General features: G+C 37.9%; 3 protein-coding genes across 5 annotated transcripts; all 3 read right to left on the bottom strand.

The window, feature by feature from the left end:
* Nucleotides 1–4,279: 4,279 nt before the first annotated feature.
* LOC138890549 (uncharacterized) lies at nucleotides 4,280–15,248 on the bottom strand. The gene is made up of 5 exons (XM_070173944.1): nucleotides 14,519–15,248; nucleotides 14,146–14,387; nucleotides 13,802–13,903; nucleotides 12,335–12,958; nucleotides 4,280–4,333 (listed from the first exon to the last, which is right to left on the bottom strand). The coding sequence occupies exons 1-5, from the start codon at nucleotides 15,246–15,248 to the stop codon at nucleotides 4,280–4,282; spliced, it is 1,752 nt and encodes a 583-aa protein (XP_070030045.1).
* A 15,535-nt stretch (nucleotides 15,249–30,783) lies between these two features.
* Nucleotides 30,784–50,179, bottom strand: LOC104233091 (5'-3' exoribonuclease 3). Of its 3 annotated transcripts, none has more exons than XM_070172381.1 (22): nucleotides 49,709–50,179; nucleotides 47,855–47,957; nucleotides 47,352–47,428; nucleotides 47,077–47,268; nucleotides 46,825–46,944; nucleotides 46,651–46,713; nucleotides 46,215–46,364; nucleotides 45,950–46,114; nucleotides 44,387–44,464; nucleotides 44,179–44,265; nucleotides 43,221–43,562; nucleotides 42,897–42,992; nucleotides 41,586–41,681; nucleotides 41,050–41,120; nucleotides 40,560–40,688; nucleotides 40,411–40,487; nucleotides 40,223–40,263; nucleotides 39,918–40,150; nucleotides 32,814–32,918; nucleotides 32,622–32,697; nucleotides 31,907–31,986; nucleotides 30,784–31,803 (listed from the first exon to the last, which is right to left on the bottom strand). In XM_070172381.1, exons 1-22 carry the CDS (start codon nucleotides 49,910–49,912, stop codon nucleotides 31,137–31,139), a joined length of 3,252 nt encoding a protein of 1,083 aa, XP_070028482.1. In that variant the 5' UTR covers nucleotides 49,913–50,179; the 3' UTR covers nucleotides 30,784–31,136. The 3 variants fall into 3 exon arrangements, with proteins under 3 accessions (XP_070028482.1, XP_070028483.1, XP_070028484.1); XM_070172382.1 differs by having other exon boundaries at nucleotides 47,889–47,957; nucleotides 49,709–50,158; XM_070172383.1 differs by lacking the exon at nucleotides 49,709–50,179 and having other exon boundaries at nucleotides 47,077–47,264; nucleotides 47,889–47,905.
* A 13,970-nt stretch (nucleotides 50,180–64,149) lies between these two features.
* On the bottom strand, nucleotides 64,150–64,966 carry LOC104233092 (uncharacterized). The gene is made up of 2 exons (XM_070173943.1): nucleotides 64,614–64,966; nucleotides 64,150–64,522 (listed from the first exon to the last, which is right to left on the bottom strand). Exons 1-2 carry the CDS (start codon nucleotides 64,964–64,966, stop codon nucleotides 64,150–64,152), a joined length of 726 nt encoding a protein of 241 aa, XP_070030044.1.
* Nucleotides 64,967–72,089: the final 7,123 nt, after the last annotated feature.

Below are 72,089 nucleotides of genomic sequence, written 5' to 3'. Positions count from 1 at the left end.
AAATAAATCTTGTGCATACCATTCGGGCATGAAAGGGCATACCATTGATGAATGTCGTTCTCTGAAAGATAAGATCCAGGAACTGATCGAAAACAAGATTATTGTGGCAAAGGAGCCTACTCTAAATGTCCACAATAACCCTCTGCCTGACCACAAGGGCGGAGGAATTCACATGATTCAGGTAGAAGATGATTGGGACCCCAAAGGGTCGATCAGATTGATCGCAGAAGGTGACGAGCCAAAGAAACCAACAGTCACCCTTAATCCGATTGTAGTCCAGATTCATCCTTCTGGGGATGCTGAGGCGAAAATGTCCATACTACTTGTGTTTGAAGCGCCTTCTCCTGTAAAGATGTCAGCGCCGATTGAGGTCGAGTTTGGGTCCCCAAAGGCACATGTACCATTTGAAGTTGCTATGTTACCTTCCAAAGCAAGGTATCCATTCCAGTAGCAATGTCATCTATAGCGTCATTCCATACAAAGTCCATCCCGTGGGATTACACAGCCGAGGCAAGGAGGAAAGGAAATGCCAAATCCGGAGAAGCAGTTGTGGCACATGGTATGACAAGAACCGGCAGGGTTTATACTCCGGAACACTTAGCTGAGTCGAGTAAGCAGGCCTCTGGTTAGCCAACCATCACTGAAACTGGGCATGATGATCTCTGGAGAAAAATACAAGCAAAGGAGTACTCAGTTATTGATCAATTGAACAAAACACCAGCATAGATCTATATCCTAGCTTTGCTACAAAGTTCCGATGCACATAAGAATGCTCTGCTAAAGGTGCTGAGTGAGGCATATGTACCGAGCAACATCACTAGATGAGAGATGGAAAACATGGTGGGGCGGGTATTGGAGAGTCACAAGATCATTTTCCATGAAGATGAGTTGCCACCAGAAGATTTGGGTCACAACAAGGCATGCACATCACTGTGCAGTACGAGGAATATTTCATCACTAGAATCCTGATTGACAGAGGGTCCAGCCTCAACATTTGTCCATTGATAACGCTCAGAACATGCACGAGATCAAGGATGGGGCCATCAATGTCAAAGCTTTCGACGGTTATCAAAGGTCCACTATTGGGGAAATTAGCTTGTGTTTGCAAATGGGGTCTACTTGGTTCGATGTTGATTTTCAGGTAATAGACGTGCCGACATCTTACAACTTGCTTTTGGGACGGCCTTGGATTTATGCCGCTAGAGCTGTAGCATCAACCCTACATCAGGCAGTGAAGTTTGAGTGGAATCACCAAGAGGTGATCATCCACGGCGATGGTAGCAATTCCATATACAGTCGTCAGACCATTCCGTCAATCGAAGGGAGAAAGAAGCTGGGAGGAGAGACTTACCATCACATTGAACGGGTGAATGTTGTTGACAAAGACAAATGGTGGGATAACAAGATCGAGAGTATAATGAATTGGAGTGGGTACGAACCTAGCAAGGGACTCGGAAAGAACCTCCAAGGAATCGTTAATCCCATAAAACTCAAGAAACATGGTACCACTTTCGGTCTAGGATACGAGTATACTTGGAAGGAATTCAACAATTGGTCGCCACCATGGCGCGGACCTTACTACCCACTGGAGCAGTCGATACCCCATTTAGAACATACTTTCCAGCCAACCGATGTTATATATGGGTCGGAAGAAGAGGAAGCACTGGCAATAGTGAAGAATTTATTCGTGGAAGATGATGACATGGATTGTTGTGTCATTCTCAAGGAGGAGGGGGAGGAAGGAACTTCTATACAAGCTGTAAGCCGAGGAGCACGCCTCAACAATTGAACCGTCAGAACCACCAGAGCTCGGAAAGCTTCGGGGTAGCAAGGCTGAACAAAGCATCATGCATTATCTTTTATTTTTTCACTAGTTGACTTTCTTTCCGCATTTTTAATTTCAAAATAAGAGCTCTAATATTCAAAATAGTTATGGAATTTAGCAAAGCATTTCAATTTTCCATATAAATCTTACTCTTATTATTTTTCTCTCATTACTTTACTCATACAACATTACTATTATTTATCTTGATGAACCAATGACTGTGACATGCAATGAGACAACATAACAAATGAACATAGATTCAGAGGAAGATGATATACCAGAAGAGGTTGTTAACGAGGTTGAGGATTTTGAGAATAGACCTATGTCCAACCTGGACAAGACTGAGGTTGTTAACCTGGGAGGTGCAGAAAGTGTCAAAGAAACGCGCATCAGTGTTCATTTGTCACCATCCGAAAAAGAAGAGTACACGGAATTTCTAAGGGAATATGAGGATATATTCGCCTGGTCATATGATGACATGACTGGTTTGAGTACATCTATTATGGCACACAAACTTCCAACTGATCCAACATGTCCACCGGTAAAATAGAAGCTCAGAAAGTTCAAACCTGACATGAGTTTGAAAATCAAAGAAGAAGTCTCTAAGCAAGTCAAATCTAAGGTTCTCAGAGTAGTAGAGTATCCAACATGGTTAGCCAATATTGTGCCAGTTCCAAAGAAGGACGGGAAGGTTAGAGTCTCTGTCGACTACCGGGATCTCAATTGGGCCAGTCCAAAAGATGACTTCCCCTTGCCAAACTTACACATTCTAATTGACAATTGTGCCAAACATGAGCTGCAGTCGTTCGTTGATTGTTTTGTTGGGTATCATTAGATATGGATGGATAAGGAAGACGCTGAGAAAACGGCTTTCAATACACCGTGGGGGATGTATTGTTACAAAATGATGTCGTTTGGGTTAAATAATGCAGGGGCCACCTACATGAGGGCCATGACTACCATTTTTCATGATATGATACATAAGGAGATCGAGGTGTATGTAGATGATGTCATCATCAAATCCAAGAAAGCCACTGATCAAATGAAAGATTTGAGGAAGTTCTTCAACAGACTGAGAAGGTATAACTTGAAGCTGAATCCCGCGAAATGTGCATTCGGGGTTCCTGATGGAAAGCTACTGGGGTTCATTGTAAGTCAACGAGGAATAGAACTGGATCCATCAAAGGTTAAAGCGATTCAAGAATTGCCACCGCCAAAGAACAAGAAGGACGTGATGAGTTTCCTAGGGAGACTCAACTATATCAGCCGAATCATAGCACAATCCACTGTCATCTGTAAGCCTATCTTTAATATGTTGAAGAAGGACGCCGCTACCAAATGGACTGATGATTGTCAGAAAGCCTTCAATAGAATCAAGGAGTACCTGTCAACACCGCCAATCTTGGTTCCGCCGAACCAGGTAGACCCCTACTACTCTACCTTGCAGTATTGAATGGAGCGTTCGGTTGTGTTCTTGGGCAACATGATGAAACGGGGATGAAAGATCAGGCCATCTACTATCTTAGAAGAAGTTCACCCCGTATGAGGCCCGGTATTCTCTATTAGAATGCACTTGTTGTGCTCTGACTTGGGTAGCTCAGAGGTTGAGGCACTATTTCTGTGCCTATACCACGTATCTCATATCAAGGAATGATCCCTTGAAGTACATCTTTCAGAAGCCCATGCCCACTAGCAAGCTAGCCAAGTGGCAAATCCTGCTGAGTGAATTCGACATTGTCTACGTAACTCAGAAAGCGATCAAAGGACAGGCACTAGCAGATCACCTTGCCGAGAATCCCGTGGATAGAGAATACGAACCCCTAAAAATGTATTTTACTGACGAAGATGTATCATTCATAGGAGAAGATATTGTAGAATCCTATGAAGATTGGAGAATGTTTTTTGATGGAGCAGCAAATTTCAAAGGAGTCGACATAGGAGAAGTCCTAGTATCAGAAACCAGCCAGCACTATCTGGTGTATGCCAAACTCAGGTTTCCTTGCACCAACAACATGGCCGAGTACGAAGCCTGCATCTTAGGGCTCAAGCTGGCCATTGACATGAACATTCAGGAATTGCTGGTGATCGGAGATTCAGACTTGCTTATATATCAGGTCTGAGAAGAATGGGCGACCAAGAACTCCAAGATACTCCTTTATTTGCATCATGTACAGGAGTTGAGAAAGCAATTCACAAAGACAGAGTTCCAGCATGTTCCCAGAGTCCAGAATGAGTTTGCCGATGCATTGGCTACCCTATCGTCCATGATACAACATCCAGATAAGAACTCCATTGACCTTATTCCGGTAAAGATCTATGATCAGCCAACTTACTGTGCTCATGTCGAAGAAGAAGCAGATGGAAAACCTTAGTTTCATGATATCAAGGAATACTTGGCAAAAGGAGAATACCCAGAACTTGCAAAACCCTACTCAGAAGCGTACACTTCGAAGATTATCCAACAATTTCTTTCACAGCGGAGGAATCCTGTACAGGAGGACTCCGGATCTGGGATTGGTAAGGTGTGTCAACGCAAGGGAAGTATCCAAACTGCTAGAAGAAATCCATGTTGGGACTTGCGGTCCACATATGAATGGCTTTGTCTTAGCCAAGAAGATACTCCGAGCTGGTTATTTTTGGATGACTATGGAAACGGACTGCATCCAGTATGTCCGGAAGTGCCATCATTGTCAGATACATGCATACATGATAAAGGTACCTCCAAATGAGCTTAATGCAATGAGCTCGCCATGGTCGTTCGCCACTTGGGGAAGGGATGTTATTGGACCAATCGAACCTGCCGCATCAAACGGGCATAGGTTCATCCTAGTGGTAATTGATTATTTTACTAAATGGGTTGAAGCAACATCGTACAAGGCAGTGACTAAGAAAGTCGTGGCAGATTTTGTCCGTGACCGCATTATGTGTCGGTTCGGGATTCCAAAGTCAATCATTACTTATAATGGTTCCAATCTCAACAGTGATTTGATGAAAGCCATGTGTGAAACCTTCAAGATCAAGTACAAGAATTCTACAGCCTACATACCTCAAATGAACGGAGCCGTAGAAATCGCCAATAAGAATATCAAGAAGATACTCAGGAAAATGACAGAGAAGCATAAGCAGTGGCACAAGAAACTATCATTCGCTTTATTGGGGTACCTCACCATAGTCCGCACATCGACCGAGGCAACCCCCTATATGCTCGTTTACGGTACAAAGGCAGTCATTCCCGCTAAGGTAGAAATCCCCTCCTTGAGGATCATACAGGAAGTAGAACTCCACAATGCGGAATGGGTAAAGAGTCGCTACGAGTAGTTAGCTCTTATAAATGCACCTACATTGACTCTTAGACTTTAAGTTCTGTCCCCCTCCTATGAGCCTTGCTTTGGGGACCTTGATTTCCCTCTGAACTTGAATATATGAGGGCTGGCCCTTCCATACTGCACTATAATCTAATTCTCCAATGTATTTGGGGTGTAAACACTGCCCGGAGCCCCCTTGAGGCTTTTGGGAACTTTGACACGTCCCAAAAAGGAGAAAGGCTTTGGAAACTGATCCTGGAAGTTGGTTTATCTCATATTGTTAGACCTTGAGTCTGAATTAAGCTGTTTGGTTGTAGCTGGAATTTCTGATGTAATTTTTATCTTTCTTAATTCATTCGGGTCTGTAATAATTTGTAATAACTATGGGGTTATAGTGAAAAGGGGAGGGTCTTTATGCATGCAAAGGGTAGACAACATGCTCATAGGAATTACCATTTATAAGTCTGCACTTATGCATGCACTAGAAATCTTGCCTATAGTTTTTTTTTCTTTCTGCATTTTTTGCATGCACTAGAAATCCCGCCTATAAGTTGTTTCATTTTTGCATTCATATAGAAGTCTTGCCTATAAGTTATGCATCACATGTAGAAATCCTGCCTATAAGTTGTTTCATTTCTGCATTTCATATAGAAGTCTTGCCTATAAGTTATGCATCACATATAGAAATCCTGCCTATAAGTTGTTTCATTACTACATTAGCAATCCTGCCTATAAGTTGTGGCATTCTTTCATATAGAGATCATGAATATAGTTTTTTTTTTTTGCATTCTGCATATTCGTCTATCATTAGGCCAACAATCATAGGTTAAATGATAATCAATTTCATTCTAGATACCATGTCTATAGGATGCCTGCACTTTCATAATCGTTTGAAACCAACAACGCTTAGAAATCATGCCTATAGGAATCACCAATTGAATCTGATTCGTCTATTTCATCTACGAGCCTAAAATCACTATTAATGTCGTTTAATATCTACTGAATTCTGTTTCTAAAAGTAGTAACTTTCTTTAAAAATCAGTATGCTACCATCTAGGCAAGCAGTAGGTAATTGATTAATTGTGTCAGTCCTTGATAAACTGCAAGGCCTAATTCGGATTTCTCATCTGAGAAATATGTGATAAAGCAGCCTGTCCTAATGCTTTAAAATTAATTCAGGCTATAACCAGTATTTGAAGTCATGCTAGAATAATTTGTTCCTTTAAGTGAGGAGGCCTGTTTGAGCCCTTTAAACTATTATGTGTTCTCCCATACATGTCTTATATGTTTTGATTGTCGCCCTAGAATTTTATCCTTTTAAAACTCTAAAAAGCCAAATCTCCCTTCCCGTTGGGACTAGTAGTCCCAAATGCCTCCGGGACTGATAGGATTGGGGCGGGTACTAGCATGCAATAAGTAACGATACTATTTCGTGCTTAATACCTTAATGGGGTGGGAAAGAGTAGATATGGATATGATGACCGGTGCGCTAATACCACGTGTATCCCTCTTCTTAGGAGTGATTACCGGGTATTGCATTGATGTGATCCATATTGTTTGTAAACCTAGGACCCCTTTTCCTTTTAACTTGTTTTATTGTCTGAACTATTTCCTTAAAATTTCTGCTTTCTTTATTTTCTTCAAACCTTCAATTTTCTTGCAATAATATGTGAAAATCCCCTTCTATTTGAGGCCTTTATTTGCTTACTTGTTATTTAAAGTCGTAATTATAGCTTGGTCGGGAACCACACTAGTGGATCTTGAGGGGTGCCTAACACCTTCCCCTCGAGATAATTTCTAGCCCTTACCCAATCTCTGGTTTTTCAACTCAAACCCTTCTTAGTGTCCTAATGCACTTTAAGCATTAGGTGGCAACTCTTCAATTCAAAATCCAATTCCCAAAAGGGAACGAGTTGTCCTCTCAAATGTTATAAACCCGATTTCGTGAGAAAAAAGGGGCGCGACACATACCACACCTCCAATACCCAACCATTTCACGAGAGATACTCTAAATTCTTCTATGCAACCAAGAAAACTCGAATATCATCAGTCGATCGAATAAGAAAGTGCCACAATACTACTGAAGTATCACCAACTTAATCACATTGCCTTTTCTGAAATATATACCCACACCAAATCACTCCAATTAGCAATACCATTTTCTTAATCATCTGAAGATCATTTCCCTAATCATCTGAAGCTCATTCCTCTAATTATTTGAAGCTGCCCGTTGCCTAAGAGTTTTATGACCTCCCTTTCAGAATTGAACTGTAACCTCACACATGCAATCTCAAACCTCCACAACATACCGCATATACCATACCATCCTAGGATAAAATGAGAACTTCATATCCCTTCCGAGCCACAAGCAACTATGTACTCAACCAACCACGAACTTTCCATTGATCTCATTCAGGAGAAATTCACTACACATCCCATGCTTCTCACACTCGCAGAAAATACGCATCTCTAATCGCAGTAGAAATCATCAAGGGCTCTCCGAATTCCACTCGCACAAGATTGAACCGTCAGGACTGATTCCTTTTAACTCAACTAAGCTATGCAGACCACTAGAACTCAAGGGCATCGCCGCGAAACACCTGTAGAAACTCATTACCCCGTACACACCCAAGGAACTAATCATATCCTTACCATACCGGTCTGTTCTACTATCAAGCTATCCCATCTATCCTAGTTCCTTATGATTTACCTTCAACTTGATACTTCTTCTTTCTGTAACACCAAAATTCCTTAACCCAGACTCACCACACGAGACCCAAGCATAAAACCACACCGTCTAAGGCTCATAAGCCGATGAATACTCTCTTAAATATTCTCAAATGCACCACATTCAAAATACCTACCCAGAAGTGACTCCCTAAGAACCCAAAGCCATTACTTTCACCTTCCTGATACTGATATATATAGAATCCAATAATGATATAGAAATACCACGAGTCTTGACACCCTCCACTGCAAACCTCAATTTCTAGCCAAATATACAACTTGAAAATCTCCAATTATTACATGTAAAATCTTGAACCCGTTAGAACCATTCTCGAGAGTCACGCACTCCACTCAAACCACAATTAGACCGATCAAACGGACCGTACAACATGTGGTCTATTAGCACTCCGACACCGCAGAATGTAACCTCACCTTAATGCAACCAAGCAACTTCATATTCTATGCACCAAGCATTCTTATCAACAACAACTCAAGAAATTCTGTGATTCTCACACACCTATGAAGCATGATATAACCTTACCTTAGTCGAAAATTATCCTTTACTCGAGCCATCCTCGGTTTCAATCTCCGTAACCCATAATTGATTCACCAGCACTCCTCAAACTGGAACCAACATAGCACATAACCGTGCAATCAACTAATCAATAGCATATTCCCCCAATTGGCTCAAAGTCATAGATCAAAACACATAATAACTCATGATGCATATACTCTATTACTTCTATAATACCAAAGTGAGATTAACTCAATCCTTCATAAGCCCGTGCAATACAGACCATCTAGTACTTCAAATCTTCTACAAATCTCGCATTCACACTCGTAACAGTCAAGACCACTCTCTTAGGCGACCTATATTCAAATTGCAACATATATATTTCACTAGTAACAGGGATTCTCCAATAAACAACATAGAGGATCACACAAACTTCAGAACACTCCGAAAGAGATAATCCACCTGCTTCGCCCCAACTAACATCTCTTTATACCCTTCCAGCATCATAGACATTATGCAGTCATCTAATCTTCCTGAGTTTGAACTCATATCACAAAGTGAAATCCACTTCACTCCCCCAACTAGAAAACACAAAAAGATTCTTCACACACCCATAACTCGGGGCTATACCTCAAATCAAGATGAAAATCAAACACCTAATAGTTCTTCTATCCTCCCGTAGTCCCTTCTCGTCGCTTCCAAATCATATGAATACATCTCGCAATCATAAAATACTCATCACATAGCCATCCGGCCATCACTTCTACTAATATGGACGCTACCGAACATACAAGCTCAAAAATACGTGCTCACACAATCAGCACCTCGGTGCTCAAGCTATAGGCAAAACAATTCGGCCTCGAGTCCTCCAGACTAGCCCAAAATCAACACACAGCGATCACATCTCGCCCCTCGATCAGGGAATCATCAGCCATCGATGCATATCTGATACTGAGCGCTCATGCACACATACAAACGCGTGGAAGGAATTCAAAAAGTTACATCTCAAGCTGAATCAAGGATGCACGATAAGAATTCAAGAATGTGAAGTTTTCCTAAAGGTTCTGCAGTCTCCCGAGGATAAGTACAGACGTCTCCGTACCGATCCGTAAGACTCTACTAAACCTGCTCATGACTCGTGAGACCTATGTAACCTAGGCTGTGATACCAACTTGTCACGACCCTAAACCCAACCCGGTCGTGATGGCGTCTCTCGTGAAGACAAGGCCAGCCGACTCACTTTCAATTCACTTTAAGCAATTAAAATAATAACTACTAAGTCTTTAATCAGAAATAATCCCAAAATAAGCATTTAACAGTATAATTTACGGAAATAAAACCCAACACAGCCCGACATCAGGGTGTCACCAGTCATGAACGTGAGATGCAGTAGACTCTGTAATTTAAGTAGCATATGGCTTTAGCTACAAATGTTGTTTACACAGACTGCTTGTAAAGGTGAATTTAGTTTGTACACCTTGGAACATCACACTATTAATGCAAGTAGGATTCGGGTGTGCATTTCATGCGACCCGACTTCAATTTTAACAAGGTTAAATAAAGTGTGTCGTGAACCGCGGGTGCATTTCATGTAGCGTGGGTTGTGATATATTTTAAATAACCTTGAATTAATTCTTTAAACATATAAAAGCGGTTTTAAAATTAAAAAATGCAATATGTTTAAAACGTGTAAAAAATCAGATAATTAGGCCAATAATAATAGTTGAGCGACCGTGCTAAAACCACGGAATCCGAAAATGCCTAACACCTTCTCCCGGGTTAACAGAATTCCTTACCCAGATTTTTGTGTTCGCGGACTATAAAATAGAGTCAATCTTTCCTCGATTTGGGATTTAAAACCGGTGACTTGGGACACCATAAATTATACCAAGTGGCGACTCTGATTTTAGTAAATAATAATCCCATTTCGATTGTCACTTAAATTAGAAAAAACTCCCTTATACCCTTTTTCGGGGGTAGTAAAAAGGAGGTGTGACAATTATCAATTAAACACACATTGCTCATCTATAGTAAAATAATTCATACAAGTTATCAAGTAAGTGAGTATAACCATCTATATTTATTTACCAACTTCTAGCATGTCCTAAGTGATCTTAGTAGCAAGCAAGGATGCAAGGATTTGCAAGTATAGCCTGATACGGATCCTAAACTACCCGGACAATTAGCATGATAGTAGCTACGTACGGACTCTAGTCACCACGTACGTAAGTAGCACCCACAGATAGTCACATACATTCATTTAGTTCAACTATGGGGTATTCTCCCTTACAAGGTTAGAAAGGAGACTCACCTTGCTCTAAAGCTTACTTCCAAATTCAAAAATGTGCTCAAACCCTCAAATCGGAGCTGAACGATCCAAAACTATTCAAACAAGGTAAGAACTAGTCAATACATGCTCAAGAGTTCATATTCTACTATTAAAGTAATTTCCCAATCCTAAATACAAAGTTCATAAAATTCATCCCCGGGTCCACGTGCCCGGTTTTCGGAAATTTTCGAAGAAAGTGGTTACCCATAACCTAAGTGATCAAGAATATATAATTTTTACTTCATTCCTAACGAATTTTGTGGTTAAATCCTGTTTTTATCAAAACCCTAGCTTTTACTCTCAACCCATAATTTTCACTAATTTACATGGTGTAATTTACCCCTAAACTATGTATTAAATTCACATTAAGCAAAAATAACTTACCTTACAATGCTAGGCCGAAATATCCCCTTTTGAAGCTCCTAAATCGCCCAAGAAATGAGTGAAATGTGTCAAACACATTCCCGTATTAAATGAAGGCCACTGCCTTCAGCGATTTCCGCATCTGCGGTCTCGCTTCTACGTGGGATTGACCGCTTCTGCGGTTTTGAGTCGGGCCAACTGGGGCCGCATCTGCGGTATTGGGGCCACTTCTGTGGTTCCGCTTCTGCGGAAGAGGAACCGCATCTGCGGAACCTAGTCTCCTTCCCTTGAGCCTCATCTATGATGGGTAAGCCGCTTCTGCGGTCTCGCACCTGCAGTTGGCCAACCGCAAGTGCGATTATGACAGAATTGGAGCTTCAGCTCCCTCTAAAATTTCCAACTTCGCATGAGCCTCGTCTGATTGACGCTCGGGGCCCCGAGACCGGCCCGGACATACCGACAAGTTTGGAATCATAAGACGGACTCGCTCGAACCCTCGAAATGCCTGAAACAATGATAAATCTAAGAATCACACCTTAAAACCAATTGAATCAAATTTATGAACTCCAGGTTCTTCAATCTACTTCCAATGTGCCGAATCGTACCCATAATACTCGGATTGACACCAAATTTTACGTTCAAGTCTTAAATAACATTATGGAACTATTCTCGGTCTCGGAATTCTGTTCGGACCTCGATATCACAAAAACCCTATCCAAACCAAATTTAAAGAACTTCAAAATCCTTAAGGAATCAACTTTCACTATTATGCACCAAAAATGCTCTCGGGTTATCCAAAACCCGATCCGGACATACAACTAAGTCCGAAATCATCATACGATCCTGTTGGAACCTTCAAATCCCGATTCCAAGGTCGTTTACTCAAAATGTTGACCGAAGTCAAACTTGGCCTTTTAAGCCAACCTTAAGTAACCAAGTGTTCCGATTTCAACCCAAACTCTTCCAAATCCCGAACCAACCATCCCCACAAGTCATAAATCAGTAAAAGCAAGTACGAGAAGTCATATTTAGAGGGAACAGGGTTTTAGAAAGCAAAACGACCAGTTGGGTTGTTACATTCTCCACCTCTTAAACAAATGTTCCTCCTCGAACAAGTTTAGATTCATACCTGAAGTGCTAAATAAGCGTGGATATTTGCTATGTATGTCTTCCTCGGACTCCCAGGTCGCCTCCTTGACTGGTTGGCCCCTCCACTGGACCTTTACCATAGAAATCCTCTTGGATCTCAACTGGCGATCCTGTCTATCAACAATGGCAACTGGCTCCTCCTCATAACCCAAGCTCTTTTCTAGCTGAATAGTACTGAAGTCTAACACATGAGACAAGTCGGTGTGATACCTTCGAAGCATAGACATGTGAAAAACTGAATAAACCCCTGACAGGCTGGGAGATAAATCAAGCTCATACACAACTTCCCCAACTCGCCTCAATACCTCAAATTGGCCTATAAACCTTGGGCTCAACTTGCCCTTCTTTCCGACTCTCATAATACCCTTCATCAGCGATACTTTCAAGAAAACCTTCTCACCAACCAAGAATGATACATCACGCGCCTTCTGATCTTCATAACTCTTCTGTCTAGACTGTGTTGTGCGAAGTCTCTCTTGAATCATCTTTACCTTTTCCAAGACATCCTTCACCAAATCTGTACCATACAACTTACCCTCGCCAAGCTCAAACCACCGGATAGGGGAACGACATCGCCGACCATATAAAGTCTCAAAAGGATCCATCTCGATGTTGGACTGATAACTATTGTTGTAAGAAAACTCGATCAGAGGCAAGAACTGATCCCACTGCCCTCCAAAGTCAATCACACATGCTCTAAGCATGTCCTCCAGAATCTGAAATGTCCGCTCCGATTGCCCATCTGTCTGCAGGTGAAATGTTGTGTTGAGCTCTATACGGGTCCCTAACTCACTCTATATGGCCCTTCAGAAATGGGAAGTGAACTAAGGGCCTTTATCTGATATGATAAAAACAGGCACATCGTGCAACCGAACTATCTCCCGAATGTAGATTTGAGCCAACCTCTCTGAAGTATAAGTATTCACAATGGGAACAAAGTGTGCCAACTTGGTCAACCTATCGAAAATGGCCCAAACTGCATCAAACTTCTGCAATGTCTGCGGAAACCCGACTACGAAGTCTATAGTAATGCGCTCCCATTTCCACTCAGGTATAAGCATCTACTGAAGTAGGCCACCTGACCTCTGGTGCTCATACTTAACATGCTGGCAATTAAAGCACCTGGCCACATACTCAACTATGTCTTTTTTTATCTGCCGCCAATAATAATGTTGCCTCAGGTTATGATACATCTCCGTAGCACCTGGATGAATAGAATATCTTGAACTGTGTGCCTCCTCTAGAATTCTCTCTCTCAAGCTATCGACATTAGGAACACATAGCCGACCTTGGAATCGCAAAACACCATCCTCGCCAATAGAAACCTCCTTGGCACTACCCTATAGCACCGTCTCTCTGAGGATTGGCAAATGTGGATCATTGAACTGCCGAGCCTTGATCTAACCCAATAATGAAGACTGAGCAATAATACATGCAAGGACTTGTCTGGGATCTAAAATATCCAACCTCACAAGTCTATTAACCAAGGACTAAATGTCCAAGGCTAGTGGCCTCTTCTCCGCTGAGATGTATGCTAAGCTACCCATATTCTCTGCCTTCCTACTTAAGGCATCCGCGACCATATTTACCTTTACCGAATGATAAAGAATGGTGATGTCATAATCCTTCAGTAACTCAAGCCATCTACTTGCCTCAAATTGAGATCCCTCTACTTGAACAAATGTTGCAAGCTGTGATGATTAGTATAAACCTCACATGACACCCCATACAGATAATGCCTCCATATCTTAAGAGCGTGAACAGTCGCTGCTAACTCTAGGTCGTGCACAGGGTAATTATTCTCATGAATCTTCAGCTGACATGAAGCATATGCAATAACTCGCCCCTCATGCATCAATACACATCCCAAGCCAGTGCGTGAAGCATCACAATATACTGTATACATCCCTGAACCGGAAGGCAACACTAGAACCGGTGTTGTAGTCAAGGCTGTCTTGAGCTTTTGGAAGCTCGCCTCACAATCATCAGACCAACGGAAAGGAGTACCCTTCTGGGTCAGTCTAGTCAGAGGTGATGCAATGGATGAAAAGCCCTGCACAAATCGGTGGTAGTAACCTACTAACCCCAGGAAACTCCTGATCTCAATCACTGAAGTAGGACGTGGACAACTCTGAACTGCCTCAATCTTCTTGGGATCCACCTTAATACCCGCTCCTAATACAATATGCCCCAAGAATGCTACAGACTCTAGCCAAAACTTACACTGGATAACTTAGCATATAGCTTCTACTCTCGCAATGTCTGAAGCACTACTCTCAAATGTTGGTCATGCTCCCCCAGGATACGTGAGTATATCAAGATGTCATCAATAAAGACAATAATAAAGGAATCAACATAAGGCCTGAACACCCTGTTCGTCAAATCCATTAATGTCACTAGGGCATTAGTCAAGCCGAAGGACATCACTAGAAACTCATAATGGTCATATCTAGTACGGAAAGCAGTCTTCGGGACATCTGAGTCTCGAATCTTTAGCTGATGGTACCCTGATCTCAAGTCGATCTTAGAGAACACCCTAGCACCCTGCAACTGGTCGAACAAATCATTAATGCGTGGCAACGGGTAATTGTTCTTGATTGTAGCCTTGTTCAACTGGCGGTAATCAATGCACATCCGCATAGTCCCATCCTTCTTCTTCACAAACAACATTGGTGCACCCCAAGGTGACACACTCGGTCTCACAAACCCCTTTGCTAACAATTTATCAAGCTGCTCCTTCGGAGCCATACGGTACGGTGGGATAGATATAGGCTGGGTACCTGGAGTCAAGTCAATACAGAAATTAATATCACGATCCAGCGACATGCTAGGAAGGTCAGAGGGGAACACATCGGCGGTCTCCCAAGCTACTAGAACTGAATTAATCATCGGAGACTCTGCGGTGGTGTCCCGAACATAAGCTAGATAAACCGAACAACCCTTCTCGACCATATGTCGAGCCTTTAGAAAAGAGATAACCCGACTAGATGTACTAGCTGAGGAACCCTTCCACTCCAACCTTGGCAACACTGGCATTGCTAAAGTAATAGTCTTGGCATGGCAATCTAGGAGGCGTGGTAAGGGGATAACCAATCCATGCCCAAGATGACCTCAAAGTCGGTCATATCAAGCAACATGAGGTCTACTCTAGTCTCAAAACTATAGAATATGACCACACAGGACCGATAGATCCGATCCACAACCACAGAATCGCCTACAGGAGTGGACACATCAATAGGAGTACCCAAGTACTCGTGAGGAATATCCAAAAAATGAGCAAACAAAGATGACACATATGAATAGGTAGACCCTGGATCAAATAGCACTGAAGCATCCCTATCGGACGGAAATAATACTTGTGATAACGGCATATGAGGCCAATGCATCTGGTCTGGCCGAAAAAGCATAGAATCTAGCTGGAGCGTCGGCTGGCTGGCCTCCACCTAACTAAGCAGTAGCTGGCTAACATCTCCCTGCCTGGCCTCCACCTCTAGGACGGCCCATACCGTCCTAACCTCCGCCTCTAGGCAGCTGGTGCTGTAATCATGGGTTGTTGACCCTGCTGTACTGCCTTGCCCCAAAGTTTGGGGTAGTATCTCCTCATATAATCGAGATCTCCACACTCGAAACAACCCCTCGGTGTGGTGACATGCTACCTAATGTATGACCCTGATGGCCTGTAGACCCACTAGAAGAAGCTTGAATAGCCGGTGGGCGGTATGAACTCTCGGGTATAGCACTGAAGTAGGAGCTAGAAGAAACTTAGGACCTGAAAACCCACTAGAAGAACCCTGGATGGCTAGCACGCGGTAATAACTCTCTGGTATGGCGCTTAAATAGGGGCGTGCTGGAGCACCTCGAGGAGGAGGTAGTGCTAAATATGGGGGCCTACTGGGCTGACCCCTCAAAAACTGACCTCTGCCCTAGCCGGGGCACCTCTAAACTCTCCAGAAAATCGAGCCCTCTTGTTCTGCTGCATCTGCTCTCTACCTCTCAGACGGTAGCCCTCAATCCTCCGAGCAATCTCTACTACCAGCTGATAAGGAATCCCCATCTCAACCTCCCGGGCCATGTTGGCCCTAATACCAGAATGCAACCCTACAACAAACCTCTGCACTCTCTCTGCGTCAGTAGGAAGTGTCATCAATGGATGGGGGGACAACTCAGAAAACCTCGCCTCAAAGTCGGTCACTGACATCTGACCCTAATCAAACTGATACCGCAACTCTTCCCTCTCAGAGGGTGGAATATACCTATCCAGGAAAAGTTACATGAACGGACCCCAAGTAATGGGAGGAGTACCCGCTGGCCTGCCAAGAACATAAGACTGCCACCATCTACGGGCCCTACCTTCCAGCTAGAAGGTAGTGAAGTCAACCCCATGAGACTCCAATATCCTCATGTTGTGCAGTCTATCCCTGCACCTATCAATGAAATCCTGGGCATCCTCATGACTTTCACCTCCGAAGATAGGAGGGTGTAGCCTAAGACTGTATGGTGGGCCGGGCCTGAACCGGACCGGACCAGGCCCGCGGTCCTAACGGGCCTGGTGGGCCGGTCTTAACGGGTCTTTAAAGCCCGTGGCCGGCCGGTTCTTCCTAGAAAGCCCACGAGCCCGGGACCGGATGGCTGGCCTGGGCCGGGCCTAGCGGGCCTAACGGATATTTTTTTAAAAAAAATTAAAACATTAAAAAAATTCCAACGGTCAAAATTTAAAAAGTAGTCGTTTGGGCTGCAATTTTGACTGTTTGGATGTTTAGAAAATAGCCATTTGGCCCCCAAACTTTATTTTAACCCCAAACTTTATATAATTACACTTTTTCCCAATTCTCAACTATAAATACCCCCTCATTCTTTCATTTTTACTCACCAATTCATCAATCTCTCTACTAGAATTGCTTATTTTATTGTTGAAATTTCGTGAAAAATTGTGGAGTTGGTGAATTAAAGTATTCAAGTCTTCAACGATTTTTAATTTTCAAGAAGTTGTTCGGCAATTCGGTAAACGCGTTCCAACTCTTAAGTTTTAATATTATAGTTTTGTTAGTTTTATTTAGTATAATTATAATTAATATGGCATTTTCTTTGAAAAATATTTTTGGTGGTAAGGGTAAAGCTAAAATTGGTGAAAGTAGTGGCCAACCTACTACCCTTCCCCCGGCTCCCCGACCCAGACCTGGTAGACGTCCTGCTGCTCCTATTATTCTTGATAGTGATAACCCCTGTTTTCAATTTTCCGATAGTCAATTTTGCCATAATGTTGCACCAGGTGAAAATTTAGATGATGAAACTATGAATGCTCTTTATCCTAATGAAACTATCTTTGAAAATGAGGATGAAGATGAAACCCAACCGGATTTAGATGATACACCTACTAGTCCTTTTAATAACCCAACTGATGTAATGCCCGACCCACCTGTAGAAACCCCTAGTTTTAATAGACAACCTCCTAAACGCCTAGAAACATCATTAGTTTGGAATTTTTTACTCAAGTAAGAGAACAAAATAAGGCTAAGTGTAAAACATGTGGGAAATTACTGGCGCATAAATAAACTGGAGACCGTAGCGGCACGGGTAGTTTGACTAGGCACATAAAAACACACTCTAGAGATAAAACTAGATATTTACAAATGAAAGCGCAGCTAGAGGGAACACATGTAGATTCTGATGTTAACCCTAGTACAGGTTCAAATCTAGTTCAACCAGGAATTAACACTGTGACCGGAGGTATTTTATATTACGATCCAAATAGAGATCGTGAAGAATTAGCAAAGATGGTTACCGTTATGTGCTTACCCTATTCTTTTCCCTCTAATCCTAATTGGGTGCATTATATTAGAAGAGTTTTTAATCCTACTTATAAAGGTTGGCCTCGCGCAACAGTTAAGAGCGATATTTATAAATATAAACATGAATATGAACAATATTTGCGGTATTTATTTACTCATATAAGTAATCGGATTTCTATTACTACTGATATTGGTAGAAGTGGTAATGATTGTGATTATCTAACTGTTACAAGTCATTGGATAGATGAGGAGTGGACAATGCAAAAACGCATTATTGCGTATAGAATAATTAATTCATGTCACACAGGTAAGTTTATAGCTAACACTGTTGCAGATATTTGTAGATATTTTTGCTTTAGAGATAAAATAATGGCAATTTCTATGGATAATGCTTCTAGTAACACTAGTGCTATAGGCATACTTACAACAACACTAAATCCTGCATTTAGGAATATATTCCATGTTAGATTTTTTCCCTTTTAATGGTGGTATTAGTACCTTGTTGTGCTCATTCCATTGGGGGGAGGAAGACTAAGAAAGATATGCCATTTTTGGTAATAAAAATTATAAGACATGCCCTTGAATATCTTTTTGCAATATTTTTTTGTCTTTAACTTGCAATTATTTATAAGCTATAATATATATACATAACATACAATATATACTACAAGAAAATATATAAGGTAATATATATACATAACATACAATATATACTACAAGAAAATATATATATATATATATATATACTACAGTATATTAGTATAGTATATATAATATATATATATAGTATACTATGTATAGTATGTTATGTATATATATTTCCAAATATAATTTCTTATAATGTTTTGTAGTATATATATATATATATATATATAGTATGTTATGTATATATATTTCCAAATATAATTTCTTATAATGTTTTGTAGTGTATATATATATATATATATATATATTTTCTTGTAGTATATATTGTATGTTATGTATATATATTACCTTATATATTTTCTTGTAGTATATATTGTATGTTATATATACACATAACATACAATATATACTACAAGAAAATTTATATATATATATATATATATATATATACACACACATAACATACAATATATACTACAAGAAAATTTATAAGATAATATATATACATAACATACAATATATACTACAAGAAAATATATAAGGTAATATATATACATAACATACAATACATACTATATATATATATATATATATATATATATATATATATACTACAAAACATTATAAGAAATTATATTTGGAAATATATATACATAACATACTATATATAGTATACTATATATATATTATATACTATACTAGTATACTATATATACTACAAGAAAATATATAAGGTATTATATATACATAACATATAACATAACATACTATATATATATATATATATATATATATATACTACAAAACATTATAAGAAATTATATTTGGAAATATATATACATAACATACTATATATAGTATACTATACTAGTATACTATATATACTACAAAACAAGATTTTTCAATATTCAAATATATATATATACTATACTAGTATACTATATATACTACAAAACAAGATTTTTCCTTAAACAAAAAAAAAATTAAAAAAAGCCCGGAAATACAAAAGCCCATTAGGCCCGCTAAGCCCACGAGCCCAGCCCGTTTAGCCCAGGATCATATGGGCTTAGGCCCGTCACGGGCCTGTTCCACCACTTGAGCCCACGAAGCCCGGGACCGTGAGGCCCGGGACTGCCAGAGCCCAGGCTCGTTAGGCCCGGGCCAGAATACAGCATTAGACTGTAGTCTAGTCCATCTGTCCAATAACTTTTGCGGATCACCGTCCGCAGCTGGTTTGGGCTCAGGTACCACTGCGGCAACTGGTTGAGCCCCATCTACGGGTAGTGCACCTGGAGTCTGATACACTGCAGCTGCATAACCAGGAGCCTAAGTAGTAGGGGTCTGTGCTCCCCTTCCCGCCTGAGATGTGGTTGGGTCTGTTGGAAATTAACTAGCCTGAGTCGTAGAATCTACGAACCGCAGCATACGGCCCATGACCTCCTGGAATCCCAGTGTTGTCATGAAATCTGATAGGTTAGGCCCTGCAGCGCGTACCTCGCCCTGCTCCTCAATAATAGGGTCCCCCGCAGGATCCGTCGGTGGTGCAACTGGGCATATCTGGGATGCCCTTGTCCCCTACCTCGGGCCAGCGCCCTCCTCCAGCCTCGGCCTCTAGCAATGGGGAGGAGCAGCTCCCCCCTGGGTCTGGAACGTCTGTCGTGTGCTCCTCACCATCTGTGAGAGAATAGAAGAAGGAAATTTACTATACTATCAACTGCACGATATAAGATGAATAAGAGTAGTTTCCTAACACCCTATAGCCTCTCGAAGATAAGTAGGGACGTTTCCGTACCGATCCGCAAGACTCTATTAGGTTTGCCCATGACTTGTGAGACCTACGTGAACCTAGTGCTCTAATACCATGTTGTCACGACCCAATTTCCATTTTAGGTCATGATAGCACCCAACACCATTGTTAGGCAAGTCAACCCTAATCAACTAGTGAGTTCTCATTCTTTTAAATAATCATTCTCGACATTTACTTAACTTAGATACAATCGATAATTAACAAATTGTAAGGTGACTAAATAGAAAGAAAGACTAAAGGGGATCATAACAATATGACTACAACCCAAAAATAATAGTCTACTAATGTGTGTGCCAGGAACTACTATCACAAGTACGAGGGTAACTAATAGAATGTACAAAAGAATATAACTATCCTACTACCTAAAATAGAATAGACAATAATAACAAAAGGGGAGACACCAGCATGCTGCTGAACGGCTCAGAAGGGGCAGCTCACCGTGAAATCTCAATCAAGTATCAGGGATGCGCACCGGCTGGGTAGCTGGATGCACCTGCCTCAGATCCTATACAGTTAAGTACATAATCGTAGTATGATTACATAAATAATATGTACCCAGTAAGTATCCAGTCTAACCTAGTGACAAGGGGTCGACTTGACACTTACTAGGGTCAATAATAATATAATTTAAGTGTTTCGTTAAGCAAAGATAGCATGAATAATATTGACAGTTTAAGATCATGGAGAAGTAAAATATTCTTTCATAAATAACATGTCAAGTTTCAGTCATATCATGTAATACTTACATTTCAAGCATTTAGGCAGTGTAAATCACAGAAAATTCCAAATATATATAACATGCGCACATTATGCCGAGGTTATACGGCCTGATCTAATTTAATATTAAATTGTGCACGTTCAGAGAGTCGAATGGCGCGAAACATAGATGCATCTATAATCTACCGAGGCGATCGGACCGATCCATAATAGCAATTTATCATCAATTAAACACACATTGCTCATCTATAGTCAAATAATTCATACAAGTTCTCAAGTAAGTGAGTATAATCGTCTATATTTATTTACCAATTTATAGCATGTCCTAAGTGATCTTAGTAGCAATAAAGGATGCAAGCATTTGCAAGTATAGCCTGATACGGGTCCTAAACTACCCGGAAAATTAGCATGATAGTAGCTACGTACGGACACTCATCACTACGCACATACGTAGCCCCTACAGATAGTCAGATACATTCATTTAATTCACCTATGGGGTTAATTCCCTCTTACAAGATTAGAAAGGAGACTCACCTTACTCCAAAGCTTACTTCCGAATTCAAGAATGCGCTCAAGCCCTCAAATCGGAGCCGAACGATCCAAAACTATTAAAATGGGATAAGAACTAGTCAATACATGCTCAAGAGTTCATATTCTAACTATTAAAGTAATTTCCCAATCCTAAATGCAAGGTTCCTAAAATTCATCCCCGGACCCACGTGCTCGGATTCCGAAGATTTTCGAAGAAAGTGGTTACCCATAACCTAAGGATAAAGAATATATTGTTTTTACTTCATTCCATAACGAATTTTGTGGTTAAATTTTATTTTTATCAAAACCCTAGGTTTTATTCTCAACCCATAATTTTCACTAATTTACATGGTGTATATCTACCTCTAAACTATGTATTAAACTCGCATTAAGTAGAAATAACTTACCTCACAATGCTAGGCCCAAATCTCCTCTTTTAAAGCTCCCAAATCGCCCAAGAAATGAGTGAAATGTGTCAAAAATGACACATTCCCATATTACATGAAGGTTACTGCCTTCAGCGATTTTCGCATTTGCGGTTAGGGGACTGCATCTGCGGTCTCGCTTCTGCATGGGATTTACCACTTCTGTGGTTTTGAGCCAGGCCAGCTGGAGCCGCATCTGCGATATCAGGGCCGCTTCTGCGGAAGAGGAGCCGCATCTACGGAACCTGGGCTCCTCTCCTTGAGCCACATATGCGATGGGTAAGCCGCTTCTGCGGTCTCGCACCTGCGGCTGGACAAACACAAGTGCGATTATGATAGAACTGCAGCTTCAGCTCCCTCTAAAGTTTCTAACTTAGCATGAGCTTCGTCCGATTGACTCTCGGGGACCCGAGGCCCGGCCCGAACATACCGACAAGTTTGAAATCATAAGACGGACTCACTCGAACCCTCGAAATGCCTGAAACAATGATAAATCTAAGAATCACACCCTAAAACCAATTGAATCAAACTTATGAACTTCAAGTTCTTCAATCTACTTCCAATGTGCCGAATTGTACTTATACTACTCGGATTGACACCAAATTTTGCGTGCAAGTCTTGAATGACATTATGGAACTATTCTCGGTCTCGAAAATCTGCTCAGACCTCGATATCACAAGAACCTTCTCCAAACCAAATTTAAAGAACTTCAAAATCTTTAAGGATTTAACTTTCATTATTAGGCGTCAAAACGTTTTCTGGTCATCCAAAACCCGATCCGGACATATGCCCAAGTCTGAAATCATCATAAGAACCTGTTGGAACCTTCAAATCTCGATTTCAAGGTCGTTTACTCAAAATATTGACCGAAGTCAAACTTGGCCTTTTAAGCCAACCTTAAGGAACCAAGTGTTCCAATTTCAACCCAAACTCTTCCAAATCCCGAACCAACCATCCCCCAAGTCATAAATCAGTAAATGCAACTACGGGAAGTCTTATTTAGGGGAATGGAGTTCTAAAAGAAAAACGACCAGCCGGGTCGTTACAAACCATTCCTCATTTTTTGGTATTTTAGGGCCAAAAAACTAGAATACTGGCAATTTCAAAATTTTCGCATGTTATAGTCCACTTCATCTGCATAAATTTGGACTACTGAATCTGAATCACCTAAAATTTTGTAGGACCATAAAAACTGATGTAATGAACAATAGTCATGGCTTCAGCATGACCGTTCCTCGTTTATTTGGTATTTTAGGGCCCAAAAAACTGAAATACGAGCCGATTTCCAAATATTTTTGTGCTATTGTCCATGCCATATGATGAATCCGGGCTATTGAATCTGAATCATCTAAAATTTTGTTGGTCCATAAAAAAATATTAATGAACAATAGACATGGTTTCGGCATGATTGTTCCCTATTTTTGGCAGATTAGGGCCAAAAAACTAGAATTCTGATCGATTTTCACATCTTTGTGTGCTACATAGTCCATGCCATCTGCATAAATCCAGACTTCCGGATCCAAATTGCCTAAAATTTTATGGGACCATAAAATATGACCTAATGAACAATATTCATGGCTTCGACATGACCATTTCTCTTATTTTCAATCATTTTGGGGCAAAAAATTAGTATTTTTGCAGATTTTCAAATTTTCGTGTGCTATATAATCTACACCATTTGCATGAGTTCGGGTTATGCAATCCGTATTGCCTAAAAGTTTTGTGGGGCCATAGAAATATTACCTAGTGAAGAATAATCACGACTTCGGCATCACCGTTCCTCTTTTTCTGGAATTTTAGTTTTTAGGGCCTAAAAACTAGAATTCAGGCCGATTTTACAATTTTCATGTGTTGTATAGTCCACGCTATCTGCATGAATCAAGCTATCGAATCTGAATTGCCTAAAATTTTGCGAGACTATCAAAAATGACCTAATGAATAGTAGTCATGGCTTCGACATGATGTTCCTCATTATTTGGAATTTTTAGGGCCAAAATGGCATTCAGATTTTCAAATTTTGTGTGTTATAGTTCATGCAAATGAATCCAGGCTATCGGATTCGAATCGCCTAAATTTTTTAGGTCCGTCAAACATGACCTAATGAATAATAGTCATGACCTTGGCATGACCATTCCTCTTTTTTTTGGTATTTTAGGGCCAAAAACTAAATTTCAAGTTGATATTCAAAAAAAATTGTGCTATAGTCAATGCCATCTGAATGAATCCGAGCTACCGGATCAGAATTGCCTAAACTTTTATGAGGCCATAAAAATGAGCTAATGAACAATACTCATGGATTCAACATGATCGTTCCTCGTTTTTGGAATTTTAGGGAAAAAATCATAATTCAGGTCAGTTTTCAATTTTTTGTGTGCTATAATTCACGCCATCTGCATGAATCTGAATTACCGGATCTGAATCTCCTAAATTTTGTTATGATATTATAAATGACCTAATGAAGAATAGCCATGACTTCGGCATGACCATTCTTCATTTTTTTGTATTTTAGGACCAAAAACTAGAATTCAGGCGATTTTGAAATTTTCATGTGTTATAATAGTCCACACCATCTGCATAAATCCAGGCTACCAGATCTGAATCGGATAAAATTTTGTGGGGCCATAAAAATGACGTAATGAACAATTGTCGTGGCTTTGACATCATTGTTCCTTGTTTATTTGGTATGTTAGGGCCAAAAAAACTGTAATACGAGCCGATTTCCAAATATTTTTGGGTTATAGTCCATGTCATCTGATGAATCCTAATGAACAATAAACAATAGACATGGTTTCGGCATGATCGTTAAAGTTATGTGTGCTATAATCCACGCCATCTGTATGAATTCGGGCTATCAGATCCGAATCGTCTAAAATTTTGTGGGACGATTAAAAATGACCTAATGAACAATAGTTATGGCTTTGGCATGACTGTTTGTCATTTTTCTTATGTAAGGGCCAAAAACCTAAAATTCGGATCAATTTCCAAATCTTTGTGTGCTATATAGTCCACGCCATCTGCATGAATCCAAACTTCCGCATTCGAATCGCCTAAAATTTTGTGTGGCCATAAAAGATGACCTAATAAACTATATTCATGGCTTCAGCATGACCATTCCTCTTTTACTAGCATTTTAGGGCAAATAAATTAGAATTCGGGGAGATTTTTAAATTTTCGTATGCTATATAATCTACACCATATGCATGAATCTGGGCTACGGGATCCGAATCGCCTAAAATTTTATGGGGCCATAAAAATATGACCTAGTTAATAATAGTCATGGCTTCGGCATTACCATTACTCTTTATCTGGCATTTTAGGGCCTAAAAACTAGAATTCAGACTAATTTCCAAATTTCTGTGTGTTATAGTACACTCCATCTGCATGAATCTAGGCTACCAGATCCAAATCACCTAAAATTATGCGTATCCATAAAAATAATCTAATGAATATAGTCATGGCTTCGGCAAGACCGTTCCTCGATTTTTCACAATTTAGGACCAAAACATTGAAATTCAGACCGATTTTCAAATTTTTGTATGCTATAATCAACGCCATCTTTATGAATCTGGGCTAACGGATCCAAATCATATAAAAGTTTTGAAGGGCCATAAGAAATGACCTAATGAAGAATAGTCATGGCTTTGTCATGACCTTTCCTCATTTTTGGTACTATAGGGAAAAAATTGGAACTCGGGCCGCTTTCCAAATTTTTTTAGATTATAATCCACGCCATCTACATGAATCCGGGGTATCGAATTCGAATCGCATAATATTTTATGGGGCCATAAAAAGTAATTTGATGAACAATAGTCAAGGCTCCAGCATAACCGTTTCTCTTTTCGGTATTTTAGGGCTAAAAATTAAAATTCAGGCCGTTTTTCAAATCGTGTGCTATATAGTCCAGGCCATCTGCATGAATCCGGGCTAATGGATCCGAATCTTCTAATATTTTGTGGGGCCATAAAAATGACCTAATGAATAATAGTCAACGTTTCCTCATTACCATTCCTTATTTTTGACATTTTAGGGCCGAAAAACTATAATTCAGGCCAATTTCTAAATTTTCGTATGCTATAGTCCACGCCATCTGCATGAATCTGGGCTACCGGATCTGAATCACCTAAAAACTTTTGGGGCCGTAAAAAATCACCTAATGAATAATAGTTAAGGCTTCGGCATGATCGTTCCTCGTTTTTTGGTATGACAGTGCCAAAAAACTAGAATTATAGCTGATTTCTAAATTTTCTTGTGTTTTAGATAGTCCACGCCATCTGCATGAATCCGGGCTACCGGATCTGATTCGGCTATACTTTTCTACGGCCATAACAACTAACCTGATGAACAATAGTCATGGCTTTGGCGTGACTGTTTCTCGTTTTTTGGCATTTCATTGCCAAAAAAAAAGGGAATGCCATCTGCTTGAATCCAGGCTACCGGATACAAATCGCCTAAAATATTGGCGGGCATCAAAAGTGACCTAATGAACAATTGTCATGGTTTCGGCATGATCGTTCCTCATTTTTTGACATTTTTTAGCCAAAACACCAGAATTCGGGTCGATATCCAAATTATGTCGGGCCATCAAAAATGACCTAATGAAGTTAGTCACGGTTTCGGCATAACCGTTCCTAGTTTTTTGGCATTATAGGGCAAAAACACTAACATTCGGGCTGATTTCTAAATTTTTGTGTACTATTATTCACGCCATCTGCATGAATCCAGGCTACCGGATCCGAATCGCCTATTTGTGGGGCCATAAAAAATAACCTAATAAACAATAATCATGGATTCGACATGACTATTCCTCGTTTTATTAGCATTTTAGGGATAACAAACTGGAAATCGAGCCGATTTCTAAATTTTCATATACGATAATGCACGACATCTGCATGAATTCTGGATACCATATCCGAATCACCTAAAATTTTGTAGAGCCATCAAAAATTAGCTAATGAACATTAGTCATGGTTTCGGCATGACCGTTCATCATTTTTTGAAATTTTAGGGCCAAAAAACTAAAGTTCCAGCCACTTTCTAAATTTTTGCGCGCTATAGACTACACCATCTACATGAATCCGGGATATCAGATCCGAATCGCCTAAAATATTTTGGGGCCATCAAAAATTACCTAATGAACAATAGTCATGGTTTCGGCATGACCGTTCATGGTTTTTTAGCATTTTAGGGCCAAAAAACTGGAATTCAGACCGAACTCCAAATTTTTGTGTACTATAATCTACATCATCTTTATGAATACGGCCTATCATATCTGAATCTCCTATAATTTTGCAGAGTCATCAAAAATGACATAATGAACAATAGTCATGGCTCCGGCATGAACGTTCCTCGTTTTCTAGCATTTTAGGGCAAAAAGAACTAGAATTTGGGTCGATTTCCAAATTTTTGTATGTTATGTAGTCCACGTGCTCTGGATGAATCCGAACTACCATATCCGAATTGCCTAAAATTTTATGAAGCCATAAAAAATGACTTAATAAACAATAGTCATGGATTCGGCAGACCGTTCCTCATTTTTTTTTAGCATTTTAGGACAAAAAACTATAATTCACGACGATTTTCAAATTTTTGTGTGTTATAGTTCACGGCATCTACATGAATCCAAGCTACCGGATCTGAATCACAAAATATTTATGGGGCCATCAAAAATGACCTAATGAACAATAGTCATAGCGTCAGCATGACCGTTCCTTCTTTTTGGTATTTTATGGTTAAAAAAATAGAATTTGAGCCGATTTCTAAATTTTTCGTATGCTATAGTCCGCGTCATTTGCATGAATCTGGGCTACCAGATCTGAATAGCCTAAAAAATTTCAGTGCTATCATAAATAACCTATTGAACAATAATCATGGCTTCGGCACGACCGTTCATTATTTCTTGGTATTTCAGGGCTAAAAACTGAAATTCGGGCCGATTTGCAAGTTTTCGTGTGCTATAGTCAACACTATTTGCATAAATCTGGGCTACCAGATTCGAATCGCCTAAAACTTTGCAGGGCCATCAAAAATGACATAATGAACAATAGCCATGGTTTCGGCATTATTGTTCCTAATTTTGGCATTTTAGAATCAAAAAACTAGAATTCGGGCCGATTTTGAAATTTTCGTATGCTATAGTCCACACCATTTGCATGAATCTGGGCTACCAGATCCGACTTGCCTAAAAATTTCTGGGCCATCAGAAATGACCTAATAAACAATAGTCATGGATTCAGCATGACTGTTCCTCGTTTTTTAGCATCTAAGGGCCGAAAACTAGAATTCGAGCCGATTTTTAAATTTTCATATTCAATAGTCCACGCCATCTGCTTGAATCCGGGCTACCGAATCTGAATCGCCAAAAATTTGTAGGGCCATACAAAATGACTTAATGAACAATAGTCATGACTTCGGCATGACCGTCCCACGGTTAAGGGCCAAAAAATTAGAATTTAGATTGATTCCTAAATTTTTGTATGTTATGTTATACTACATGAATCTGGGCTACCAAATCGCCTAAAATTGTGCAAGGCCATACAAATGACCTAATGAACAATAGTCATGGCTTTGACTTGAGCGTTCCTCTTTTTTGGCATTTAAAGGCAAAAAACTAGAATTCAGGTTGATTTCTAAATTTTCGTGTGTTGTAGTCTACTACATCTGCATGAATCCGGGCTACCAGATCCGAATCGCCTAAAATTTTGCGAGCCATAAAAATGACCCAATAAACAATAGTCATGGCTTCGTCACGACCGTTCCTCATTTTTTAGCATTTTAGGATTAAAAAATTAAAGTTTGGGCCGATTTTCATATTTTCATGTGCTATAATACACCATCTATATGAATCCGGGAACTAGATCTGTATCGCCTAAAAAATTTCGGGGCCATAAAAAATGACCTAATGATAATATTCATGACTTATTCATGACCGTTCCTCGTTTTTTGGCATTTTATCGCAAAAAACAAAACTTGAATTCGGGCTCATTTCAAAATTTTCATGTGCATTGTTCACGCCATTTGCATGAATCCGGGCTACCGGATCTGAATTGCCTAAAATTTCATATGGCCATCAAAAATGACCTAATGAATCAAATTCATGGCTTCGGCATGATCGTTCCTCATTTTTTGCATTTTAGGGCAAATAAACTAGAATTCACTCCCATTTCCAAATTTTATGTGTTATAGTACACGCCATCTGCATGAATTCAGGCTACCAAATCTGAATTGCCTAAAATATTATAATGCCATAAAAATGACCTAATGAATAATAGTTATGGTTTCGACATGACCATTCCTCATCTTTTGGAATTTTGAGGCCAAAAAATTAGAATTCGGGCCGATTTCTAAATTTTCGTGTGCTAGGCTCCTCCGTCTACTTGAATCCGGGCAACTGGATCGGAATCGCCAAAAATATTGTGGGCCCTCAAAAATGACGTAATGAACAATAGTCATAGCATCACCGAGACGATTTTCAAATTTTTCGTAGGTCATAGTCCGCGTCATTTGCATGAATCTGGGCTATCAGATCTGAATAGTCTAAAATTTTGCGGGGCTACATAAATGACTATTGAACAATAATCATGGCTTTGGCATGACCATTCATTATCTTTTGGCATTTTAGGACCAAAAAACTGAAATTCGGACCGATTTTCAAGTTTTTGTGTATTATATTCATCGCTATTTGCATAAATTCAGGCTATCGGATGCGAGTTGCCTAAAATTTTGCAGGTCCATCAAAGATGACATAATGAACAATAGCCATGGTTTCGGCATAAGCGTTCCTCTTTTTTGGCATTTTAGTGTCAAAAAATTCAAAATTTTCGTATGCTATATAGGATCGGAATCGCCAAAAATTTTGTGGGGCCATCAGAAATGACCTAATAAATAATAGTCATGGCTTCAGCTTAACCGTTCCTCGTTTTTTGGCATTTGAGGGCCAAAAAATTAGAATTCGGGACGATTTTCAATTTTTCATATGCTATAGCCATACAATTTGCATAAATCCTTGCAATCGGATCCGAATCTTCTAAAATTTTATGAGACCATCAAAAATTGCCTTATGAACAATAGTCATGGTTTCGACATGATCGTTCCTTGTTTTGGCATTTTAGGGCCAAAAAAATTGGAATTCGAGCCGATTTCTAATTTTTCGTGTGATATTGCATGAATCCGGGCTGCCGGATCGAAATCTTCCAAAATTTTGCGAGTTCATAAAAATTAACCTTATGAACAATAGTTATGGCTTCAGCATGACCATTCTTTGTTTTTGGTATTTTAAGGCTAAAAAAATAAAATTTTTGCCGAATTCCCACGCAGTCTTCATGAATCTGGGTTATCGGATCCGAATCTTTTAAAATTTGGGGAGACTATAAAAAATGACTTAATGAACAACAGTTGTGGTTTCGACATAATCGTTTCCGGTTTTTTGGCATTTTGGCCAAAAAACTAAAATTCGAATCAATTTTCAAATTTTCGTGTGCTATAATCCATGCCACTTACATGAATCCGGATTACTAGATCAAAATCACCTAAAATTTTGCGACACCATCTGAAATGACCTAATAAACAATAGTTATGACTTCAGCATGACCGTAGAATATTACATAAAAGTTCCTCCGAATAAACCAAAATAGAAAGGACATTACAAATAAAGCTCATAGTTCATGAGAAAATTACATCACCTTTATTCATCCAACATTGACCTTTATGGAATACAATGTAATTTTTCAAATAAATGAAGCTTAAGTACATCTAGTATTGGAAGAAAGGAAAAAGAATACCAGTAAAGTTCTGTGCTAGAGACCTATATTGTACAACATTACCATAATGACAAGCACCAGAAAGTCGCCTGAACTTGCACGTTGACAAGCAACATCTGTTTGTTCTCTAACTGCTTTTTCTTTTTCTTTTTCTTTTTCTTGTTCGATCTACATGCCTATTACTTGCAAGATTTCTAACTTCTTTGCAGCAGCGACTCTTCTGTCCTGTGTCGACGTGGGTAAGATGATGACCTCTAACGGTTATGGCCTGAAGATGGGGGCCGTCTATCTCTTCCTCTTCCCAACGCCGAGAAGTGATTACTGGAAGGACGTGGATTACTATACCCTCGAGCAACGTTTTGGCTAACTTGAGGAGTCCATCCACCACCCTGTTGGTTATAGCTTCCTGCCACATAAGGTTGATAACTCGTGTAATTGTCATATCCACTCTGCTGCTGGTGAAAATGAGCATCGGGTGGTATTGGTGTTTGGCTGACATGCTGTGCACGAGTGGCATGAGAGGAATAACCATATCCAACATTTTGCGGGACCACAGCACTGTGATGTCCATGTCTATGATAATCCCTGCTGGGAGGGACAGGTCGGCCACCTCTCTCATACAGAGGAGGCGGCCTACTATAAGGATCAACAGCAGCTGGGACATATGATTGGTTATAACTATGATCATAGTGATACGGCACAGCTGTGCCATCTCGAGCGGCATACTTAAAACTAGACCGATCATGTTCCTGACCATTGTATCTGTGAGAGGAAGGAAAAGGACCATGTGTAGCAGGATATGCTGCAGGTTGAGCATGTGCATAATCACCATGACCGCTCCCCATCTGCAAACTATTAGCCACCAGCCTGTGTGCTGCCTCTCCAACGTGACGACCAGAGTTTCCACCTGGGTGTTGGTTCCTGAAACGAAGTACACAGCAACATAAAATCGAATGGACAAAATAGACATACTAACTGATTGCATTATTCGACATCTTCATCCAATCAACATATAGCAACATACCTTCCATTTTCCCAAGGTTTCCTCCCAGAATCCTCATGCCACAACACGGGATCAGGTTTTATATCACCAAATGTGACCAACTGCATGGTAACAAAGCAGCATTAGTGAGGAAACGAAAAGGGCAACTTATACGCTCGGGAGGAGATATTTTTTACTTCAATAGGCCTAACAACGGGCACATAAAAAACAACTGTTTTTTTTTAAATTCAATAAAAGTCATATGATTAGGAACATTAGGATACTTACAACCACCATTGTCTACCCTTACATAATGAAATGAGATTCTCTTTCGTGAAGAAAAAAAAGCACAGGAATACACATCTTTAGGTTGTCCTCAACATACCAGTCCTTTATTAGATTATGCTTCAGGAAAATCACTTTCATGGACTCCTTCTGCCCATAATTTTCCCAGATTTGAGTTTCAAAGATCACACTAGAATTTAGTCGAAGTCATTTTAGGACTCAATTTTTTACATACTATGAAATAGAAGCAATTATAAATGATGGGATATGTACTAACATGCAAAGGAATTAGAAATTTGGATACTGTAATAAATAAATCAAAAAAGGCATTTGACCAATAGCTGGTTTGATTATTGAAAAATTAACAAGGGAAAAAAGAATATGTGACATCGGAAGCATTCACAAAGAAAATCTTACGATATCCTTTTAGTCAGGGCAGGGTATAAAGTGTGGTTCTCTCGCATCGGATTACCTTCTTTGGGAAAATAACCCCTTTAGGTGGCCGTGTGATATGCTTATGGGGGTCCGGGAGTCTGTATATTGCACATCTGAAAATGCAAGACCCAGAAAGCTGATCAGAAATTATTATTTTTAAAAACACTAACAGCTGGTCAGTACCGTCAATTGGTATACAAATGCTGCAGTCAATAGCTAGGTTTCTTACATGACTTGATTGTCCATAATATCTTCCAGCCCATCAATAGGTGATCTAAATATTGGAGGACAAGGATCTCCCATGCAAAGGGATATGTAGCCATTCATCCCACCACTGCATGCACCACCAGAAAAAATCAGAAGAGTCCACCAAGGACTTCAACAATTGAGAATCGAGCTAGGTTTTATCACAATAGACAATAGTGGCAATGTCGATTTAGTGTGCAGAAAAAGACTAAAAACAGAAGAATCATTTAGAAAAAGGAAAAGCCAGGACCTAGATCAGAAATAGGAGACTTAGACTTTTTTTTTTTGAATTGGTAACTATTGTATATATAATAAAAATCAGTACATAGGTTGCACTGAAAACCAAATTTACATAGGGAGAATTTATAGATATTCTAATTTGAGACCTAGCAGGATCCTAGTATGTCTATGATTGTCAATGTATCTTCCGTGTACATCTGTTTGCACCAAAAACAAAATAGAAGAATACAATTGAGTTTGATCTTCTGTAGTGAATTTCTTCTGTCTTCAAAACATCTAGTATTCCTTTCCCTCCAGACTGTCCACCAAATACATGCCGGAACGGTTCTCCATCTATCTCTGCTCGTTGCTTCAGCTCCTGCTTCCTCCCAGCTATAAATGACATCTTTAATCCTGTATGGCATTGACCAAGAAATACCCCTGAGACTAATAAAGATTTTCCATAGTTGGTCTGTAATCTTGCAGTGTAGAAACATATGGTTAACAGTTTCTGCATTTTCCCCACACAGAAAACATCTTGAACACAGAGAAATTCCCCTTTTTATGAGATTATCCTGAGTTAAAACCGCCTCCTTTGCTAGTAGCCAAGTGAAGCAGGCTACCTTGTATGGAATCTTTGTTTTCCATATATGTTTCCAAGGCCATGTGTCTACCTGTTGATTATCATAATTCAAAATCTTATATGCATCCTTCACACGGTAAATCCCTTTGTTGTGCCTCTTCCACCATATTGAATCCAAACCTTCCTGTAGTCCTGTGAATGCTTCCAGCTCTTTGTAGAGATCAGTTAATCTTGTTATCTCCCAGTCATTCAGCTGTCTTCTTAGAGCTATTTCCCATCCTTGACAACTCCTCATATCCGCGACTGTCTTATGCTGGTTTTGAGCTAAACCGAAAATATCTGGGTATCTTTCCTTTAAGCTTCCCATTCCTAGCCAGTTATCATTCCAAAAAGATGTGTTCCTTCCGTTGTTCACTCTTATAAAGGAGTGGTTCTTCATTATTGGCCAAAGTTCTCTGATGGATTTCCACACACTTACTCCATATGATGTACTAACTTTTTTTGACACCCAGTTGTTTTCTTCACCATACTTTGCTTTGATCACTTTGGCCCATAAAGATTGGGGTTCTTTAGAGTACTTCCATAACCATTTAATTCTAAGAGCCTTGCTTTGGTTCTTCAAATTCCTTATCCCTAATCCACCTTGTTTTTTATCCATTGTTAGTGTCTTCCACTTGACTAAATGGAAGACCTTTTTCTCCTTATTGCCTTGCCAGAGGAATGTTCTTCGGAGTTTGTCCAATCTCTGTAAAATGACTGCTGGAATTGGGAACAAAGACATCATGTAGGTAGGGAGAGAGTCTAATACTGAGTTGATTAGAACTAGCCTACCCCCCAGTGATAGGTACTGCGATTTCCATCTTGACAACTTCCTCTCACATTTTTCTATGACTGAATTCCAGATTTCTTTTGATTTGGATCTTGCACCAAGAGGCATCCCAAGGTAAACAGTTGGTAGGGACCCAACTTCTCCTCCCAATATCTGAGTCAGTTGCCACATGTTATTAACTTCATTAATGGGAAAAATATTGCTCTTTCTCCAGTTAATGTGTAAACCTGATACTCCTTCAAATAAAACCAAAATGATCCTTAAGAATCTAAGTTGGTCTTTTCCAGCATCACAGAAGACTAGAGTATCATCAGCATATTGGAGATGTGTGATCTCTAGATTATTAGCCCCACTCCTATTTACCTCAAAGCCTTTAATCCATCCATTGACTTTAGCCGTTTTGATCATGTTGTTCAATCCTTCCATGGCTATGATGAATAGAAATAGAGATAAAGGATCACCTTGTCTGAGACCTCTGTGTGAGTGAAAATAACCTTTAGGACTTCCATTTATAAGAATGGAGAATTTCACGGTAGATATGCAAAATTTCATCCATCTAATCCATTTTTGCCCAAAACCCATTTGTTCTAACATTCTTAGTAAGAATCTCCAGTTCACATGATCATAGGCCTTCTCGATATCCAATTTGCATAAGATTCCAGGTTCTTTCTTTTTTATTCTTGAATCCACAGCTTCATTGGCAATCATGACTGCATCAATTATTTGTCTTCCTTTTATGAACGCCATTTGTTGAGCATCAACAAGTTTTCCAACCACCCTCTTAAGTCTTTCAGTTAAAACTTTTGAGAGCAGTTTGTAGAAGCTCCCTATCAGACTGATCGGTCTGAAATCTCTCAATTCTTTCGCATCTGTCTTCTTTGGAATCAATGCTATATATGTTGCATTGAAGCTTTTCTCGAACATCTCCTGTGAATGGAAGTTGTTAAAAGCCGCCATTATATCTTCCTTCAAAATGACCCAACACTTTCTGAAAAAACTCATTGTGTATCCATCTGGACCTGGAGCCTTGTCACTTGCACACTTCTTCAAACTGCTCAGCACTTCTTGTTCCTCAAAGTTACTTTGTAAAGACTCCCTTTCCGATTCAGAAATGCTTGGACTATTTTCGAAATTGACTGTTGGTCTCCACTGTTCAGGTTCTGTGTATAGCTCCTTGTAGAAATCAATAATCTCGTTCTCTATTCTTTCTGGATCCTCAATTACTTCATGTCGAATCATTATTTGGTCAATGTTGTTGTTTCTCTTGCGTGCATTTGCAGTCCGATGGAAAAATTTTGTATTCCTATCCCCTTCTTTGAGCCACAAAGCTCTTGATTTTTGTCTCCATGCAAATTCTTCATTCTTGAGTTGCACCTCAATCTCCATTAGAGTGGCTGCTTTCCTGACTGATTCCTCCTCTGTCAACGCTCTTAGTTGTTGCGTTGTCTCAAAATCTGCTAGTTGACTTAGCAAATTCGATTTCTGCAGTCCCAAATTGCCTTCGTAACTTCTGCTCCAACCTTTTAGCTTGCCCTTGAGAGCTTTTAACTTGCAAGCTAAAATGTAATCAGGTCTTCCTGAGAATTCAAAAGATCTCCACCACTCTCTAATTCTGTCCTCAAAGCCTTCCACATTCAGCCACCAATTTTCAAACTTAAAGTATGATTTAGCTTGTTCCCACGCACCGCAGTCTAGAGCCACAGGTGAATGGTCCGAAATCAGCCTTTGTTGGATAGTTTGCTTGATGTTTCTGAACCTTACATCCCATTCTTCTGAAATGAGAAATCTATCAATTCTTGAAGCCGCTGTATGATTGTCCCCTTTGAACCAAGTATAGTTTCCTCCTTCAAGTCGAAGATCTATCAGCTCCATATCTTCTATAAAATCCGAAAACTCCACCATCGCTCTGGACCTCCTTGAACATTCCCGTTTTTCAGAAGGGTACCTTGTAACGTTAAAATCGCCACAAACCGCCCAAGGACCTTCCATCAGTCCCCTCACTGCACCAATTTCATTCCATACTTTATTCCTTTCTATTCTACAATTTGGAGCATACACTCCTGTTATGTGACATTGAAAATTCTGTAGAAGAGCGTCAAACTTGCACGTCAAAGTGTATGCACCAGTCTGTAACACCTCCCCTTTCCATACTCTGCAATCCCATAACATCAAAATCCCCCCTCTCGTGCCGCTAGCTTCTAAACTTGCATACCTAACCCATCTACCACCCCATATTTGCCTGACTATTTCCTCGATATCCCCCTCGACTTTTGTTTCTTGCATGCAAATAATGTCTGCCCTCCAATTCTGCACTTGACTTTTTATTATCTCCCTTTTCTTCTTATCATTTAGACCCCTTACATTCCAGGAAATTACTTTGATCCTCATATAGAAATAATTGATAGATCTCTTCCCCTACTCCTTTTCCCGTCACTCTTGAATTTGACATCGAAAGAAGTCAAACCTTTTAATTCCAGTGATCCTTTGAATCTTTGTTTCTTCACCTCCAACTCTGTCTCCACCCTTCTAACCTGTCTGCAGCTGTCAATTTGCATTAACAATTCCAGTGCTTCTTCTTCATGTCCTTGGAAATCTACTCCAAACATTTTCCCCAATTTGATCATATTTTGATGGACCCATATTGTTGCATCCATGTCTTTATCCAATAGTGGGTTGTGTTGCTGAACTGCTAAAGGATTCACCTCCTCAATTTCCAACTCTTGAATATGGCTAAATCGCTTTAGATGTTCCAAAGTACTTCCCACGTGATCATTCCCCATCTTTGTTTTTATGCTTTGTTCCCCTTCCTTCTGTTCCAATCTTGCTAAATCTACTCCACCTTCTGGCTGACTGCAACTGGTAATTGTTTCCTTTTGCATACTTTCACAATTCACATTAAAAGTTTGAACCCCTGGATGTGACTCTTTTGCCCCCGATTGCGAATGGCCTCCCATTTCCTCGATATAAGGCTTCAGCCCAGAATCATCAGAGATCTCACACGAGAGGTCATTAAAAATGACTTGTGCAGCCATATCGGGGCCATAGGATCTCAGCTTGACTTTTGACACTTTACTGCTTTGATTCATCGAGGTTGAACCTTGTGTAAATTGTCCACTTGCTTTTCCTTTACCAGTGTTTAGCTCATACCTTGTGTTTCTTTCAGCCCAGATTGGGATGAAGAATTTGGTACCATCTTTTTCAATCCCCACCTCATTGGGAGTCTTTCTGCCATCACCAACAATTTTGATTCTCGCCCACTTAAGATGGTTTTTGAGATCAGTTTCTTCTTCTGTAGCTAAACAACCCCCACAGAGATCTCCTATTTCTTTGAAGATCTTTTGTGACCATAGATGTAAAGGAATCCCCATGGCTCTAATCCAGCATGTTTCCTCAATTTGTGAGTTTGGAATGCAACCAGCTGTATGATTCCACCAATCCAGATGAAGCTTGTATTTTTTCCATCTCCATTCTCCTTGCACAATCTGCTCTGCCATGAATCTGTTTGGGAACTCAAAAAGAAACATGTTTCCTGTCATTTCATATATGTTTACTCCGGATGCTTTGTTCCATGAAGCACTAGCCCATCGCCTTATATCTGCTAAAGTGGGTCTCTCATTGATTTCTTTCCCTAAAGACCCGATAATGCATCTTTTTAATAGGCATGTGTCCTCTCCTCCAATAGGTTCCAAAACAGTGATATCGCCATTGTTCGTGCTGACCCTTGCCTCTCGAAGAGTATTGGATTGCCATTTACTCTCCTTAACTGCTTGGGCATAAGAGAAATTTTCCACAGTATTTCTGGGTGGTACTATGGGATTCAACTTGGTGGATATGAATCTCTCTATCTTAGCTGCTATGTCTTTCCAGCCAGAATTCAAAGTTAACTCTGGGATTATAATCATTGACCTCCCTTCTCTCTTCAGTGACAGAATACTCATATATCTTCCATGTGCGTTAAATTTCCTAGTACAGAAATGTTCTGTCATTTGCTCCTTGTACTTCCATCGCATCACTCGATTGTTTTGAACAGTCGACGCTTCTTTAAGTGCAAAGCATATCCATTCCATTGCCTTACTACCCATGGATGATCTTCTCATCATGTTGCGGCTTCTCTCCACCCATTCAAACCAAGTATCTTTGTTGGAGTTCCATCTGGTGATGTCAAAAGATTTGAATCCTGCGTTGAAATATATCCTGTTGTCTCCCATATTGTACTAAACAGCTGCTCAGGTTATGGAATTTTAGGAGTTGTTTGGACGTTATCACCTTGAGCTATAGAGCTTGAAAAAAAAAAAAGAAACAGAGAAACCAGAATTCTGGACAGCGATAGATTCCCCGCCACCGGAAAAACTAAAAGTTGTCGAAATTCAGAAAAAGTTGTATGGGTGTGCTCGGAATTTCCCAACGATCATGCTGTCCAAAACAAAAATTTTGAAAAGTGGCCGGGATTGAGCTCACGCGCCGGCGCGTGGCGTTTGGCTCGCCGGAAAGTGCCGCGCGTGGCGGCGCGTGAGAGGCTTTTTGTCGGAACTGTTTTCAGGGGTTTGGTCGGAATTGAATGAGCATGCTCATGGTGTTTATGGATCCTCAAGACTCCTTGTTCTCAGGCTCCTCGGGGAGTGTGTCTGAGAGCTCAAGAAAATAGAGAGAGAAAATAGAGAGAGAACTAGACTTAGACTTCAAATTACGATAAAAGGTGTCCGGGATGAGTAACTAGTAAAAACTTGGATAACAAATGACAAACATAACAAGAAGCTCCATAGTAAACCTCTGAGAAAACTAGAGATACGACCATCTGTCTTTGACATGATTAACCCCCCCCCCAACCAAAAAAACCTCTCCTATGCTCAGACTGATAATATATCTACACCATTAGCAACAGCAATACGTAGTTTCCATTTTTATATTCACATGCACCTGCATGTGTGTGATTTGAGCAAGATCAATTGTCTTCACATATACCAGTAGATGAAACAAGATTCACATATACCGGTAGATGAAAAAAGATTCAAGTTTAAAAAAATTTAAGAATACCATAAGGAATAGATAGCTTCACATAGTATCCAGATAAAGAGTTGAACAACAGCATAAAGGGTGAGTAAATTTACGGAATTATTCAATACATGTTCCTGTGTATGAGGAGGGGAAGCAGCAATTGTTTCCAAATATCCTGGTAGATGATTTAAGATTCTAAATTCACAAATTTTCTAAACACGGTAGCAAGGAACAGATGGATTTCGTAGATAATCCAGGTAATGGGATGAGCAGGACAAGATGAGCAGAATTTGGATATCAATACACCTCCACAGAAAATTGAAAAATGAGATGCCAAATTTCAACAAGAAATGCTCTGAATTTTCATTTTCAGTAACATTTTCTTTTCAACTTTAGTTAATGTCCTTCAAAGTCCAAATTAAAAGGCAGTTCATTTACACAGGTCATGTAGCAAAACAAACCTTGATTTTGGGTCCAAGCGCTCCTTGACTTCAACACGTTCATAGTCTGTCAGCTGCTTACAACGATCATCAAGAGAAAAAATGTATGGAGATAAAGGGTGAGATAGTGATACAAAAAGCATATCATTCATCACACTATTTCTTCGTGCTTCTTCCTCCGTCAAGGTATGTTCGACTTTTGCAACCTCTGCAAGAAGCCGGGCTTCATCAATGAAAGGTAGCTTGGCAATACCCTTCACATTAAGAAAGATGTCAGTACAAAAATATGAGAATACTGTACTTAAGAAAATTAATTTAACAAGTACCTGCCATGAAAAGCGCTTCCCATTCATGTCCACCTCAAAATCTGTCAACAACATTAAGGTATGAGATTTCAATTAGAGATTTAAGCAAGACACTATACCAGCAAATGAGATACATGTCATCCTATATAATTAAGTAGTTTAACAGATTTACAATCAGTTACTTCAAAATGAAAAACAAAATGCCTTACCAGTAGGATAGAAATCAATAATGGGCGAGTTTGGGTCTGTCATCAATTGCCTGTACTGTAAAGGAAGAGCATGTGCACTGCATATAAAACTAGTCAGCACCCTCAAGGAAGACATCTAGTTTGAGAAACACAAAAAGTGAGGTATAAACCTGGCAGCAGGAAAAACTCCTAACAGCTGATTGAATGGTTTGAATGGAGAACCTAGTTCAAAGGTGATATTCAACTCCCCAAGATCCTTGAGGTCAGAAGCAAAAGGAGCATAATGATAAGGATAAAACCTGCAGCGGAAAAACTTAAGCAATGAAACCGGGAACACAACAAGTGTTTTGCACAGCACATTTGATCTTATCAATGTCCAGATCATTTTTCATCTCTAGCACAATGATCGTTCCAGTGTTTAAAGTAGAAGAAGAATAAGAAAAAACATTCTCCATGGAAACATGAAGCACAAAATATAGCATGTTAAGTAAAAGATAAAATTATCAATTATAAGAAAATATGACCAGCAAATGTGGACAGAACTTAACATATTATGCAAAGACCTATGCACACTGATATTAGTTAGCACATCATTCATGTGATATCATAGATCCACATGCACGCACGAAAAAATTCCAGCATCACAAAGGTAGAATTTACCACTGCCAGGAACAAACACCTTCATAATAATAGTGCATAACCCAGCACAGCCCTTCTGTGTATTTCAGGACCTAATAAGATAAAAACCAAGTTAAGATGAGACTGAAATCACTTTCTTATGGATGCAGATGTATAAACAAAACTAAATCTTGCTCAATTGCCTAAGACGGCCAACAACTCATCGGGAAAACAATCCATGGATTTTAGCCTCAAGAGCTGAAGCGTGCAGTCATTTTAGGCCCCCTATCATGGTTGAGTCCAAATATAGCATCGGGGAATCTAGAAACTACAAGGCATTGATCTATTCGAGACCCATCTGATACTATAAAAGCCATCAGAGTGCGCCTCTCACGTGGAAAAATAGCTCAAAAATATCGGATATTCTGATATCTAAAAGTAAATTGAACTACATATGCACCATGTTTAACTCAGATGCGCCAGATTATCAAATCGAAGATGTCGAGTTCTAAAGTTCCAACCATCCAAACGTTTTACCTTCATCAGTAAAGATGCTACTCAAGTTTTAGATAACTTACAACGTCCTTTCGTACTTCTTCCATTTCCTCAGGTGTCCTCGCAGAAAATTTTTCCTCATAATACCTTTCCTTCCACCCTGGCACTCCCAGTTTGATCTGTAAATACAAATCAGATTGCAGTTCAATATAAATCTGTAAACGACAACAATATCAAATTGCACCATTTGACTTGTTGTCATTTTGATAAATATTAAGAATTATAAGTTCCCAAAGATTAAAATAGAAAGGAAAAAAAAAACAGCCCATTGGGGCGCTGAATTTTAATAACCGTTAAAATGCCTCCCAAGCATTCCGTGATCACAAACTCAGGTACTTAGGTGGAACACATCCACTTTCATGTATTGTTGATAATAGTCATACTCTCAGAGCATTTCGCAGCAGTGCTTTTAAATTTAACAATAAGGCAAAAGTGATAACCATCATGTATTCCTATGGAAATAGGTTTAGCTAGATCACTCCAGCATATCTTGCATTTTTAGAGAAGTAACTATCTCATATATGTGTTTTTAGCAAAAAGGGTGTGTAATAGCCATATTACAATTTCATTTTTTTGGGATTTATAGCCATATTACAATTTCAAAAGACACAAGTACGTCCTTGTTTTTCTGACAAGGACTGCATGATGTCTAACAGTGAATCAAGCATACCTTGCATTTACCATATTAATTCACCAACACAGACATTTTAACGATTTTCTACACTAAACTGATTCTAAGGCTTATTCTGCAGATCAACTTCCAGACAAAGTTGAAAAGCTCATGCTGATGCTTGGTTAGTTTTGGTTTTTCGGGCCCTACATGTGCCAAATGCATCACTTTCTGACTTGTATATTATAGCTAAGAATTTGACAATTGGTATAGGCTTTGACTGGAAATCTCACGAATAGACATGTAAAACTTGACTAGAAAGCCTTGACTAGTGAGACTTTGCAATTAAACCTGCTATTCCCTCTATGCTGCATTAACTTGATGTAAGTTTACTTATAAAAATTCAGTATAAGAATGGAATGATGATTAACATCATTCTCATAAAATCAGAATAATTGGTTTTGAAATACATCACAAATGTCATAAATTATCAACTCCAAAACTCAAAAATTCCAGTTGTTTGACTACATAAATAGTAAGTGGATTTTGAAAATGATGCATGGAGTAGCATTTTCCAAGAGCCATATATATTATAATGTGACCAAATAGCAGCTTTCAGTAAAATTTCTTTTCCTAAACTCTTGGATCACTTCCAGCCCTTATGCTACTACCAATTTGACCTTGAAGTCCATAAAAGCTTATGGGAAATATGCTATTTTCGCACCTTGTCTTCCTCAGGATGCTCTGAATTAAAAACGTCATTCTTCTCGCGGATCAACTTGTTTAGTTTTGTTTTCAGCTCTTCTTTGTTTTCTAATACCTGATGTCACAACCAACAGAATTGTGTTAGATGATATTCAAAAATGTCAAAGGAATGAAAGCAATACATGCAGAAAATCAAGAACAAAAGGTTAAATAACAGTATAACATTATACACTCCTATAGGACAGCTAAACAAAGCTAAGTCCATCAGATACTAGTTAGTCCTAAAGAATGGCTGGACTAAGAATTACATTGAAAATGCCCCTGCCTAAGAAGGAAAACATACTTCTATTTCAAGGCTATTCTCAGCTTCAACAATTGCAGCTCCTATCGTGGCCCCAGAACTCAAACGTGCAACTTTTTTGGCACGAGCAACAGATCCTTTTTCATCAACAGTCCCAGAGTGCTCGCTCTGAATGTCAAGGATGGAAAGACTTGATGTGCCATGCCGAAGTTGGTTACGTCTTGAAGTTCCCCCCGGTTGATAGGGAGAAGGCGAAGGACCTGAAGCAAGCCGTGAACCACCAAACCGAGCAACTGGAACCAAAGATTCAGGTTCAGCTTGAGGAGCGGAGTCATCTCCTCTTTTTAACTGGGCCTTTTCACGCTTGATTCTCTCAGATTGTCTCTGGAAGAAATAAAACCACATAAAAGTGAACTGTAGGTCCCAGTTACATGCAATAGGAGGCTGGCACTCAAAAGTACCTATTTTAATAGATAATGTGACTAGCAAGCAATCAAAAGGGCAAAGCCCTAGCTCCAAGCAAGGATACTTTAGAGAGCTATAGAACAAAAAATGATCGAAAGCATTGAGAACAAAAAATGATCGAAAGCATCATTTCAAAGAAGATTTTGCACTAGAATAGAATAGAAAGGTTTAATTGTAGAATAACACTTTGAATAATGGTAACTCTGTATTGAAGCTAGCAGTAAAGTCACCACTAAATTTACAACAACATTTTGATAAACAAATGAGTGCCACTAACACTGCTACAAGGGTTTTTCACAGATCATGAGTCCCAAGAATTCCACTCTCCTTTCCTCTTTTTTGTCCTCTTCTCGTTATCAATTTCTTAATTGATGAACGGAAACAGGACAGAGCAGCAAGTTAACCTTTTCATGTTAAGATACTACTCAAGTTCAAAATCAAAAGAAAATGTTCTGCAATAAACTAAAGGCAATGAAGGTAGGTTCTTTTTTTAAGTTTAGAAGAAAATGCAAGGAATGATCAGACAAGAACAGACCTGATGTAAGCGAGCTCTTTTCTGGAATATCTTATCTTCATACGATCCCACAGCCTGAATAAAATGCTCCACCCTGCTAAGATTTGGCTGGAAAAGTAGTAAATGAATCAAATCACAGATATAAGTAAAAGTTCCAAGAATAACTTGGTATATGGATTTTAACCAGGAAATATTTAGATCTATGAGCCTTTAGCAAACAACCATATACCTGACTACCATCAGTTAGATACCCTCCCATAGACTTAAACTCCTTCTTATAAACAGCCAGCAACAAGTTTATTGCACCCTGAACAGGAGGAATATAAACAAAAATGAAGAAAATCATAGCACAATCTTCCCAAAAAATCCAATAGACGATTCTAAGGATTCTAAGGGGGGTAGAGACCTTATTACTGCATTCCAGTAAGAATATACATCAAACATCAAACAGATTGTCCAAAACATCAAGAAAATTTATAAGTTCATGTTATCTAGCTGAAGAGGGGAAACAGAAAGAGAAGTGATTAATCAGTAGCCAGCCATGAGCTAAAACATGGGAGAAAAGATCTTTCCAAGCTGGCAAGTTAAAACCTCCAGATCATCATTAGTTGTTTTGATCTTTCTTACCTTTCAGCTGTTCGTTCCCTTTCGACTATACAACGCCATGTTTTGCCTATTCTAGAGGTATGTAGCACCATTTAATACATAAATGCTCCTAAGCTAGCTTTTCATCTAACTGAAAAGGTTAACACGTGTTCCTTTCATATAAATCAGTTACCCACACTTGTGATGATAAATAACAGTTATGTCATCTATTCCTCTTTATCATTTTCACAGTTTCTCCTTCAAGGCCAATCAACATATCATTATCGCAACAGTAGGCTATTAAGATCTACTAAGAGCCAGTTTGGATTAGCTTATTGTAAATAGTTGATAAGTTTGAAGTGGTGAAAAGCATTTTTAAGTGCAAAAACTGAATTTTTAAATAAGCATTTACGTGTTATGGATAGACGTGCTGAAATTGACAATAACCAGTTGATGTGTTTGGTAGAAAAGTGTAGACAAACTATTTATTGTTAAAATGACTAAAATACCCTCAAAACTTTACAAAAGAATCTAAATTAAAAAATTTCTTTGTAAAGAAAAAGATAAAAAATGAATATGGAATGAAGATAAAGTTGGAAAATTTATTTTGGGAAAAATATTTTATGAATTAAAATATATTATCAAGGATAAACTACTAAAAGTCATGGTCAAACTGAAAATGCTTATAAGCTGAAAAGCTATACGTTGAGGATGACCAACTTATGACTTATGGCTGATTTTAGCTTATAAGCACTTGGCTTAAAAGCACTTTGGGTGTTTACCAAACGCGTAAATAAGTCAAAAGGTGCTTATAAGCCAATTTGACCAGGTTATAAGCTTAGCCAAACACCCTCTAAGCATAATGGAGGAGTTCCTGTGACCATTTTTCCCCAAAATGTATTCACCACAGACCACCTCTTACCTATTGACATATCACCAGTTGAGCTTTCCATCAAAGTTAGCACTCGGAATCTTGGAATCTAAATCTTAAGTTTAGTTTTAAAAATGTAACAAATCATTGGCTCAACAAAAGAGATAGACAACACCGCATGATACAAATCTTTATTCGTGGTAAGTGTACAATATAAAACTTGGTTTTATTTTACTTCTTTGTTTAGCTAGTCACAACTCACAAGTACAGTTCGGGGGCAAAGGCACAGCTATATGATATAGAAAACAAGGGAAACCAAATCCAGAAAGTACAGACCTCACGGATCTCAAGTGTAGGCATATGTGGGAGAAAATCATTGCCAACAAAGAAACAAATAAATATGAAGTCATCAATGATCCGCTCGAGATCAATTTCAAATGGAGGATTCGGAATTCTCATATCATATTCTAAATACTCCCGCAAAGTCCATATGTTGAGGAACTGCAACAGATGCACAAGATTAGGAAAGTGAATTCCAGATATTACTTGTGAATAACATCTTAAAAATCTATGCTTCGTACACAGAAAACTCAAATGTTACCTGGAAAGGTTTTTTTGCCACGACCTCAGCATCGCCTTTCTCATCAAATTCTCCTGCTTTTCGTTTTGCCTTTCCTTCGCAATCTGCAGCTAAGTGACCCATTTGACCACAAAGGAAACACTTATCCTGCTGACCTGGAGTAAATACAACCTGACGTAGAGATGCAGGATTCGTCAAAATAAGAGGCAAAGTAAAAGACAGAACATAAGACTTCTAAAAAGAGATACACAATATGACAAAATGTTATGCTGAAGAAGAACCAGAACCAATATCAACAATTTTAAGAACAATGAGTGAAAGCGAGGGTTCTTTGTGAGCCCTTATAGAAAAATAGGGTTCTTTGTGAACATAAAAACTCCAGTTTTCTTTTCAAAATCATTTAAAACCAAAATGTTCACATGTGTAACGAGAGAACATAAACAAGTCGAACTTAAACCTCTCTGAGTATCGAGAAGTGAACTTCATGAGTAGCCAAACCCAACATGATTAGATCTGCATCCTGTCATGTGGAACCAGAATCAGATATGTAAGTTGTCTAACATTAACTTCAAGAAATCATAGAGAAGTGTTCTGAATGCAAATTGCAAGTAATTCAAAGTATAAGACATACCAAACCATAAAGACAATGGCGTGTATTTGGGTCATAACCAGGAAGATTTCTTTGAAGGCGAATATAGGACATAATTTTATGCTCCCCTTCACCAGGAACATTTGCATCAGAAAGTATAACCTTCAAACAGTAGTTGAAATAATAAGCACGGAATAAGTTCAACATCATAGACAGGGCAAACACAAAAGAGTATTCAGAGAAAACAAAAAGACAATGAAAACTAGAAACAGAAAGGATTTGCATCAAGGATACCTTAACGTTTTTCCATCCTGGATCATGGTTTAGTCTAAGATGAATGTAGTACTGAAGAGCGATTGATAATGTGCCCATGAATGGAGTCCCAGGAGTGATGACATTTGAATCAAAAACTTGTGATTCTTGTTTAGGGGGAAGTTTCCTGCCCTCTCTCTCGAATTCCTCCCGCAGCTTTGCCTCCTCAGCTGCCTAAAAAAGATTCGATGAGATAGAACCCTAAAACATTTCGAAGTTGACAATATATCCCTAGAGAAATTCAATAGCGCATGTACCGCATCTGCTGCATCTTTTGCAGCTCTAAAACGTCTAGATCTCTGCTGATTCATTTTTGCCCTAGGTGCAACACCATCTACGACAAATATCAATCAATAATTAGAACTGAAATAGAACAATCGACTTATAAATATGTTAAATACGCCGATTAACTGTAAAGGATATCAAAATATCAGAAATGGAAATGTGTGCACGTATATACATGTTGAAGATATGAATATGAGACATAATTTGATAAAATAAATTTATGATGAATGAAAATGAGACATAATTCAAACCAATAGAGAGGGGTTAATGATCATAGAAGTAGGAAATCGGTTTTAAGGAGTGAATTAACATGCATGTTAAATCCCTTTTGCAATACCATTTTCCTTTATTTCCTACTTACAAAATTTGAAAAGATTTTTCTTTTCCATCATCCAACTTCCTGTTCTGAAATACATTTTATCCTAAATACATCATCCATACTATCATTAAAAGGCATTTCGACCTTATTACCCACCAATAGCCATATATAGCAGCTTTCGAGGACGCACCATAGAGAAAAGCCTGTCTATGTAGTCAAACATGCACTGAAAGACCTCCTCAAATGTCGTTGGAGAAGGCTGCATAAGAAAGTATAGTAAGCTAGAAGACAATGCATAAGAGATGGAAATAGCATACACATCAGTCATCACACAGACAAAAACCAAAAGGCCAGCATCCTCCAATAGTATCCAATATGATTCAAAATTGGCCACTAAACGAGCACAACTTTCCCATGCTCTATTTATATTCCCCCTTCAACTAAAAAAGGATAGAGAGATGGATACTAGGACAAATTACAAACAACAACAACAACCCAGTAAAATCCCACTAGTGGGGTCTGGGGAGGGTAGTGTGTACGCAGACCTTACCTCTACCCCGAAGGAGTAGAGAGGCTGTTTCCGGAAGACCCTCGGCTCAAGAAAACAAAAAGACAAAAATGAGACAATATTAGTATCACCACATAAATTGTAGGAAAAATAGGAACAATATGAAATCTAGAATTCCGTAGTTCAAATATGGCATCCAAAGGGGAACCAACCAATTGATGCAGGCAGTCCAGAAATCTATAATTACACATATAGACAGAGTTTTGACAAAATAAAAGCCGTAGTCATGTTCAACAAGAAAAGCTTCTATCAATTTCTATACATCTAAAAGCTATTGTGAAAGTAGATAGGTTTCTCCCTAGAAAAGCCCTCACCTGCAACATTAAAGCAGTAGAAAACTAAGATAGGTGTGCCCAAACTCATTTTCTATGAAAACATTTGTTTCTTTTGAACAAAAACTGGCCAACTCTATTAGCCTCTGACTGGAAAAAAGAAGTCCAAAATGTACACATCCTTTTGCAACACCAGACTCTTTCTCTATATACATTCTTGCTACAAAAATTAATATGATCCATGATAAAATGGATAGGAAAATAGCAGCAAAGCAATGAGAAATCCCCATTTTGACATTTTTAATTTAAATAGAATCTTCTAGATTAATACGCGGGCATGTTTTTTCTATAAAGTAATACACAAGCATGTTTTAAAGTAAAATGAAATTGATCCTTTCAAACAATCAATCAATATATGGCTCAATCCCAAATTATCTCGGGTCCACTATATAAATCTTGTTCGTCATAGTGCGACTATTTTTACTGTGGCCTCGACCTACTCCCAACAATGCAACTTTCCACCACCAACAAAATATATCTACATAAACAGCTTATTTTATTTAAAAGGCATATATAGATTTGGCAGACATATTATTGCTCGTCCCAAAGTTCTTGACTCAGCTAAAGAGGCGCTTCTTTAGCATTTTATTACAGCAGAAAAAGTTGACAGACATCATCATGCCTCCAAGTTAAAAATAACAAAAAAGCAAATTTTCGTATTAACTACCAAAAAGCTTAAAATTTCCTTCTTGTTCCTTACACTCGGGAACTACATTTTTTTGGCTTTTTTTATGAAAGTGGTTTCTGGGTAATTGTCCACCAAGCATATGCAGATGGGAAGAAATTGCGTAGCGTTTTTTGCCTCCGCTGGGATCCAAACCTGAGTGTCCTCATGGTTCTGCTCCCACTTCATAGACTGCTAGGCCACAACCTTGGGTGCACCTGGGAACAAAATTTCCCAAATTTCTTCCTGTTTTTAAATTTAACATTGAACAAACAACAAGCCATACATAATGTACATTGCTGGTCAATTGTACAAAAATTCAAAAACAATTCGAAAGCATAACAAGCAAACTATCAACTTTAGTACTGAAATTTTAAACCCAAATAAACTAGCTACAGAATTTAACGAAAAAATAACTGAATCAAAATCAGAGTAAAAAAACGTACTCTGTCTTCAGGGTGAAAACATGGATGGATGATACCATTCATATCAAGGTACAGATTATCATATTCAATTTTGTTCGGATTAGGTTTACTCGTATCCACTGGAATTTTCACGCCTTCAATAACAACGGCCTCTTCTTCTATCACATCCACAATAACCATTTGATACTTCTCAGCTAACCATCGGTAAAATGCTGGAACTCCCATCGCTACGGGAATCTCAAATTCGCCTCAATTTACTTCACAATTACAAGTCCTATATTCAATGAAACTAAAATCAAGAACTGAACGAAAGGAGGAGCAATTTTAGAAACCAAACCCCTAACCCTAGATAGGAGTAGGAGAGACGTTAAGGGAAAAGAATATGCGAATAAAGATGGCGGGCTCCGATTTCTGATCCAGTAGAGTAAATGGATTTTTAGGGCACAGAATGGAGGTATTAAGACAACAATACTCTTTATGGAAATAAGAGATTAGGAGAAAGAGGGGGGGTTTGGTACTTATACACAAGCGAGGGTCCAATATTATCGGTTTAGCATATCGGTTATCGGTTATCGGTTAATCGGTTATCGATCATTATCGATTCGGTTATCGATTTACCCGATAAGATAACTCAATCTAGAGTTAAACAAAAAAGAGAATACAATTCACTAGAGTTAAGCAAAAAAGAGATGAATTCACATATAATATACTACCAATTTCTGCGTTATGTCCCGTGGTCACAACTAGAATAGGATTAGTTCTTCAACAACAGTTGTTCAAATACATTAATAATAATACAAAGTAGTAGTCATTTCACCTTAAAATTAACAAGTCCAAACATAAAGTACTAACAATCCAAGATAAACTGGATATTGTTTGTCAAATGCCTAACTTAAAAAAAGAAACAATAAAGCAAAATCTTGATCTGTGCATGGGCAATACTAACACGGAAATGAAAAACACCTAAAAGGCAAGAAAATATTGTCCTGTTGTCAAAGCTCAGCACTATACAAAAGAATAATGTTCGAAAATATCCCTGAAACTGACGAAGATTGTCGATTGAGAATTGATAAGTGCGAAGAGAAATTGGTAGTAGGTATAGGCTGCACTACGTGAGCCCACAAAATTAAGGAACGAAAATAAAAAAATAAATAATCATTAACAGTCAAAAGTACCAATTTGAAGATTAATTTCGTTATAGAAATTAAAAGCCTAATGTATAATACTAAAGACTTACGCTAGGAGTAACTAGTAAGGTCTATAAAGATTGAAGATGAAGCAACTGAAGAGTGCGACTGAGAAAGAATAGGAGAGAATGAACTGAAGCCCTAGCATATGTATATACTTAAGGGTAAAGTCATAATTTTATTAATTCTTATTGGATTATCGGTTAACTCATTAACAAAATTGGCAAACCGAGGCCCGAACCGATAACTCAATAGTGAAAAAATTCTAAACCGTTATTGAATCATTAACCCGATAACCTGATACCGATAACCCAGTAAATAATTAACGGTTCGGGTTATCGGTTTTACCCGATATATGCCCAGCTCTAGTCAGTAGGTCGGTACGTGGTTGTTCCGGCTACGGACTGTGATTGCTTGTTATAGATCCAGAGGTATATTCTCAATCAAACGTTACATAAACTAATCTCAAGTTTAATTCGGAATTAATTATCTCATATCTTTGTACCAAACGAGTCTTATAGTTTGCTAGTCCAATATATTTTCGTGCAGCTTTAGTACAATAGATATACATTCGTATTCCTTACTTAAAATGGAAACGTACTTGACTAGAAGTTAAGAATATATATAAGCCCTTTTGTTGATAGTTGAGGAGTTTAACGTATGTGAGTGTGTTAAAGCTCCATCATTTTCTTTCATTATTTGATAAGTGTAATATTAAGAAGTACATGATATTGCTTTGTGTTCCGCTATGGTGTGTGATTATGTAATTTGTTGGCCGAGTTGCACTTGGTTTAAACGAAAGAAGAAAATTTTCTAGCGATTCAAATGGAATATAGTATCAAAACTTTTCATAATTTTATTTGTCCAAATAAATGAATATAAAGACTAGTCATAAATAAAACATACAGACCAAAACAATGCACAAAACTCCATTCTATATATTTGACTAGTTACGGTTAGCCCGGGCTATGCCCCGGCCCAATAACCATAGTCAAAGGCAAATTTTTTATGTGGCGCTCAATTTTGCGTCCCCCGTTAAATTTATATCCACTTTTTAGAAAAAGTTTAACTGATACCCAAGTTTTAGATAATTTCGGATACATACATTTTTCTTTTCTTCTTTAATGTTATTTTTTTCTTCTTTATACTTAGCTTCTTCTTCTTTTTTTTTAGTTGCAAAACGGATTTGTTAAATTTATTGTTGCTTCGACAATTTGATGATTGAAATTTGTTCCTTTTGAAAGATGTATTTCAAATTTGAGCTCATTTAAGGTAGATTTAGGCATTGAATCATGTATTGGATTGTTGAAAATCGAAAAACAAGTTTATGTTTCACTTTAAGATTCGAAATATGAAGTTGCATTCAATAGATTAAACTACTTTAGAATTGAATTTCTGAAGTTGCATTTGAAAGATAGATGAACTTCAGATTTGATTTCTGAAGTTGCATTAAAGAGATTGAACTACTTCAGATTCGAGCGGATAATTGACCGAAACTTCAAATAATATTTATTCATATTTTCATATGTTGCATATATGGAATTCCTATTAATTAACGATCATTCTCTATACACAACATTAAGAATGAAAGCTCTCAATAATATAATCAAACCTTATCACAAACTCATAAATGTTGCTAATATTTAGTTTGTATTTTGTCTCATTTTATTTAACTTAAATATAGATTAGAAGGTAAAATAATTTTGTCTAATACATACTTTGCCCCCTTAATTTGTATGCAAATTCCTTTGACACATCGCAGTTTTACATTTAATATTCTCACCAATCCATTTTCAATCAAATTAATTTATTGGAGAAGAACTTATAATGAATGACTGTTATATGATGATGTTGTTTTAAAGAGGTGTGATTGTATATTACTGTTGCATTTATTGATTGAAGGGGCTATACTCTATATTCACCGGGCAAATCCACCTCCCAAACAATGGGTTCGACTTACATACAGTCACATACCCTTCGATTAAACTACTTTATTCAGTTCAATTTATATGATATTATTTTCAAAGATTTTTAATTAAAATAATTTATATTATTTTATCTTATATTACTTTCACAACTTTAAGAATACCATATCTTAATATATACTGAATTTTAAACGATTATGTTATGTATTCTATTAAAAAAGCTTTTCAGCCATAATTTATAATAGTCTCTTCCATATTCTATAATACTCCATAAATATACAAGTTAAGTCGAAAGTTTAAATCTCATGTCTAATCAAATCGTTATAAAAATGAAACTAAAGGAGTATTACATGATTGGAAATTTTTCAAAATTATATATTTACATTGAGTGCGCACCTATTTGCAAAAAGGAAAAAATGAAAGATAATGAGTGTGGGGATACTTTATGTTCGTTAATAACTTAATATTGAATGTGCATCTGCGATCAATATCTTTAGGATAACTAACTATAGCAACTGGTAGCATAACTGCTCAAATCCTTTGGCCTTAACACCTTGATTGTATTTTTAACAAATTTATGGCATAAGTTTTTTGTATCAATTCAATGAATATGTGAAACATGTTTCAATGTACACTATTATTATTACTATTATCAACATGTAGTTTATTAATACATATTTTTGCTTTAGTTTATCATTTAACTAAAGTAAATTAGCGTACTTGTGATGTATAATTATATAAGCGCATGTTGAAGGCCACTTTTGACCTAAGAAAAATTCATAATACTTGTATGATTATCCAATCAATTTAACTTACAAATAGTGCCAAAAATAGTTTTTGGAATTTGGTCTTATATAGTTCATAAAGATTTACGTCTAAAATCATGATGTAATATTAAAAAATTTCAAGTTAGGATGTGAGGTTTAGAAATTAGCGTTTAAGACTTGCAAAAATTTTGTTTTACATTTGTAGTTTGTATAGCATGTATTTATGTAGGACCCGTAAATATTATTTTTAAAGTTGACGGTCAGATTTTTTCCTTTGTATTCCTTTATCTTCAATTGCGATATGTTGTTTTACAGTAACATTGTGGAATCGCAGTTTTACATGTAATATTCTCACTAATCCATTTTCAATCAAATTAATTTTATTGGAGAAGAACTTATAATGAATGACTATTATATGATGATGTTGTTTTAGAGAGGTCTGATTGTATATTACTGTTGCATTTATTGATTGAAGAGGCTATACTCTATATTCACCGGACAAATCCACCTTCCAAACAATGGGTTCGACTTACATACAGTCACATACCCTTCGATTATACCAACTTGAATACATTCATATGAAAATATGAATACAATCCCTTTTCAATCAAATTAATTGTACTGGTAAGGTAGTTTCTCTGCAATTCAAAGAAGTTAGTTTTGTTTTATAAATTTTTAAAAATCTTCGAATACAATTAACTTATCTTTCGCAATATTAACTAAGATCTATGTTGAACCCCAACTATTTGGTACATCGTTTGTTTTAAGTTGGCTAAACATCTTTTTTCCTGCTAAAAATTAAAGAGGTATAGATAGAAATCAATTTCAGTTCATGTATTAAATGAGAATTATTTGGAAGAATACAATGATATTGTGTTTTGACATAGTCAGATTATTGTGGTCTCTTGAATTTGTTATTGACAAATAATAAATATGGGATCTCGTGAATTTGTTATTCATGAATAATAATAACTAATCAATCAAGTAAAAAAATTAATTAATACTAACAAAATTGCAACACTCGTTGCTACCAAAGTCAAAAACTTGGTAGAAGCTCTTAAAGCCAATAGCCACGATAAAATTGAAGGAAAAAACATAACTATAATAATGCATTGGTAAAAGGCTGCATATGTAGTTGAAGAGTTGTGTGTGAAAATTTTGGATTAGGCTATGATACTCTTGAGAAAAAGGAAAATTTGAGTGGGCTCATGTTTTCTGAGAATTGCGGCTAAAATGAGAAGCTCTTTCTTTACAAGAATTAACATGGAATGCCAGGCATGCATCTCTCATGAGACAGACACCTCACTGTCTCTTCTTATATAAGATAATTATAATAATTACAAGCGAAACTCAATATGGGTTTATATACTCCTAAAGTCTTATGCAGTTTTTTTCTAAAAGCAAAAGGTTGCATAATTTTGGGATGAGAGATAGTATGTTTCTTATATGGCTTAATGTTGCGGCCAAACACACTTACGCAAGTGTACGTGGCCGTCAAGTAATAGAGTGGTGAGTAGAGTATCGTTCCTATGAAGACTTATAATTAACTTTAGACTGATTCGAACTCAAATAATTTATCGATTCAAGAGATTTCTCACAAAATATATAATTGACTAATTTACTACCTAAAACTATCAAGCAATAAAATAACTAGAAATCAACCACAACACTTAAGCAATTTCGGATAACAATCAAGAGGAGAGGATACTCCAGGGTCACAGGTTAACTAACAATCATGTTGCGTTCTTGGCTTAAAATGACTAATTGATTTATCTGGATTGTTGATTGACAGGGTTGATATTACTCATAAGAATCTGTCGAGTTCTTACTCGCCTATTCAAGCTAACTTAATAACTATATGTATATGGAATTAAGATTAACAAGAATGCATTCACAATTCCTGTATTTCAACCAAGCAAGACAATTATGTATATGTCTATCCTAATTGTGAATTCGTTCCCTGATGCCTAGGTTCAAGAACTTGATCTATTTAATTCTATACGCAATTTAGAATTCTCACTTTCGAGTTTAACTCTAGATTCGTAAATAGTATTTCACGGTTAGCTACTCATCAAAATAATTAAACAGAATTAAATAAACAACCCAATATGATAAATTCAAACTCATCAAATTAAACTTCAAACATCACATTCATGTAGCACCCATAACCCCAGAATATTAGGGTTCTTAACCACTCATGTTTGTAGTAACAATTTCCCAAGTATTTTGCATAAACAAATTACAAAGAAAAGATGAAGGAACGAAGAACTCGATGATTTTCTCCTTCAAAAGTTGTTTCACGTGATGTTCTTGCCTCCGGTCGCAAAAACTCCTCTAAGAATGGTGTTTAATGACTATTTGTACGTGTAAGGAAAAGACCTATACGAAATAACCAAGTCCAAAACCAAATAGGAGACAAAATAGGCCTTAAAACCCGAAATATCCTCGCTACAGGCCGTGCCTCGCGACCTCTATAGCGCGCTCCACCTCGCCTCATGCCTTGCCTCGCGAGCTCTCTAGCAAGACACAAAGCTTGCGCCGCCTGCTCAATAGCGAGCAACAGAGTTCGCGTCGCATGCTTTCTAGCGAACGATTAATTTCGCGTAGCCTGGAGCTGTTCCGCTTTCAATTCTGTTGCTTCCGTCTTGAATTGTTTCTTTGCCTAACTTTGTTTTCCTCCCTTTCTCATTATCGGTTCTTCTTTCAACTCTTCTTTTGCCTTATTTCTTGTTTTTTTTGTCTTCCTTTAATTTGCTTTTCAAATATTAATCATCACTCCATCATCAAATAATTATGACAAATAATCACGAGCCAATCGTGACATTAAAATTATTCTCATCATCAAATAACCACAATCATTCTTGTAATGCATAAAATACACATAAAATCTCTACTTTACTCCCAGTTTCGTCTTCAACGTACCTATACATAAAATAAACTCAATTAAGCACAAATATAGTATAGTTTAGCATTAAAGTCCCAAAAGTGTAAGGTAAATAATGCACTAAAAATATGAAATTATAGCCAAACATCACTACCCCACACTTAAATGTTGCTCGTACTTGAGCAATTAAACTATACTTTATATAGACACGGCCTTTTTACACAAGTCTCCTAACTCATCACACCAAGAGTCTTTAAAATATACTAAGCATAAGAGTGTAACATTTTCGTCTCAAGATTTGACTCACAAGTACCACACATTATTCACAACTCACTCACTTACTCTAACATAAAGGTCAATGACATTACCTTTCCTTCATGAATCAAGTGCCCTCACACTATAAAAGAGAGTAGTTTCACACAATAAAATTTGAAGAACAATTAGGAACTCAAGATAGAAAGAATTCACTCACTCTCATAAATAACATTCATATGCTACAAAAGATGCACCATAGGCTTGCCCGTAGTGTATTACTCTACTAATTGAGTTCATTCAGTCTAGGATCAAGTAGGACTTTAATTGGTTGTAATGTAGGCTGCAGGTCGGGTAGGATATATTTGGATATAAGAGTGACTACACCTCTCTAAGCATTTTAATACATATACTTTAACATTCAATCCTTATACTTATGTCAACTAGAGGTGTTCATGGTTCGGTTTAGATCGATTTTTCCCTAAAAAGAAACCAAACCAAGTAAGTCGGTTTTTCAAATATTAGAACCAAACCAAACCAATTAAGTCAATTTTTTCTCGATTCGGTTTATGTCGGTTTTTCGATTTTTTCGGTTATTTGTCGGTTTTTTCTTAAATATAAGACATACACTACCAAACACACATTTCGGCGACCACATTTTCAACGTAACACTATCAAATCAATTGTCCTTTGAGAAATCTATTATTTACCAAGATATATTTATGATAATTGAATCAAATAGTGATGAATAATTTAAGGACTCAATTAAAAATATATTATTTTAACATGAAATAGATTCTTACACTTAACAAAAGAAAACTACAAATTAAACTAGAATGTAAAGGTAAAGAACTGTACTAAAAGTGCAAACGATTAATATTTACTATAAAAATTTTAAAACATTGTATAAAAGTATACATATATATAGGTATAATAATAAATTTAAAATAGCTACTCCTATATTCGGTTTGGTTCGTTTTTTTTAATTAGAACCAAAACCAAACCAAATTTGATCGTTTTTTAAATTTCAAAACCAAAACCAAACCAAACCAAAAAGTATCGGTTTTTTTGGTCGGTTTGGTTTGGTTTGGTTTTCGGTTTGGTTCGGATTTTCGGATTTTTATGAACACCCCTAATGTCAACCTATAACTCCACATTTACATCAATGTATATTAACTCCATACTTCTTTAAGCACAATTACATCAAGAGTCACCACTATCGAGGAATATTTTTCATAGCAATTTTTTCTTTCTTTTTCAATTCAAGTGACTCTTATTTTTTTTTAAAACAGTTCACCTTTCTCCTTATTTCATTAGTTCCACTCAAAATCCAAACCAACCACCCCACACTTTAACTTTTACAAAGTTCATAACAATTCAAGTGCTCATAAGAGGTTAAATGGTTCATATAAATGGTTAATTCAAACAAATGGGTACGGCTTGTAACGCAGTTGCCAAAGAAACAAGATTACATGCTCAAAGGGGTTAACTACGATATATAACAATTAAGCGGGTAATATATATATATATATATATGGCTCAACAAAAAAATGCCTATATTACTTCCAAGACTGAATAAAATAGCTATTTTGCTTTACAAACACACAAGGTAAGTTCTAAATATCAAATGCAATGCACAGAATACCACACAAAACTCATACACATGGCACATAACTCACTCAGGATTAGACTCATCAAGACACTCTAGTCAAAGCAGATAAGTAAAGTTAAGATTATACAATTTAAGGTACTTATACAAGAGTCAGAAACTAAGTCTAAGTATCACAATCAAAGTACTCACAATTCTCAAGGCATAACAAAGTCAAAAGATATTGCTTCAATTCAATTCATCTCATAATGTCTCCTACTCATAAAAAAATAAAACTAACTATACCCGGTTCAAACAAAACCTTTAGAAAAGAACCGCGGCATAAAGAAAAACTAAGGGGGAGTTAATATACTACCTACAAAGAAATTTTTTTTGTCCTTTTTTTTTGACTTAAATCCCTCAAGAAAGCGATCTAGGAGATCCATCATCGGGAAAAGCCCACTTTTTCTACTTTTTTTCTAAGTTTTTCATAACTACTAAATTACTAGACAACTACGAAAATAAAAAAAAGAAGTTAACATTTTTCAAACACACTACTACTAATTATCTAGAGAAATTCTCTCACCCCATACTTAAAAGAGTGTAGTGTCCCTAATGCACAAATAAAATAAAACAATAACGATGGTGGACAAGAAACTCCCTGAAAGGCTAAAGGCCGAAGCAATAGCGACTCACGAGGTACTAAGACTTCCCCTAGGCATGGTCTTTTGTGCGGTCACCTCACACTCAGTTCTCACCATCTAACTCGCTTTAGCACACTTCTTTTGGCTTTCTCCCTATGCTTAAAATCCTACAAAATAAAAACAGACACTACAAAAATACCAGCCCCACGGGCAATCACATAGAACAATACTAGCCCCTCGGGCTCAATCTCATATCACAATGGGTACCCGCGCTCACTGGGGTGTACAGACTCCTTGAGGGGCCCCTTACGACCCAAGCGCAATATCAAGCCATCTCGTGGCATCGTTGCTAGGCCCTCAGCCTCATATCAATCAAGCCACGACCCCACGTAATGATGATAACAAATAGATTTCAGTCAAATATGCGGTAAAATCATCAATCAAGATGGACCAAATAACAATCCCCAATAGTGCACGACTCCACGCTCGTCATCAAGCATGTGCCTCACCTCAATATAGCACTACGATGTGCAATCCGGGATTTCAAACCCTTAGAACATCATTTACAATCATTACTCACCTCGAACTGGTCAAATCTCTAGCTCGCGACGCCTTTGCCCCTCGAATCAGCCTCCACTCGCATCGAATCTATCCAAAATCAGAACGAAGACGTCAAAATATGCTAAGAGAACGAAGCCCAAGCTAAAATAATCAAACTACGACATGAAACCCGAAATTACCAAAACGCGACCCCCCGGGCCCGCATCTCGGAATTCAATAATTTTTTCATCAATAGATTCCTTATCTCCCCACGAGTTCATACATATCAAAAGTTCTGAAATCCGACCTCAAATGGTCCACCAAATCCTCAATTAAAGGCCTAAGTTCCCAAGCCTTAGTCTCCCCAATTGTCACCCTTGATTTCCATAATTTCTAGCTCTAATCCGTGAAATAATAGCATAGGAACAAGTTTCAAGTCCAAATTCCTTACCTCAATGAAGCTCCCTTGAAATCCCTCACTCAAATCGTCCAAAAAGCTCCAAAGCCGAGGTAAAAATGGTGAAAATAGCTAAAATTCGCGAAGGCTACAATTTATACCTTCTGCCTAGTCATTTTTGCATCTGCAGCACAATACCCGCTTCTGCGGTACCGCATATGCGGTTCCTCTTCCGCTTCTACGAAAATCACTTAATGGACCAAACCCACTTCTGCGATCAATCTTCCGCACCTGCGCCTCCACAGGTGCGGTCCATTAACCGCATCTGTGGTAACTGCCTTTCCAGGCATTTCCGCTTTTGCGATCCTTTATCCGCTTCTGCGGCGATGCACCTGCGGTCCCCAATCCGCAGGTGTGTAAATACCATAAGCAGCAACTTCAGCAGCAACAATAAGGTCCAAACTTTTCCGTTAACCATCTGGAATCACCCCGAGGCCCCCCGGGACCTCAACCAAAAGCACAAACATACCCTAATACCTTGTTCGCACTTGTACCAATCTTCAAAACACCTCAAATAACATCAAATCAACCAAAACACATTGGATTCAAGCCAAATTTTTCTAAGATCTTCCAAATTTCGCTTTTGATCAAAAACCCAACCAAACCACGTCTGAATGAACTGAAATTTTGCAGACACATCCCAAATGACACAACGGAACTACTGTAACTCTCAGAATTCCATTCTGACCCCCATATCAAATCTTGCCTACCAACCGAAAATTGCCAAAATATCAACTTCGCCAATTCAAGCCTAAATCTACTACGAACCTCCAAAATTCATTCTGATCACGCTCCTAAGTCAAAAATCACCTCCCGAAGCTAACCGAACCATCAGAACTCATATCCAAGCCCTCTAACACATAAGTCAATATCTGTTTGACTTTTCCAACTTAAGTTTCCTTAAAAGAGACTAAGTGTCTCAAACCTTACCAAAATCATTCCGGATTCGATTCGACCAACCCAATACCACAAAACACTGATAACAGAGCATATAGAAATAGAAATGGGAAAAATGGAGCGGTAACTCATGAGACGACTGGCCGAGTCATCACACCACCCCAATAATATTTTACTCATTGCCCATTTACTAAGAAGGTACCACTTGAGCTCGTATCACGCAATTCCACCGCTCCATGAGGCCTCACACTTACCACAACAAAAGGACCTGCCTATCGAGACTTAAGCTTTCCGGGGAAAATCTTCAACCTCGAATTAAACAAGAGAACTTCTTGACCTGACTCAAACTCACGATGTTGGATGTGCTTGTCATGCCACCTCTTGGTCTTTTCTTTATACAATTTGGCATTTTCATATGCGTGCAATCAAAACTCATCAAGTTCGCTGAGTTGAAACAACCACTTCTCACCAGCTAAGTCCATATCCATATTCATCTTTTTGATTGCCCAATAGGCTTTGTGTTCAAGCTCGACGGGCAGGTGGCACACCTTCCCATAAACTAACCTGTATAGAGAAGTACATATGGGGGTCTTGTATGTAGTTTGATATGCCCATAATGCGTCGTCCAGCTTTCTGGCCCAGTGTTTTCTATTTCCTCTTACTGTTTTTTCCAGAATTTGCTTTACCTCTATGTTTGAAACTTCCACTTGACCACTCATTTGGGGGTGATAGGTAGTGGAAAACTTGTGCTTAACTCCATACTTTTCAAGAACATTATTCAATAATTTGTTACAAAAATGAGTTCATCCGTCACTTATCAGCACCCTTGGATTCCCAAAGCGTGTGAAGATGTGCTTCTTTACAAAGTTTACCACTACCTTTGCGTCATTAGTTGGAAGAGCAATGGCCTCCACCCACTTAAACACATAGTAAACTGCCACCAAAATGTATCTGTGACCATTAAAGTATGGGAACGGTCCCATGAAATCAATCCCCTAAACATCAAAGAGCTCCATTGTCAGAATATTCTGCAAAGGCATCTCGTGCTTCTTCGTTATTGTTCCGGTTCTTTGGCACCTATCACACTTTTTAACAAAGGCGTGTGCATCCTTAAACAATTTTGGCCAATAGAAAACCGATTGTAGTACTTTTTGGGCAGTTCTGTCCCCACCATGGTGTCCTCCGTGTGGAGAAGCATGACAGTCATGCAATATTGCATTCATCTCCTCCTCAAGGACACACCTTCGTACCAATTGATCTACGCACTGCTTATATAGGAATGGCTCATTCCACATGTAGAGCCCCACATCATGTAGAAATCTTCTTCTATTATCGAGTGTCAATTCTGGTGGCATCACCCACTTGCAATAAAATTTACATAATCTGCATACCACGGGGCTTCACTCGAGGTGATTGCTAATAACTGCTCATCAGGAAATCTTTCTTTGATTGATCCTCCTTCAGCTACATGGTTCTGATTTTTTAATTTGGACAAGTGATCAACCACTTTATTCTCTGTCCCTTTTCAATCTCGGGTTTTTAAGTCAAATTCTTACAAGAGGAGGACCCAACGAATCAGCCTCGATTTGGCATCTTTCTTTTCAAACAAGTATCTGATAGCTGAATGATCTGTGTAGACGATGACTTTGGTACCCACTAGATAGGATCTGAACTTGTCAAACGCCCACACCACTGCAAACAACTCTTTTTTAGTAACAGTGTAATTCATCTAGGTTGGATTCAGAACTTTGCTCGCATAATAAATGGAGTGAAAGTTTTTATTTCTCCTTTGCCCCAAAATAGCTTTGATATCTATGTCACTCGCATTGCACATCAACTCAAAGTGTTACGCCTAATCCGGGGCAATGATAATTGGTGCAGTAACCAACCTTTCCTTCAGCTCCTCAAATGCTTTCAGACAGACATCATCTAACTCGAATGAGGTATCTTTCTCAAGAAGCCTGCACAAAGGATAAGAAATTTTTGAAAAATCTTTAATGAAACGACGACAAAAACCTGCATGGCCCAACAAGTTGCGAATGCCTTGGACGGATGTCAGTGGGGGCAATTTTTCAATTGCCTCCACCTTTGCTTTGTCCACCTGCAAACCACTTTTGGACACCTTGTGTCCCAGGACTATACTTTCGCGTACCATGAAATGACACTTTTCCCAGTTTAGCACCAAGTTGTCTCTTCACACCTAGCAAGCACTTTGTCAAGGTTCATTAAACAATTATCAAAAGAACATCCAAACATAGAAAAATCATCCATGAACACCTCTACAAATCTTTCAACCATGTAAGTAAAAATAGTCATCATACACCTTTAAAAAGTCGTAGGTGCATTACAGAGACCAAAGGGCATTCTCTTGAACGCATACGTGCCATAGGGACACGTAAATGTGATCTTCTCTTGGTCCTTTAGGGCTATAGAAATCTAATTATACCCCAAATAGTCATCTAAGAAACAATAGTATTCCTGTGCAACTAATTTGTCAAGCATTTGATCAATGAAGGGGAGGGAAAAGTGGTCTTTTGGGTGGCATTGTTTAATTTTTTTATAATCTATGCAAATTCTCCACCCAGTGATAGTTCTTGTGGGAATCAGGTCATTATTTTCATTAACCATTACAATCATCCCCCCTTTCTTAGGCACACATTGGATAGGGCTTACCCATTTGCTATCAAAGATTGGAAATATAATACCTGCGTCAAGTCACTTAATCACTTCTTTTCTTACCACCTTTTTCACAATTGGATTTAGACGGCGTTGTTGCTCTACACTTGGCTTGTGCCCGTCCTCCATGAGGATTTTATGCATGCAGAAAGCTGGACTAATGCCTTTAATGTCAGATATCGTCCACCCAATTGCTCGCTTGTGCTCACGTAGCACTCTCAACAACTTTTCTTCCTACAATTTAGACAAGTCAGAAGAAACAATAACAAGTAAAGTGTCGGAACCAACCAAATAAGAATATTGAAGGTGAGGGGGCAGGGGTTTAAGCTCTATTTTTGGAGCTTGTTCAATCGACAGCTTTGGAGGAGGCCCACTTGGCCTATTTAGGGGATCAAAGAGGTGTTCCCTATATGTAAGCACATGATGCATCAAGGATATGCATCATCTCCTCAACCTCATCATCAATCTCCAAGATATCGAACAACATGAGTGTTTTCTCTAAAGAATCATCTAGATATACACTCATGTCAAGAAGTTTCTCATCCACCTCCATAACAGATATCATAGAGAGCTCCTCATAATGGCGGGGAAGTTGGGTTGCCTTGTAGACATTAAAGACTGTTTCCTCGTTATCCACCCTCATAATCATTTTTCCTCTTTCACTTTAATAATTGCATCACCAATAGCCAAGAGAGGTTGTCCTAATATGATTGGAACCAGTTCATCAGCCTCATAATCTAGGATAATGAAGTCCGCAGGGAAGATGAATTTCCCAATTTGCAGCAACACATCTTCAATCACTCCTTTAGGGTATCCTATAGACCTATCAGTTAGCTGCAACATCATAGTGGTTGGTCTTGGAGCTCCCAGATCCAATTGCTTGAACAAGGACAAGGGCATCAGATTTATGCTCACCCCCAAATTACAAAGAGCACGACCCACATCAATATTACCAATTCGCACAAGGATGGTGAAACTGCCAGGATCCTTAAGCTTTTGCGGAAGCTTGTTTTGGAACCTTGGAGTGCAAATCCTCAGTAAGTGCAACTGTCTCGAATTCAGTCAATCTCATCTTGTGAGCCGTTATATCTTTTATGTACTTAGCATACTTTGGGATTTCACGAAGTATATCCACCAATGGAATATTCAATTGAACCTGGCTCAACATAGAGAGAAATTTGTTGAACATGTGATCGTCATTTTTCTTTTGCAATCTTTGGGGGAAAGGTGATGGTGGCCTTGCAGCCTCCACTGGCTTTGAACTTGCATCATCTTTCTTTGACTCATGTGTTGCTTTAGTAATCAACTCCCCCTCATGTATAGGCTTGTCCTTTCTCTTCTTTGTCACTCCCTCTAGTTCCCTCCCGTTTTTGAATGTAACATTAACTTGAGGGTTCTCCTCTGTATCACTAGGAAGAGCGTCTGCGGGCCTAGTATTTTGATTTGATGCTAACTCCCCCATTTGCCTCTCAAGATTTCTGAAATCGGTCTTGAGTTGTTGATTGTCAAGCAATAACCTTTTCAACAATTCATTCGTACTCTCTTCTATTTGTCGAGGTGGCTTCTGAGGTTGATTGATATTTTCTTGGGGCCTATAATGATTTTGAGTCGGCTGGTTTCCACCTCATAAGAAATTAGGATGATTCATCCAATTTGGATTGTAAGTGTTCCCATATTGTGCATGCTGATTCATTGAACCTCTGCTCTGTTACCCCACATAGTATATAGATTCAGGATTCGTGGGGCACATGTCATTCAGATGACTGTGCCATGAAGTTTGAAGCAAATAGACATCTATTGTACATGTTGTATCTATTGTGTTTGTTGTATTGTCATTCTATTCATCTAATTTGCCAATTTTGTTATATCGGCTCGTATGACTGAGAAGTCATCAAGCTCAATTACCCCGACTGCTTTCTGTTTAATTGTTCTTCGTGAGTCCCCACCTCCTTGCCAATTGTGATCATTAGCGGTGAAGTTATTTAGCAAGAGTTGGATTTCACTATACGGCCTCACCATGCAACTACCATCACAAGCTAAATCAAGATTCATCTTTGATGCCTAGTGTGACCCAACACCTCATCGGTGTGACAATGATGCGGGCAGTCTCTGAGTAGCTTCTTGTATATTTCCCAAGCTTGACGAAGTGTCTCTCCATCCTGTTGATAGAACCCAAAAATCTGACTCCTATGCGACTTTGTCTTCTTAATGGGGAAAAACTTGATTAAGAATTTCCTTGCTAGATCATCCCAAGTGTGGATTGAGTTCGCGTGCTCCTTTTGCGACCATTTCTTAGCTTCCCCCAGCAGTGAAAAGGGAAATAGTATCAACCTGACATAGTCCTTGAAAACATTCGGATAATTATAAGTGTCCGTAATTTTCAGAAAATTCTGAATGTGCCTCTGCAGGTCTTTATGAGATAGACCCACATATTGCCCTGTGTACTGAATCAGCTCTACCATGTACTGTTTGAGGTCAAAATGCCCTGTGATGTCAGGCTTCATGATAGCCTGAGTCATATTAGCAAGATTGGGCCTTGCGGCTTCTGTCATTGCACGCTCTTCGTTACCGACCATTTCTATTGGTTGCGGTTGAACTATGATGTCTAACTCTCTTTTTATTCTAGTTCTAGTTTCGACTTCCTTCCTCACTCTGTGAAGTGTTCATTCAATTTCAGGATCAAGAGGAAGGAGGTTGTTTGCGCTTCTACTCCTCCGCATTCAAGAGAAAAGCCTGCGTTAACATAAACAAGGCAAATTGAAAATTAAAACTTGAACAAATAACTAATAAAAGCTTAACTCAGTCAAGTAGCTAATTTCTAAGATCCCGGCAACGACACCAAAAACTTGTTGCTGCCAAACTCACTCACGCAAGTATACGTGAGTAGTGAGTAAATAGTTCCCACGAAGACTTATGATTAACTTTTGACTGATTCAAACTCAAATAACTTATCGATTCAAGAGATTTCTCACAAAATACATATTTGACTAATTTACTACCTAAAACTATCAAGCAATGAAATAACTAGAAATCAACCACAACACTTAAGCAATTTCGGATAACAATCAAGAGGAGAGGATACTCCAAGGTCACAGGTTAACTAACAATCATGTTGCGTTCTTGACTTAAAATAACTAATATATTTATTTGAATTGTTGATTGACATGGTTGATATTACTCATAAGAATCTGTCGAGTTCTTACTTGCCTATTCAAGCTAACTTACCTATATGTCTATGAAATTAATATTAACAAGAATGCATTCACAATTCCTGTATTTCAACCAAGCAAGACAATTAGGTATATGTCTATCCTAATTGCGAATCCGTTCCCGGATGCCCAGGTTCAAGAACTTGCTCTATTTAATTTTATACGCAATCTAGAATTCCCACTTTCGAGTTCAACTCTAGATTCATAGATAATATTTCACTGTTAGCTACTCAACAAAATAATTAAAAACATAATTAAATAAACAACTCAATATGATAAACTCAAACTCGTCAAATTAAACTTCAAATAGCACATTCATGTAGCACCCATGACCCCGGAATATTAGGGTTCTTAGCCACTCATGTTTGTAGTAACAATTTCTCAAGTATTTTGCATAAACAAATTACAAAGAAAAGATAAAGGAATGAAGAACTCGATGATTTTCTCCTCTAAAAATTGTTCCACGTGATGTTCTTGCCTCCGGTCACAAAAACTCCTCTAAAAATGGTGTTTAATGACTATTTGTACGTGTAAGGAAAAGACCTATACGAAATAACCAAGTCCAAAACCAAATAGGAGACAAAATAGGTCTTAAAACCCTGAACATCCTCGCTATAGGCTGTGCCTCGCAATCTCTGTAGCGCGCTCCACCTCGTCTTAGGCCTTGCCTCGCCAGCTCTGTAGCGAGCCACAAAGCTTGCGCCGCCTGCTCAATAGCGAGCAACAGAGTTCGCGTCGCATGCTTTCTAGCGAACGATAAATCTCGCGTAGCCTGGAGCTGTTCCTTTTTCAATTCTGTTGCTTCCGTCTTGAATTGTTTCTTTGCCTAACTTTGTTTTCCTCCCTTTCTCATTATCGTTTCTTCTTTCAACTCTTCTTTTGCCTTGTTTCTTGTTTTTTTTTTTGTCTTCCTTTAATTTGCTTTTCAAATATTAATCATCACTCCATCATCAAATAATCACAAGCCAATCATGACATCAAAATTATTCTCATCATCAAATAATCACGGGTCATTCTTGTAGTGCATAAAATATGCATAAAATATCTACTTTGCTCCCAGTTTCGTCTTCAACGTACCTACACATAAAATAATCTCAATTAAGCACAAATATAGTATAGTTTAAGATTAAAACCCTAAAATGTAAGGTAAATAATGCATTAAAAATATGAAATTATAGCCAAACATCACTTAATGCTCAACTATCTTTCCATATGTTCTTCTAGGTTATTTGGTTGATTTGTTGTTTTATGAAATAACTTATTATTCATTTTACAAGTGAATGTTCTATATTAGTTACTATGTCATTTTTCTGCATATATAGCTTTTGTACCTCTGTTATTCGGAAGAAGACTGAAACCTAAATTTGAAGTTCAATTCAAGAATAAAAACTTACGTCAAAAGTCAAAACCACGATCAAATGAATTGTGTAACAATTTTGAGCCCTTCATATAGGTTGAAATATTAACCTAAATAGTTGTCTATTCAATCGCTTAAATTAAAAATAGCCAGCGAATAATAGCAAAAGCCCTTATATATATATATATAATATGTATAATCATGTATAATTAGTATATATATTTTGTGCATATCGGCTAAAAAAATAAACAGTAAATCCATCTGGCTATTTTTGTAAGAAAAAATTTGCTAGTGAGGGATCCATTAGCCTTTCGACGTTGGATCTCACGAGGGCCCATCAACAATTTAGATGTTTGTTGGGCTTCAAGTTTATAGGTCTGTTCCACCATCATAAACGTCACTTCGAATGTTCTTTAGAAGCTACCTTTAAGTGTCCAGCCCAAAATACTATAAACGTTGGGGGATACTGCTAATTAATGGTATACAGAGTCAGACCTATGTATAACAACAAAGACGGAAATAGAGTATTGAGTATAGGTTCGGCCAAACCCAGTAGTTTTTGTTTAAATTCTGTATTTATATTAAAAAATTCATCAAATAAGTATAATATCTAATTGCAAACACAGTAACTAAGATGAGCTATGTGTTTAGTGGCCAGTTCAGAGCCCATAAACTTCAAATCCTGACTCCGCCCTTGTATAAAAGCATTGCTATATAACAATCATTCACTATAAAAGCCAAGTGTTTATGGAATCAATTTTTATGCTATGTTATAATATGTGTTCTTTATAACAACACTTTGCTATAATAACAAAAAAATTCCAGAACAAATGAGACTAGTATAGATAAGTTTGATTGTAGCATACTTAGTAGAAATAACTGTTTTTGTTGGGTAATTAATAATTGCTTCAAGCAAAATAAATCAAGAATAAACTCGGATTAATAGTTTACTGTTAGAACTTAGAACTAATGATGGACACCATTAGCCATAAAGGGGTAAATTGCATGGTTCAAATGTAAACTATTTTCTTACGTGTATGTGACCCAATAAGATTAGACCCATAATTAATATTTAATTAATGAGCAAATCTTATCCGTCCGATCGGTTACTTGATGAACGTACCGGATTAAGTGAGAACCTCTATAAATTGGTCCTCTCCCCACCCATTAGGGTTACCGGATTTTACTTTCTTTCTTCCATCATTAAAGGCAACGGTAACATAAAGTTAGGGCAAGGGGCGAGAAACCAGTTTTTGAATTAATGCTTTCGCTTCAAGATAATGGATTCCGCTTCAGGTATGTTTTCTATGGCAATTACATGTAAGATTATCATGTTCAAGATCCTGGTATAAATTAAAGTTTATGCTTACATCAAATACATTAAACATCATATTATAACAAGTTATAATAAGTGTTAGTGAATGAAAAAGGAGTTTTTTCCTACGTTTATAACTGTTTACAAGTTAACTTGGCCCGTTGTCAATGTGGACGCCATGCAGCTCATTTTATATAATAAAAAAATTTCAATTATTGTGGATTGGAATCACAAGTCATTAGAAAAAAATTGTACAAGCATAATACAAAGAGGAGGTAATCCCAAATATATACAACTACAAGATAAGTGTTATCATATATTGGATTGAGTATAGGAATTTGTTCACGTTTTACTTAGTTTTCATGCGTGGGTCAGAACTAGAGAAAGAGTCCAGCAGCAGAAATTGAAATCATTTATAAAATGAAAATATTGTGGACACCATAAGTCCATATTAATGCATGCAATAAGTTTTTTGTAGCTGATATTGTTTCATGATCCTTGATAGGAACATTTAGCTGTGTTCCTATACATGCAGTGACTAATATGAAGAAAACAAGAAACATTTATGCATTCAGAAACACTAGTTGGCCATGGACCCTTTTGTCGATGAGCAGAGTCGGATCCAGTATTTAAATTCTATGAGTTCAATCCTTAAGCTTGTTGATATTGAACCGATTATATTTTTAAAGTTATGGACTCATATTTATTATTTGTTACAATTTTAGTAGATTATAACACATAAATTTATATATGATCCGTATTATTGGCTTTCTGAAGTTTATGGGTTCTGAATTTGTTACAATTTTAGTAGACTATAACACATGATTTGAAGTTTATGGGTTCTGAATTTGTCATAAAATCCATAATTCGTTTTAGTTACTAGGTTCATAATTGAATGTTGATACATATTTATGAACTTTTAAATACAAATACAAGATCTAAGCAAAAGCTACTGAATTCGTACTAACCCGCATTTACTTCTTTAGCTCCGCCACTGTCGGCAGGGGCAGCAAGAGAGTAGAAGCTACGTGTTCGGCTGAACTCATTAGCTTTAGTTTGGTCTAAATTATGTATTTGTCTTAAGAAATTTATTATATAAATATAAATTACGAATTTAGAACCCAATAACTTAAAATATTTAGAGTTTCGAACCCATAAGTTTTAAATCCTACTCCGCCCTTGTTTGTCAAGACCATGCTCCTCGTTCTTACTTTCTTGAGTTGCAATGCTTGTTGACTCATATCCAAAATTCTTTTGTTTTGCCGACTACTGTTGTTTGGTTTACACCATTAACAAAAATAATTTCTGTATCAAATTCAGCATATATTGTAACTCATAAATGCACCTCTTGGTTGGTCTTTAAGCCCTACAATGTTAATATCCACATTAGTTATGTGATAGTCTGTGTATTATTTTATGCATGATTAGGGGTGGCAAAATGGTTCAAAGAAAACAGTTAATCACCCATATTATCCATTAAAAAATGGGTTGGATAATGAATTTTATAAAAACGGGTCAAATATGGATAAGAACAATATTATCCATTTAGAAAATGGATAACCAATGAGTAACCATAGATAACCAATGGATCTAATTTTTACATTTGTAAAGCCTCAAATTAGGGTTCCTCAAGTTAGAGAGACTAAGAATTCTCCAAAAAGTGATCATATACAAGAAGTCTTGGATAATATGGGTAACCCATATTATCCACTGGTTAACCCGTATTTTATCTGTATTAAATATGGGTCGGGTCGAATAATTGATCCTTTTTTATTACCCGTTTTCAACCCGAACCATATCTGACCCGACCTGCCGATTTGCCACTCCTATGCATGATAAAAGTGAAATAAGACTAGCTAATACATGTATTGTTGCAATACATGGCAAGAATAACAGAAGACTAGAAAACAAAAAATATAGCATTCCTCACTGTATAACTATCGTCACATTCTTATTTACCACATAAACATCACCACATTATTTATTATTCATCGAATGACAACTCACTACATTTTTATTCATCGTAAAAACTCGCTACATTTTTGTTCATCATATAAATAACTTTGTATTATTACTACGTCAACCAAACCGAGTAGTGGTGACAAAATGGTTAAAAGAAAACAGTTATTCATCCATATTATCCATCCATATTATCCATTAAAAAATGAGTTGGATAATGAACATTTTAAAAACGGGTCAAATATGGATAAGAATCATATATCCACTTAGAAAATGGATAACTAATAAGTTTAACTTTTACATTTGTAAAACCTCAAATCGGGAGTTCCTAAGTTTGAGAGATTGAAAATTCTCCCAAAAGTAATCATATTCAAGAAGTCATAGACACTATGAATATTCATATTATTCGTCGGTAAACCTATTTTTTATCCGTATTAAATATGAGTGAGATCGAATAATTTAACCGTTTTTGCATTACTCGTTTTCTACCGGCACGTTTGACAACCTATTTGTGAGTACCAAAAAGTTGTTAATTAGGTAGCAACATAATGTTTTTTTTTGTTTTTTTTTTTGCATTTTTATTTTTGCAACATGATGATAGCTGTTATAGAGTATTAAAGTTTGTATATGATAAGGTTGGAGTACGTCCGTGAAATCCTTTGGTTCTCCGTATTCCAAGGACTTTGCTGGTTTTTGGATCTATTGCCCTATTTACTACTACTTCCTACTTCCTTTTCTATCTCCT

This window comes from Nicotiana sylvestris, chromosome 4, assembly GCF_000393655.2.
Source record: "Nicotiana sylvestris chromosome 4, ASM39365v2, whole genome shotgun sequence".
NCBI lineage: Eukaryota > Viridiplantae > Streptophyta > Magnoliopsida > Solanales > Solanaceae > Nicotiana > Nicotiana sylvestris.
This window is presented reverse-complemented; position numbering and strand designations above follow the sequence as displayed.

What these genes read in the sequence shown, in the direction of transcription:
- LOC138890549 (XM_070173944.1), bottom strand. Translation starts at nt 15,248, where the DNA reads ATGCCAGTGTTGCCAAGGTTGGAGTGGAAGGGTTCCTCAGCTAGTACA. An exon ending in CAGCCTTGACTACAACACCG is followed by an intron (nt 13,904 to 14,145) that starts GTTCTAGTGTTG and finishes TAATCATCACAG; the next exon opens with CTTGCAACATTTGTTCAAGT. An exon ending in AGGAGGAGCCAGTTGCCATT is followed by an intron (nt 4,334 to 12,334) that starts GTTGATAGACAG and finishes TACCAATCCCAG; the next exon opens with ATCCGGAGTCCTCCTGTACA.
- LOC104233091 (XM_070172381.1), bottom strand. Translation starts at nt 49,912, where the DNA reads ATGGGAGTTCCAGCATTTTACCGATGGTTAGCTGAGAAGTATCAAATG. An exon ending in GTTTTCACCCTGAAGACAGA is followed by an intron (nt 47,958 to 49,708) that starts GTACGTTTTTTT and finishes TTTCTTATGCAG; the next exon opens with CCTTCTCCAACGACATTTGA. An exon ending in GGAGTTTTTCCTGCTGCCAG is followed by an intron (nt 40,488 to 40,559) that starts GTTTATACCTCA and finishes TTTTATATGCAG; the next exon opens with TGCACATGCTCTTCCTTTAC.
- LOC104233092 (XM_070173943.1), bottom strand. Translation starts at nt 64,966, where the DNA reads ATGGGGGAGTTAGCATCAAATCAAAATACTAGGCCCGCAGACGCTCTT. An exon ending in ATACTTCGTGAAATCCCAAA is followed by an intron (nt 64,523 to 64,613) that starts GTATGCTAAGTA and finishes TTGCACTCCAAG; the next exon opens with GTTCCAAAACAAGCTTCCGC.